This window comes from Eleutherodactylus coqui, chromosome 5 (assembly GCF_035609145.1).
Source record: "Eleutherodactylus coqui strain aEleCoq1 chromosome 5, aEleCoq1.hap1, whole genome shotgun sequence".
Taxonomy (NCBI): Eukaryota; Metazoa; Chordata; class Amphibia; order Anura; family Eleutherodactylidae; genus Eleutherodactylus; species Eleutherodactylus coqui.
The window spans coordinates 120,868,534-120,928,244 of record NC_089841.1 but is presented as its reverse complement, the minus strand read 5'-3'; the positions used below and the strand labels follow the sequence as shown (position 1 = coordinate 120,928,244).

The window sequence follows — 59,711 nt, the reverse complement described above, 5'->3', positions numbered from 1 at the left end:
ATGTTTGTCTGGGGAGCTCGTGGATGTAGGGCTCTTGCGAGCCACCTTCCACTTTTATTGCCATATTCGTACCATCCTGCCCGAAATCTGTCCCTCAGGTGCAGGGTGTTCTGGTCTAGAATGGAGAGGATTTCGTGTCTTATATTTGTTATTTCCATTAGCAAGGTATTTGAGCTCTTTTTTTTATTCGCACTCTCTCTCGTCTCTAGGGCCAGTAGTAGCTGTTTTAGATTTAGCGACCTTTCCCTCTTGAGTCTCGCGCCGTGTGACATAAATACCCCTCTCATTACACATTTCAGAGCCTCCCACTTGATCGGGGCTGGGGTAGGGTCCGACTCGTGAGACTCAAGAAAAATTGTTATGGTTCTGGATAGGTCGCTCATACAAGCTGGATCTCTAAGAAGGTTATCGTTTAATTTCCAATTGTAACCTCTATAGTCCTGCCTTCTGGGGCTTAGCTCGCCATATATAGGGGCATGATCTGACCATGTAAAGTTACCGAGTGAGCATCTTGGATGGCCATCTAGGAGTCTGTGTGAGACGAATATGTAATCTATTCTGCTGTATGAGTTGTGAATCTGGGAGTGGTAAGTGTAATCCCTGTTAGAGGGGTGGAGTGTTCTCCAGAGGTCAATGAGATGTAGACTCACCAGTGTCCTCTTGAATTTGCGGATATCTGAGCGGGAGACGGAGGATCAGCCAGAGGATGTGTCCAGGAGCGGGTCCAGCGCCATATTAAAGTCGCCTCCGGCTATAATGGTGGTGTTTTCTGAGAACTCCGCCAGTCTCCGAAGAACCCTGGATCCGAAGGGAACCTGTGCTTGATTAGGTAGATAAAGGTTAGCAATAGTGTAGACGTCGTTTGACCATTTTATTTTTAAGAATAGGTATCTTCCCTCTTTGTCTCTTTCAATTGATAAGACCTGGGGAGTCCATGATCTGTGGAATGCTATAGATACCCCGCAGGATTTGCGGTCTGGGTGTGGGGAGTGGTACCAGTGTGGATAATATCGGTTATGACAGCTAGGGGTGTTAGTGGCGGTAAAATGAGTTTCCTGGAAAAGGATCATCATGATCCGTTTTTTATGGAAGCTGTATAGAATTTGGTTCCTCTTCCCTGGGCTGTTGAGGCCCCTAGCATTGTACGAACTTACTGTTATGGAGGCCATTGGTCTTTCCCCGGGGGGCGGTGCCAGACTGCACGGAGCGTCCGCCAGGGATCTCCGCCTGTATGGGTGAGATAGGGGGGAGCCCAGCAAGAATGGGAAGAGTTAGAAGGGGGGGGGAGACAGGGGACAAATAGTGTAGAAATAGAGATAGAAGAAAACATAGACTAAGTAGTACACTAGCATGGTTCTGCTTTGTTGTTGGGACTGGGTCTGAGGCCAGGGCAGACCCGTCCAAAAGAAAAAAGGAATTGTGTAGCGTATAGCGCTACCAAAAGAGTAAACAATTATTAGTGCAACAACAAGTGTTGCTGGCCTAGTTTGGAGGAGTCGCGACTAGAACACGGGGGTTTGGCTCCCCCAAACTCCGGCTCCAAAAATGGACCCTTGGAAGGGTATGTCCTTATGGAGGCAATCTTCAAGTCGTACAAAGACGACTACGGCGGCATCTGCGGAAAAGGGCCACTCTCGTGTGGTAGGTCTGTCCGGGGATAGCATTGTCTCGCATCTCAATGCCTTCCAGCTGGTCCGGCCACTTGCCATTCCTCTCCCGGTGGCCGAGGTTCCGGCGTCCCGACTTTAGGCCAGTCTGGGATTGAGATCATTGGCAGTTCTAGCTTTGCTAGGAATTTGGGAAGGTCGCTGAGGCCTCTAAAGATTGCAGTATTGCCATCCCTTCCAGCTTGTAATTGAAAGGGATATCCCCATCTGTATGGAATGTTCTTTTCCTTTAAGGCAGATAGGATGGGCCTTAGGGCTCTGCGCAGCTGCAGGGTCCTTCTTGATAGATCAGGGAGAACCAGGAGGGCTGAGCCTTTGTATGTAATGGGTCCATCTTCTCTGATTCTCCTCATGAGGGCTTCTTTATCCTTGAAGAAGTGGATCCTGCATATGACATCACGTGGTCGGGCAGGGTCTGTGCTCTTAGGCCCCAGTGCTCTATGTATTCTATCTATTTCTATCGGATTGTCCATTGATCTTTTGAGGATGTCTCCGAAGCATTTGTTGGCCCATCTTTCCAGCTTTGTTGAGTCCACCTCTTCGCTCAGGCCCCTGATGCGAATGCTATTCCTTCTATTTCTGTTTTCAATGTCGTCCAGTTGTGTTAATATGGTCGATATCTGTATAGAGTGGTCTAATAGAATATGATGATGTTCGTTTACCTGCGCCTGCAGCTGCGCTTGCGATTCTTCAGAGTCAGCTACTCTGTGGCCTATCTGTTTGATTTCTGTTTGTAGCGCTTCTATGGCTTGCATTTGGGAGTTTGCAGTTTTTGTTATAAGAGCGTCTATCTCGTTGCGTGTTGGGATATTTCTTAGGTGGGCCTTCCAGTCCCAGCCCTCATCTTCGTCTGCTGGTTCTGTTGGTTTAGTTCTGGGTCGGGCTTTCGGGTCTGGTTGTGACTTAGTAGCTGGAAGGGGTGATTCAGTTTGGTCACAGCAGCTTTCGTTGTGCTGGCATTCTGGGGATCCGTATGGCGACTCGTCTTCCTCATAGTACGCTGAGGATGGGGATTGGCGGGGGCCCCCCTTATTGTGGGTATGCTTTGGGACTGTGGTGTTCTCCCCCTCCTGCCCCTGTGGGGAGCTGGTCTCCCTCCCTGACATGCTGTGATTGTCTTCCTTGTGGCCATGCCCATATAGATTGCTGGTGGGGGAGCTTGCTTGTGGGGGCCCTCCTGCTGTGAGGGTCTCCCCAGTTAGACCAGGGGCTGTTCCTGGGAGTCCCTGGATCGGCACCTGTGTGCCGGTTTTCATGTTTGCTGAGGTGGGCGGGGCTTGTCGCGGGAGCCTTACCGGGTCCTCCGCTCCTTTCTGAGGCTGCTGTGGGGAGTGCTGTCCTCTCTGGGGGTCTGGTGTCCCCTGCTTCTCCTTACGCTGCGGGCCTCTTTGAGGGAGAGCTGTTGCAGCCGAGCCGGGAGCGGGGAGCGCAGAAGCTCCGCCCCCCGCAGTGAGCGCCGGCGCCATCTTGGATTCTGCCGGGGCTCCCTTCTTCCCGGTGTTTTGCCCCAGGAATAGGTCTAGGGGGCCCGAATTCTTAGTGTCCGGGGTCCCCCGGAGTCCCGATCGTCTGCCCCGCTGCATGGTGTCCGGATGCCGCCGGTGATTGCCAGGTAGGCTGAGTATGAGCCGGTGTTCAGCGGGAGCCCTGCGAGGAAACGTCTCACTTCCTCATGTCCCAGGCCACGCCCCCTCTGTGTTACCATTTAAAGCGACTTTGTCTCCTACTTTTAGTCGACCCTCTGAGTCCAATGATGTAAGTGTTATATTTACCTTCCCTGTTGTTCTGCTGGTGCCAGCACTAGAAGTGGCCGCTCAATGCATTGAGTAGTGTTGCTAAGTAGTCTGACCATTCTCAAACTACTAACGACCACTTGTCCGTGAGTATGTGTGTGGGTGCTTCTTATGCTCCGCCCCTGATCACATAACGGTGACGTCATCGCACATCCTACAGCATATATAAAACACAGAGCCTGACCAACAGAAGAAGAACAAAGTTAGGGCTCTTGGAAAGGGAGGACAAAAATAACAAAATGAGAACTAATACAAATAAGCCGTTATTATCTCAGACACAGCTTAGCGGTCCTGACAGGAGACACCGACCTACCACCACCACAGAGATCCGGTTGGCTAAAGGACCTGTGGTGACGTCACTTCCACATGACCAGTGCTGCTGTGGGAAGAGCCATTCTGGAGTTTGGTAGAAAGTACTGTATACTGCATAACCACCAACCAAAAGAGCCAGCTACAGAGCCAGACAACAGCTACCAGGACCTGTGATGATGTCACCGTCATGTGATCAGCTGTGTGGGTGGAGTCAGGGATCACTGTATCCTGGGGTCTGCTGTGCTGGTTGTCATCTCTGCTGGATGAGCTGAAGGGATCAAGATGTAGCTGAGCTGTGCGTGTGATGTCTGGGATTCTGGATGAATGTGGATGTATGTAGCAGAGCTGTGTGTGTGATGTGTGGGAATCAGGATGGATGTAGTAGAGCTGTGTGTGATGTGTGGGGATCAGGATTGATGTAACAGAGCTGTGTGAGATGTGTGAGGATCAGGATTGATGTAGCAGAGCTGTGTGTGATGTGTGGGGGTCAGGATGGATGTAGTAGAGCTGACTGTGATGTGTGGGGATCAGGATGGATGTAGTAGAACTGCATATGTGATGTCTGAGGATCAGGATTGATATATCAGAGCTGTGGGTGATGTGTCGGGGTCAGAGTGGATGTAGCAAAGCTGACTGATGTGTGAGGATCAGTATGGATGTAGTGGAGCTGTGGGTGATGTGTCGGGGTCAGGGTAGATGTAGCAAAGCTGACTAATGTGTGGGGATCAGGATGGATGTAGTAGAGCTGCATATGTGATGTCTGAGGATCAGGATTGATATATCAGAGCTGTGGGTAATGTGTCAGGGTCAGGGTAGATGTAGCAAAGCTGACTGATGTGTGAGGATCAGTATGGATGTAGTAGAGCTGTGGGTGATGTGTCGGGGTCAGGGTGGATGTAGCAAAGCTGACTGATGTGTGGGGATCAGGATGGATGTAGTAGAGCTGTGTGTGTGATGCCTGGGATTCAGGATGGATGTAGCAGAGCTGACTGTGATGTGTGGCGATCAGGATGGAAGTATTAGAGCTGTGTGTGTGATGTCTGGGAATCAGGATGGATGTAGGATGTAGCATGTAGCAGAGCTGTGTGATGCATTGCGCCACCAGAAACACTGTTACTATAACTTCCTAATAATTACTAGTAAAATTAGAAACGAGCAGACTAGTTAGCAGTGCCGCGCAATGCATTAAGCGACCACTTCCAGTGCTGACACCAGGGGAACAACAAGGAATGTAAAAGTATAAGACTTACATCACCGGACTCAGCGGGTCACCTACTCTTAGCCCATAAGGTTAGCTTATAGGGCTAAAAGTAAGTGACAGAGTCTCTTTAAGAAAGGGGGTGAGAGCCCTATGGGCAACAACCTGGAAATGAGCAGAAGAGAAGCACATACTATGCAGAAGGTGACAGTGCCTGTCCGCACACCCAAAGCAAGTGAGTGATGCTGCCGTGTCATGACAAAGGGCTCATCGATACATGCTTTTTCTGTTTCTGAAGAAAAGCAGACCCATTTTTTTTCTAAATTTGGACATCCCCAAATCTATTTACAATGTTAAAGTGTTTTGATTTTGGCTTTTACTTCTTTTACCTATAGTAGTACACTTAGTAATTACACAGCATTTTTTGTCCCCATAGGTTATTTATCTGCTTGGCTTGTAGACAAAAGCCACCAGCCACCCGGTAGACACTTAAACAGGTCTGTCAGCCAAATACTAAATCCCGTCCCGTAAGGTTATTTTCGATAATCTTCTTTCCCTGAAGCCACTAGAAGCAGTTCTACGGAAAGGCTTGTTTTGACAGTATTTTTAGGTATGTTAATATAATGATACTGGATATTATTTGGTTGCTGCACCAAATCGCATAGCTTCAGCATTACAGAATATTCTCCAATGTTCCTGCTAACAGGCACAAAAACAGTTCGCGTGTAGCTCACATCTTTGCCAGAATCAGCTCCCAGCGGCTCCTGTTTATGACTGTTATGAAAGCTACTCGGAGCTAACTTCATAGTCCCAATGCCAAACCAAGAGGTGGAGCCGTGCAATGTCCAAGACAGTGAATTACAGCTCGGAATCATTCTCTATGTGAATACATGTCTTCCACCACTTCACTGAACTATATACACTGTGTAGTACACAACTGCACATTACAGAATACTATTCTGTTATGTAGCTGCAATGGGATAAGCATCCTACAAACTTATCTCAATGTGTAAATAGGTCAGATCATGTTTATCATGAACTTTTGGACTGTCCATCTGATTGACTGCAGACATACGCAATGTTTTATAAAAGGTATTTTCCACCCTAGTATCCATATAGTGACAGAGCAGGTGGGCAAATTCTTTTAAGTCCAGTTCTCTTAAAGAGAACCTTTCACCACTTATATGCACCATAAACTTGTCTGTAATATGAGTGGGAACGTATCCTAATAGCTGATTGATGGCAAATGAGACATTGCCGTTACTACATTGCTTGTGCAACAACATAGAGCTGGGCGGGAGATGTTGTGGCAGCCACAGTATCATTCACAAAGATGTGTGCTTCTCCCCAGCCGAACTGGTGGACGGACCTACCTTTCTGTTTTCTCTCTAGTGCTATATCAGAAAACATACCCTTGGCAAAGTGTAGCCCCTAGATTGTAAATGTTCTGATAAACTGATAAGAAACAGTATTGGGGGCCTTCCTCAGAGAGTGGGCAGTCAGAAGCCCCCCTGAAGGACGTATATTGTGAAGTCTGGAGCCACTGCCCCATGGGCACCATTATTGATCCGGCCCTGTATACAGATATGGTGAGTTCTCCAGAGAGAGATACACTCTGTGCAGCAATGACTTAGTCCATAATTGATGGAGGTTCCAAAACTTTGGAAAGGGGTTTCTAATAGAGATGAGCGAGCGTACTCGCTAAGGCAAACTACTCGAGCGAGTAGTGCCTTATGCGAGTACCTGCCCGCTCGTCTCTAAAGATTCGGGTGCCGGCGGGGAGCGGCGGGGGAGACCTCTCTCTCTCACACTCCCCCCCTGCTCCTCCCTGCTCACTCCCCCAACTCACCGCTCTCCCTGCCTACACCCGAATCTTTAGAGACGAGCGGGCAGGTACTCGCATAAGGCACTACTCGCTTGAGTAGTTTGCCTTAGCGAGTACACTCGCTCATCTCTAGTTTCTAAACTAAACAACACCTTAATTATGTAGTGGCCCCGAACACCATCTTGGTCCCCTCCATAAATGTCATACATGTTTTGTTTTATGTAGATGTACTGTGCAAACCTTGTCTTGTCATATCCAGTGTGTGTTGCACAGCTGCAGTGCTTGAGAGGTTAACACTAATAAAATCACTGCCTGTATGTAGATTTATCAGTTTGTCATGTCATGTGGTACAAGTGAGGTTATAAATGTGGATGCTTGAGAGCGGGAAGAGAGTCCATCTTCAGGAGTTTGGAAAGAGTGCTAACACAGAGCCACATGGAAGTACCTTCAGCTTCCATGTAGGTGAAGATGGAGGAGAGGAACGATATCCCGTAGCGTTTGAAGTGCAGATGTGAATGAAGTGAGTCCTGCCATCAGAGAGAGAGAGAGAGACTTACAATAATTTTGTACAGGTACTACCCTGTTTCCCTGAAAATAAGACATACTCTGAAAATAAGACATAGCATGATTTTCCAGAATTTTTGAGGATGATTGAAATAGAAGCTCTACTCCAAAATTAAGCCCTGCTAACAGTTAATTAAAAAAGTCCATTTAAATAGTGTCCAGGCAGCTATACATGTAAAAAAGTTAAACCTTTTTGAACAAAAATTAATATAAGACACTGTCTTATTTTCGGGGTAACACGGTAGTTCACACTACAGGCTTTTCCTGTGCGGCCGTCCAAAGTCAGGATCACCGCACAGAGGTACTCTACTGAGTTGCACCCACACGCCTGCGGGGGGGTTATTGTCTAAGCCTTCCTTTAAATAATTGTCTGCCAGAGTGTCTGTGGAGTGACCCCTACCCCCCTTCCTCCCCTGGAGTGCTCCTAGTCCAGGAGCGGTACCGTACAGATAATGTGGACTGTAGGACAATGTTCATCCTGTTTATCCTGCCTGACCTCTGAGCTCTAGCCTGCTGGCGTTGAAAGTGAATTGTACCTGCCTTGCTTGAAATACCTGTTTTGTACAGTTAAATCTTCAAGTAAAGTTATATCGGGCCCTAACCATTCCTGGGGACCCGAGGTACTATACACAAGTCTCTGTGTTCTTTTAGCATACTGGTGTGTAGAAACGGTGGCATCTTGAGTGATAACTACTACCCCCATCAACCCATTTATTGGCATTCCCTATCCTAGGGGTGTCGAAGGTGGCCTGCAATCCTGCTGTGGCCTTGGCTACGTGTCATCCCTCTGGGACCAGAGCCTGGTAAGTGCCGCCGTGACAAGCCAACACTTATCCCTCCCAGTTCTGAACAGTAGTCAAGTGTCCGGGGTCATCCCTCTGGGGTGTTGCAATTGAGCTGGTGGTCACAGTACACTACTTAACCCTGACTGTGAAAATAGGCATATCTATGTATGTAAGCCACTGCTTTCATATATATGTCTGCTTAGCAAACAAATGCAGTTCCTTATTGCAGTTACTGCCTTATGAATTTTACACTCAGAAGTTGGTTCTCATCATTGTAGAGCTTCTTCTCTGAATGAAGCAATCTCAGGGAATCCATCCATGAGTTTGCTGCCTATCCACTAGGTGTCAGTTGCAAGATATGCAGTCTTGTAATGTTTTCCATCTGCCCCCTGTCCCTGTGCCTTACACTGTAAAATCATCAGAACTTCTTGATCCCTCTGTCTGGAATATTCTTAGTCAGATGCTCCTTTTCGGTAAAATCACTCAGTTCAAGGAATTTGTGAGATTCATATTAGTCTGTATTTCAAATTACTGTACACGTGCAGCTGCATTGCCTTGGGACTGAAGAGAGAAAAGCAAAAATATGGTGATGCTAGCAAGATGGCGTTGTGCTCGGAGTACAACATCCTATGCGGTATGTAGTCACAATGTAACTACAGCCTGGGGTTTGTCCTGGCTCATCTGCTGCACAGTATATACAAACCAGAAGAAAGAGAAAAATCTGGGCTCTTCCTCAGAGCTGATGATTGAAAGAAGAAAGCTTGCTTGAGTAATGCTTGAAATTTTCCAATGCTTTATTTAAGTGTAGAAATCTAGGCATTATAGACCCGGATCAGATTCTTCTTCAGGCATTACACATTGTACTGGCGACATATTAGCAGTATTTAACCGCATTAGGATCAAGTATTGTGCATATACAGCACTTGGGCCTGGGCTTTAATTCCGGCCAATAGTAAAGCTTGTGCAATCTAGAATGGTGTATGGTGGGTGCTCGGGTACTGTGGTATTATGTCGCCACCGGATGTTAGGGGTGGAGATATAATACAGGAGACTTGACATTTACTGACACCCCCACCTTCAGATTGGCTGTGGCTGCTGTGAAGGGTGGGCGGCTGTAAAGAGCAGACTTCGCTGCACAGATTTGTACCTGGCGGCAGCAGCACACCACCGTAAGTGTGACCGCCGCTGTCAGCCCTGTGTTCGCCGGTGGGCCAGAAGCAGATGGCCCAGCACACATCAAAGCCAGCCGCCGAGACTGATAGCGGGGAGCAGACACCACCTGAGCATCAGTGTTCCCTGGCAGCCCAGAAGCAGATGACTCAGCGCTGATGTGAGGGAGCTGCTGAGACTGACAGCGGTGAGCAGACACCAGCGGAGCACTGATGGGAGCACAGTTGGCAGCGAGTCTGGTGCAGGGAGGCTGATCAGCAGCGAATTGCAATAATTGAGACGAGAGTGGATGAGGGCAACAGTGAGCATTTTTAGCGTGTCCAGGTGAGAAAGGGGAGGATTCTTGCAATGTTCTTAAGGTGCAGCTGACACACAAAATGGGGAACCACTAGAAAACACTGACATGGAAAAGGACTTGGGGGTTTTAGTTACCTGTAAGCTTAACTGGAGCAACTAGTCTCAGGCAGCTGCTGTCAAGGATCATTGGGTGCATTGTCAAATAGGATCATTGGGTGCATCAAAAGAGGTCTACGGGCACATGATGAGAACAAAAAGGATATATCAGAGCTTGAGCGGGTACAAAAGTGGGCAACTAAAGTAATAAATCAAATGGGCATATTACAATACCCAGAAAGGTTATCAAAATTGGGATTATTTAGTTTAGCAAAAAGACGGCTGTGGGGAAACCTAATAACTATGTACAAATATATCAGGGACAATACGGAGATCTTTCCCAACATCAATTTATACCCAGGACTGTGACTATTACAAGAGGACATCCTCTGTGTCTAGAGGAAAGAAGGTTTCTACTCCAACCTAGAAGAGTGTTCTTTACTGTAAGAGCAGTGAGACTATGGAACTCTACGCCTGAGGACGTAGTGATGACAAAAGCCAGGCCTGGACGTCTTTCTTGAGCGATACAATATTATATGTTATAATCATTAATAACTTCAAAAGGGTCAGTGATTCAGGGATTATTCGGATTGCCAGAATGGAGTCCGCTTTACACATTATGTTACCATGGACTGAAAGAGCTTAGCCAATCTAAATGCATAAATTACTGTACATAGTTGCTTACTATGATTGCTAGAGAACCTTTGGACCCATTAAAATACTTTATGACTAACAGAGTATGGTTTCAATGATCACATCACCTGAATTCACAGAAAATGAGGCACTGGTCTAAGGAAAATCCCCTACCAGACTGCCAAAACACCATTACACAAGCAGAAAATTGGCATTTGGTAAGCAGTGTCAGGAATATGAATAATGAGCTCAAATTTCTTTGAATCAACTGTGAATACAGCAGTTTATCTGGACAAGTTTGAACAGTTTTAACGACCAACTAACATTAGAACAAATAATGTACTGCTTACAATAAGATGGGTAACATGTAACACCTCCCGCAATACATTGGCATGGTTTCATGAACTGTGTACAGAAGAGCAAACTGTGAGTAAGCGTTTATGGCCATCATGTTTCCTGGACTTGTTCATATGCAATGTTTTATCTGTAGGCAAAAAGTGTGGGTAAATGGGGGTAAATCAATGAAGCTTTGGAAACCAAAATATGCTTGCTCATTCTTCTTGTCACAGTATTGTCTGGATCGTTCTGATTTGAACAATGATATAATCATTCGGTATAAATGCAACCAACGATCAAGCAATAAATGATTATTTGTTTGCTTATTGTTAATTGTTTCTTACATGCCAGCATGAAAATCATTGTTGGCTCGTTTGCTAATCATTCGGTTTAAATACTTAGCGTTCAGTCTTTCTCATACGCAGGCTGAACGATCGAACTCTGTAATTGTTCACTTGTGCAAACGATAAATTGCTCCATGTAAAAGCACCCTTAGTTTACAAAGCAAAGCTCAAAAGTAAGCGGCAGATGTCTATATAATGTGAAACCTGAAATAGATTTTTCTTTATATAAATAGTCACATAAAAAGTAAATTATGTAACCCAAAAAGTTTATTAAAAAATCTGCTTTAAATAATATATCAGTTTCTGATGATACATTCCTTTTTACGTGTTTTAGGCTTTGTTCACACCACATCTAGCATCCTTCACCAGTGTGGTTATCTCCTTAATGTATGCATGACTTTTAAAGACTAAAGTTTGGTTGTGTGTCACTCGTTGCATGCTAGAAATTCCATCCTAGCCTTATTGGTGGTTTAGATAGCTAGGAGAGAGCTGTCCTGGGATAGAGAGATAAGACTCTCGCACAGCTTAGCTTAGAGTGAACAGATAAAAGAGAGAGAGAGAGAGAGAGAGTGGTTTCAAGAGAAGAGAGGAGAAAGAGGAGAAGAAAAGGAGAATGTAGAAAGCAGAGAAGAAGTAACATTAGAAGGAAGCCAGTGCCGTGAGAAGAAGGAAAGTGTGAGTACAAACGGAGTATTGTTTTATTAGAGAAAAGAATCAGTTTAAGCAAACACAGAGGCAAGAAAGAGCTAGTATAATTAAGAAAGTTATAGAAAGGAAACCGTTATTAAGATGAGAAGGATAAAGAATAAAGGATTGTATGAAGAGAAGAAAGTTATCAAGGCAAGAGTTTATATATATATATATATATATATATATATATATATATATATATATAAAGGAGGTTAGAGATTGAAGATTACAGACAGAAAGATAGAGAAAGGATACAGATAAAGGAAAGAAAGTAACAGTAACAAGAGAAAGGAAAAACTTCATTCTTAAAAGAAATAGAAGAAAAAGAAAGAGAGAAACAGGAGGGCAAAGCATAGGGGAAAGAGAGTAATCCTGTGCTTTTCACTTGGTAAAGTGCCCTAGCCTACAGATAAGGTTTCTATACTTAATGCCTGCATATTAAATGGAAATGTATAACTACCTGAAGTAACAAAGTAATGTGAAATGTATGAAGTTGCTGAAGCTGTTCCTCCGAGAATAAATTGTCCTACTGATTCGAAGTTGAATGCTGCCTCTTGGAGTCCTTTCTCACCACCATAATATCTTCACTGAGGTACCACACTACACTCCAGGAAAAAGGACAAATTCCTTTTGTTTTATTTTTCCCATTTTTATTATTATTTTGTCCGGCACAGGTCTCAGCCCCTAATATGTCACTTTTAATTTTTTTAATTGTGTGCGCTGTAAGCCGCCGCTGTGTTTGAGGGACGCAGTGTGGCTACCATAACCCCCGTCCTTCCTACTCATCCGCCCGCTGTCTGGCGTGTTAATTAAGGCGCACTACACATGTATATACTACCACTGGATTCAGAGCGAAATCATGAATGAATATCATTAAGTGGCATACTTAGTGAATTATTGCTAATTACTGCATAGTTAAGAGACAGAGCATCTCTGTTTTGGGGCTTTGCTGTTTTCTTTTTTCCAAATGCTTTGGGTATGCAGTCTTTTCTGGCAGTTTTTCTATGGCCTTCTCTATAGGACTTGAAAAATGCCACCAGAAACACTTGTGGAAAAGTGTTTAAAAATGCAGAAAAAAATTGTGTGTGAAATAATCCGATAAAGATAACAACAATCAACTCAGCTTTGCAGGGAAGGTTTCCAATAGAACAATTTGCGTCCTTTTCTGTGATTTGAAAGTACAAGTGTGAAGACACACAAACAGGTTCCTGATCAGATACTTTGTTTCTTCTAGAAAATATTTTGCCTGTTTGGGTGTGTATGTCGCCTTGGGGCATTTCCACATACAGCATGTAAAAACTGTGATCAGCACATTAACATGCAGTATCACAACCCGGTTTTCCTAAGACACAGTTTTAGAAGTTTCTTTCTATGACTGCATTCATGGACAGTGATTTGCAACATTTTCTATTGTAACTTTAACCTCTTCAGGACCAGAGATTTGTCATCGTTATATTTTTGGTTTTTTACACCCGCCTTCAAAGACCTATAATTTTTTTTTATTTTTCTATTGACATATCCGTATGAAGACTTGTTGTTGCGGGACGAGTTGTATTTTTTATTGGTATCATATAATGTCCAGAAAGACTTTTAATCAAATTTACGTAGAATAAAAATTAATTGTGCCATTTTTGTGGGTTTTAGTTTTTACAGGGTTCACTTAGCAGTAAAAATGACATGTGAACTTTGATCAATGAGTCAGTATGATTACGGTAATACCAAATTTATAGAGATTTTAATGTTTTTCTTTTTTTGAAAAGTAAAGTTTTTATTAGTACTATTTTAAGACATGTCTTTTTTATCACTTTTCTTCAAATTTTTGGGGAGCTGGCATCACAAAAAAAACCACAAATCTGGCATTCCACACTTTTTTTTACTACCTTTTCCTTGCATGATAAATATTGTGATGTTTTAATATTTCAGGCTTTTACATACGCTCATGGTGGTTCCAATTTTTTATGGGAAAACGAGTAAAGGGTCTTTTTCTTTTTTTACACTTTTATTTGGACTTTAATTTTCTACCATTTGATCAATTGTACTATAAGCTGTAATACTTCAGTATTACATTAAATGGAGATTTTTAATGAGGCAGGAATTGGTAGGCATCTATGCATTCCAGACCTAGGAGTCTACAAATGGCTCAGGGCTGACATGCTAGTCCATTGGCATCCCCCACACCCTCGACTACATTGGGGGAGTGTCGATGGGACGCAGGATGGGGTCCCCTTCAACCAACGGACTGTTAAGAGGCGCGCTCAACTTTGAACGCAGCATCTAAATTGTTAACTGCCGTCGTCAGGGCTATCACTGATTGCGGCAGTTACGAGCAGCTGGCAGGTTTTAGAAACTTAGCTCCCACGCCTGCTTCATACGCCCTTCACGACCATATGGCGAACATTTACAATTAGCGGTGGTGAAGTGGTAAAAGCCTGTAGCAAATTACTGAAACACATACACAGTATTTTGTGTTTGTGGGGCTTTTGTGGTATTTTGGGGGTTCATATATTAAAAAAAAACCACTATTTGCAATGGGAGGGGGGAGGAGGCGGAGCTACGTCCAGGAACTTAGCTCTGCCCCCGCCCCTCCCATAGCAAATAGTGGCGAGGGGTGGAGAGGAGGCGGGAGCTCAGTACCCTGCTCCCGCCTCTTCCAGCTTCCTTCCCCTGCAGAGAGGGACGACGTATATCGGCTGGGCGTGAAAACCCAGCCGATATACGATCGTCTGAATGCACCCTAAGGGTGATTTCACACCTGCGTTTGAATCATAGAATTTGGTCATTTTTTCAATAAGTATGGTATTAGATACTTTAATAACTGTTTGGAGTCCTTTTAAAACTGATCAGTTTTTAACTGAATGTGGCCTAATTACAAGCTGATGCATGCATGTAAATATGTTTTTGCGGGTACAGTAGCTGATTGGATATGCAGGTCGTTGCACACTCCACAAATTACACCCTAGGAGACCCTCCAGAGCTCTTTCTCCAAGCCAGCACAATGCACACAATACACACTCCTGGCTGGTGGGGGGTGGCTGGGTTGCTCCCTCCACCTCCTCTTACTTGAGCTCCCCCTCTGTGTCCCTCTGAGGTCACCTATTGTTTTGCATTTCTGCGCACTGATAAAACGGATCAGTTCAACGCTGAAGGCAAAATGTAAAAAATAAAATGGAAAGATACTTTCCATTATCTTTTAGGTTTTTTTTACGGGAACAGTATTCCCTGAATGTATATAACATTTTTCCTGGAAACTTTCCCTTGAAAATGCCAGAAAAAAACACCTAGGATCTCTTGCTAATCAGCTATTGATAGCCTATCCTAAATATAGGTTATCAAACCTCTCTAAGAGTTTATGTAAAAGGCTATGGTCATTTTCCTCTTCAGCTGTGGAAATGATAGTCAGGGCTTATTTAGACGACCGTATATCGGCTGAGTTTTCACGTCGAGCCGATATACAGTGTCCTTGTCTGCAGGGGGGGATAGAAGAGCAAGGAGCAGGAACTGAGTTCCCGCCCCTTGTCACTATTTGCAATACGAGGGGTGGGCAGGGGCGGAGCTAAGCTCCAGGACTTAGCTCTGCCCCGGTCCAGCCCCCTCCTATTGCAAATAGTGGCAAGGGGCGGAGAGGGAGCGGGAGCTCAGTTCCTGCTCCTGGCTCTTTCATCCTCCCCCCCTGCAGACAAGGACACCGTATATCGGCTCGGCGTGAAAACCCAGCCGATATACGGTCGTCTGAAGCCGCCCTCATTCTATTAACGGAGGCCAAGGATCGTTCCAGTGCATCCACCTCCATTCATAGTAAACAGGCAGTTGCTCAAAGATTATGCAACTCCTGTTTACATGGCCAAAAAGTCTCTTGGTGATCTAAAAACCAAGTGACTCGAAGAAATAAGTGATTTGTCACTCAATGCCTTGTTGGACGCCACTTTTACACTATTGTCCGAATTTGCTGTTTCCAGTGATATAATTTGGGCGATAATTGCCCCCTGTAAAAGTACCCTAAGACAGTGTTACTGCAGAGAAATAAAACTGAGTAGGTGTGAACATTTACTAAGCTAGACACAAAATAGAAACTGCAGATGGCGCTATTTTAACTTTTACCGTGGAAAATCTGGGGATATAAACATTTCATTAATAATTTTTTTTCTCCAAAAATGTTTATACTTATGCACTGGATTTAACTATATGCAATAATTTTGTGGGATAGCCCCTTTAAATGTGTTGCAAGTTTGAAGGTTGCAAGTTCAATCCCCACGTGGTTCAGGTAGCTGGCTCAAGGTCGACTCAGCTATCCATCCTTCCGAGGAAGGTAAAATGAGTACCCAGCTTGGTGGGGGGTAATAAATAAAAAGTTACCTAAAAGCGCTGCGGAATAAGTTGGTGCTATACAAATAACAAGATTTTTTTTTTAACTTCTGTGTGGCAGTCAATTTTGTGAGCAGCTCATAACTCAACCCTTTTTGAATTTGGAAAGTAAGCATATACCTACCGTATAGCGTCAGTTTGCGCTAACAGTACCCCAAAATGGTAAAAATAAAAATTACAGCTTGTCAGGCAAAAAAACAAGCCCATCGACAGTTTAGTTCATGGAAAAATAAAAAGTTATGGGTCTATGAATGTAGCGATGTCGAAAAACTTGTTGGTAGCATTGTAATCATACTGGCCTTCAGAAAAAGCCATCAAGTCATTTGGACCACAAAGTGAACTCTGTAAAACTAATGGCAGATTTGATATGTTTCCTCACCCTATCAACCCCGCATGTAATACATTGTGTATTTGGAAACGGTGATAATAAACGCTACAGCGTGACAAACAATGGCCATGTCGATGGTAAAATAAAAACATTATGGCTTTTGAAAAGTGGAGATGAAAATCCCCAAAATTGTTGTGTATTTAAGTACCAAAGTAGACTGTGTGTGTAAGAGGTTAAAAGTACATATCACATATAATCCCGCACTGCTCCTACCTGACTGGTTTTACCTGTTTGACTTCCTCAGGGGGAACTCAGCTGTATGTAATTACATTTGAAAGAGAAAATTAGCTCCCACCTCTTGGCATGTAAGCCGCTAAAAAACAAGTATGCATACAAAATTCGTAACAACTAGAGATGAGCGAGCGTACTCGGAAAAGCACTACTCACTCGAGTAATTTGCTTTATCCGAGTATCGCTGTGCTCGGGTCTGAAGATTCGGGTGCCGGCACGGAGCGCGGAGCTGCAGGGGAGAGCGGGGAGGAACGGAGGTAAGATCTTTCTCTCCCTCTCTCCCGCCCGCTCTCCCCTGCTCCCCGCTGCGACTCACCTGTCAGCCGCAGCGGCACCCGAATCTTCAGACCCGAGCACAGCGATACTCGGATAAAGCACATTACTCGAGCGAGTAGTGCTTTTCCGAGTACGCTCGCTCATCTCTAGTAACAACATATAATACAATTCAGATCTGTTTCTATGTTTAACCCCCAATGGGGTCAAGGTTTTCATCAAATAATATAACTTCATTTTGTTTTTGTGAAAGTTTATCACATTACCCCTCCAATGGGTTTTCATTTTGCAGATACTTGTTTTTTTCATTCCAGCTGGGTTTTTATTATGATACAAGGCAAAATGGGCTCAGACACTATGTGTCCTGTACCCTTTTTTAAAGGCCGGTCCTCTCAACATATTGCGGACAGCATTTGGGGCTTATTCAGGTGGGCATTTTTTTACGTCTGTATGCTGTCTGTGTTTGCAACAAATTGCACACGGACAGGACATGGACCTACTACTTTCAATAGGGATATGCAGATATATATATTTTTTTTACACAGGCCATCTATCCAAGTAATAAACTAAATTGCAGCATGTCCTACTTTGCCCATTATCTTGGACAAGAACAACTCATTGATATAAATGTGTATGCAAAAAAAGAAGTACATTCATATGCCATGCGTTGCAAAGCAATGCTGAAAAAATATAATTTGCAACCAGGAAGTTGTGTGGTCCAGACTGGAGTATCTCAGTAGTATCAACATCTCTACAAAAATGCCAAGGGCAATGGATGTGGAGAGGCTAAGAACTCTAGTCCAAGAACTATCGAACACTCGTGGCAACTCCTACCATGACCATCACTGAAAGGATACCGCGTGGGGAGTGTAGCGAAGTTCGTATTTTCTAAGCAGTGGGAATATGTCATGCCTTCTGAATGATCCAAAATGGGTAAGTGCAACACTAACTATGGCCCCGTTGCTGCTAGCTCTATTGCAACCATAATTGTCCCTTTTACCTATTGTTGCCATATCACCCTCATAGACTCAGTGCTACTGAACGGACCCCTTTTCCTATTGCCGCTATGTGAGAATTAATTTAAAGATGCATCACAGTGCAGCCATGAGTAATTGTTTTAGGTTTGTACTTCTAGATGGCAATTTTAAAAAATGCAGGAGGAGCTGCCATGATAAGTTTTAATGTAGAGGGGTAGCTCCTCTACACAGTTGATTAGACAAAAAAAAGACTCTGGTTAAAAGAGCACTACCAAGGAATCTATGCAGCTCAGTGGCTCTATGTTCAATGTGCCAGCTGTTTGGACGGGCAGAGTCAGGTGGTCAAGTAGTGATGACTGCCCGAGAGGGCGTGCATCCCTTTTGGAAAACAAAAAGGCGCTGTTAGATATGGCGTTACCACTGGGGGTGCCGGGGTCCAGTTGGTGCTGGATGCTTGTCCTAGTGCTGTGGGGGCCCGGGCTGGCGGCATTGTCCAGGGTTCCTCCACTCTGGTGGTTGGTCGTGGCAGCTGGCAGCACATCCCGTGTCGTGCGCAGGCACGCCTGTCCGTTGGTCAGCCCCACAGCGCTCGGGCCGGTGCGTACCGCTGGGGGAGGCGGCTTTATGATTCCCTCTGGTTGTCATGTGACTTCACCCTGCCCCTCTGGGCGGGGAGTTCTGCATTTATACCTTGCTGTTCCAGACTCTGATTGCCAGTGTTTGATTTGACTCCTCTGCCTACACCCGCAACTATTGACCTGACTTCTGTGTGTTCGACTTTGGCCTTTCATTTGACGTTGCCTCTGTTTTGCCCTCCTGTACTCCGCACGTTTCTTTCGGTTTGACCCTGCTTGTTTCACGACTACACTCTGGTCTGCTCATTTGTTGCTTCCAGTCAGCTACGCGGTGCTCACCTGCCAGTTCCTCCTTCTTTGGGGTCCCTGTCACTAGTGCAGCGCAGGGACCGTCGCCCATTTGTTGCCCTGGAGCCTAGCCAAGGGGGGCAAGTAGGTAGGGACACAGGAGAGGGCTGGCGTAGGGATCCCCTGTCCATCTGCCCCTGCTAGTACTAACAGGCGCAGTGTGTTAGTGAAGAAGGAGTTGCTGTGCTGTGTCCACAACGGCCTATGAGAAAATAGGGAGCGCCGCCACAAAGAGCTTAGCTCATCAAATCTGCACATTTGAAAAGCAAGTCGGTTGGTCACCACAGAAGCACTATCAACCTCTGGCTCTACCTCATAAAACAGCTGAGAAGGACTGTATCTATCTTATCAGGTTTGTTTAGTAAAAGTTAGTTCGAGCAGCAAACTGCTGTCTGCAGTATATCTGTTGATCTGACTTCAGCATTAGTACAGCAGAACACCCTTCCATCTTTGATCCCCATCAGACTACCTGTCTAATACTACAGAAGAGGAGTAACAGTTCCAAGGCCAGCCGAAAATGACCCTGCACTAATCATGTTTAATCTGCAATGAAATATGCTTGTGCAAATTTTGAAAACAGATTTTTGTGCATAATTCCGCTGACCACAATAAATTCTATAAGTGGAGACTCCCAACCAGCCACCTGTCCAAGAGCGATGGGTCTTCATACCAAAGACTACTAGGGTATGATAGCACCTTATCCATGGACAGGCCACATTATGACAAAATGACGCGCCGGCTCTGGTCTGCGCATGTGTGGCTGTGCGCCAGCCGGCACATTGAAGAGCAGAGAGGAGACGCCTGAGGAGGTGAGTTGTGGGTCACTGCAGGGGCAGGGGTCGCATCCAACCCGGCCGTCTGCATTCACTCTTAAGCAAGAATTCCATGTCTAAATCCTATTCACATCCCTTAACATTCCGCATCCAAGCTTCAGCCAACACTAGAGAAACACATATTCATCTGCCAGTTGTGAACAAGTTTGGACGACACTTGCATTACTGTCAGACTGCGTGTGAGTGACCGCCATTGCTGGGTTGAAATGTTCATGTGTTCCACCCTTGAAGTGTGCTGCTGATCTTTGTGATTTATATCAGATTGTTACGAGATTGTAACAGATTGTTACGTATTGTTACCATATGCCACTGACATTAGAGTTAAGCATACTCTTATTTACACGTAACGATTAACGCTCAAAATTCGTTCAAATGAATGTATTTGAGCGATAATCGTTCAGTGTAAATGCCAAAAAAAATGCTTACTATTAATTCGCAAGTCGTTATCGCTGACTTTCAGTCTTCATAGCAACTATCGCTAAACCGCTGGCTTCTCGTTCCGTGTAAACGCTCCCCGCTTAGCGCTTCACATAAAAGGTGAAGCGCTGAGCAAGAAGCCCGCGATCCAGTGGCAAAATCTGTCTAAATGCTCTGCATGTGTGCCAACGACCTTAGCGGTAATGTCAGCGCTCGTGCAGACGTTTAACCAACTGTCGTCCTGTGTAAAAGGGCCATTAATTAGAGTCAGATTATGTAACATTTCAATAACCGCATATTGCTTATCAATTAACAGAAGCTTCTGTTGCCAACTTAATCTTCAAATTTATTTGTTAAAAAGAAAAAAAATATATTTTTGTAAGCCTGGTCTTTGCATCGTACCCTGATTCCTGTGTCACCTGCCGTTACTGTGACATAAATGAATGGAGCAGCAGTACACATGCTTCTTTTTAGTTTTGCTATTCTCATGATTGTTGGGGGTTCCAGCAGTTAGACCCCACAAAGCAGATTTTTGCTACCCTATGGATTGTGGGACAACCCCATGGCTAACAGCAGTAAATATGATAAAATAAGAGAATAACCAGTGCTTGCCTGTTTCATGCCCTGCGACACCAGCACTCCCTTGTTAGCCTAAGGGTGGACTTACAAGGGACAACTATAGTCTGAATAGTTGCTTGAAATAGTCTCCAAAGGGTTCAAATGGCTGTTGTTTGTGTACCTTCACATATAGAGCGATTGTTGTTCACTTTTGCAATCGCTGAATAAACTGTGGGGAGCATTTACACAAGCCAAATATCGTTCATCAACTAGTTAGGGGGTTGAGGTTCTTTGGTGGGTGTGTATTTGAAATTTTGAGCCCTCCCCAATGCATGGTCCCTGGTTGCAGAGTCTACTAAATGCACATAAATACTTGCGAGTGGTCTTCTTGTGAACACTCACTGCTGCGATCTCTTGCTGGTTCAGTTGAAAGGTTTGTGCTGCAGTGAGAGTATCTTTAAAGACCAAAACCAGCTAGCCGCCGTAGCAATAAGTGCTCTTTTAAAGACCAGCTTGGATTGTTCATTTAAGGATCACTCACAGGTAGGAGCATTAAGTGGGAGGGAAAAATGAACATTTCCCTGCACAGTTGTTAGTTAAGGCACATTTAGATGGGACGAATGTCGGGCAAACGGGAGCTAGTAGCGCAGGCTCACTCACAGAGCGGCCAGCACAGGCAGGGGGGCTGCAGGTGATTTCTCTTCTTGCGCTTCCCCGCTCCTCTCCATTGACTTAACATAGGAGCCGTTCAATACTGAACAGCTGCTATTTACACTGAACGATCATCGCTCAGCTCATCGTCCATTGTTTATGCAGCATAAATGATAAACGATGAGATGAATGATGAGCATTCAGTGTAAATAGCCGTTTAGTACTAAACTGCCGCTATGTTAAGTCAAGGTAGAGTGGCGGGGGAGCGCGAGGAGAGAAATCTCCTCCTGCCGCCTCGCTGTGAGCCAGCGATATTAGCTCCCGTGCAGGTGCATGGATGAGTGTCTGGCATCGTTTGCCCAACATTAGTCCCATCTAATTGGGCCTCTAGTTGTTGAAAGACAACAATTACCTTTTTACACCAACTATTTTTAGGTGAACTGAAATGAAGTGACTTAGCAACTAGTGAACGAATGCTTGCTCAGCACCTGGTTGGTGGATGTGTTTATGCATCATCAACTATCATTAATGGCTATTGAGCGATTATTCAGAAGATAGTTGTCCTGTGCAAAGCCACTCTAATTTTTCTTTAATCACAGAGAAACCCATTACGGCTACGTTTATACTAGCATTTTTTTGATTGATGCTTTCCATCTATTTCCGTATCAGAGCATTAAAAACCAATTTACTTTCTTGTGCAGCCTGGTAGAAATGAGTGAACCAAACCCATACAACAGTAGATATTGCCCTTAAGCACATAGAAGGTTTTTGTGCTCCCCTTGAAACATCTGCATTACATGGTAGTGCCACCACCATATCTTCAATGAATGTGGCTCAGTGTTGCCTTACAGTGTTCTAGGTTCAAATCTGATCAAAAGCAACATCTCTCTGGAGTTTTTCTAAGTCCATGCATATGTTGTCTTTGAGATTTGAACCTAGGACCCCAGCATTGCAAGACAGCCCAAGACAGCAGGGCTAACCACTGAGCCACATTCATTGAAGAGCTACAACCCCCTATGGTGCTCAAGAACCAAAACTGCAAATGAAAAACTGATTGCTTTCCATTTTCATCCATCTCCCATTGACTACAATGCAAGAAAAAACAGATCCGTTTTTGTAACTGGAAACCAAAGTGCAGCAGTCCGCTCTTTTGTTCCAGTGTGAAAAAATGGAATGGAGACGAAAAATAAAGAAACGGATTGAAACTGAAGATCATCAGTTTCAATACATTGCTAGGGGGTGCAAAACTGACATGTTTTCTTTACACTTTGCTATTCCCTTGATGGATCAGCAAAATGGAAATGAAGAGGCCCTAAGGGTGCATTCAGACGACCGTATATCGGCTGGGTTTTCATGCTCAGCCGATATACGGCGTCTCTCTCTGCAGGGGGGGGGGGGGGGAGGCTGAAAGAGCCGGGAGCAGTGCTCTGAGCTCCTGCCCCTCTCTGCCTCCTCTCCACCCCCTCTCCGCCCCTCTGCACTATTTGCAATGAGAGGAGGCACAACGGAGGCTGGGCTACGTTGGGGAACTTAGCTCCGCCCCCGTCCCGCCTCTCCTCATTGAAAATAGTGCAGGGCGGTGGAGTGGAGGCAGAGAGGGGGCGGGAGCTCAGAGCACTGCTCCCAACTTCCAACTCTTCCAGCCTCCTCCCCCTGCAGAGAGAGACGCCGTATATTGGCTGGGCATGAAAGCTCAGCCGATATACGGTCGTCTGAATGCACCCTCAGGGTGATTTCACATCTGCGTTTGAATCATAGAATTTGGTCATTTTCTTCACTAAGTATATGGTATTGTTGCCATATACTTATTGAAAAAATGGTACTGTTTGGAGTCCTTTTAAAACTGATCAGTTTTTAACTGAATGTGGCCTAATTACAAACTGATGCATGCATGTAAATATGTTTTGGGAGTACAGTAGCTGATTGGATATGCAGGTCGTTGCACACTCCACAAATTACACCCTGGAAGATCCTCCAGAGCTTTTCCTCCAAGCCAGCACAATGCACACAATACACACTCCTCGCTGGTGGGTGGTGGCTGGGTTGCTCCCTCCACCTCCTCTTACCTGAGCTCCCCCTCTGTGGTCACCTATTGTTTTGCTTTTCTGCGTACTGATAAAACAGATCAGTGCAACACTGAAGGCAAAATGTAAAAAATAAAACGGAAAGATACTTTTCATTATCTTTTAGGGTTTTTTTACGGGAACAATAACGCTGCAATGTATGCTTTTAATCCGTTCAGAAAAACTGAAAGCGAACAGAACGCAGTCAAACTGACCCCAAGCTGAGAGCAAAAAAATCTATTGCTATGGGTCCAGTTTCCTTCAGGTTTTTATTAAAAAACAGACTCAGGAACAGCACAAATGTGAAACCACCCTACAGGATTATTTGATACTGATACACATAAATTCAAGATAACTGTGCACAATCCTATCATTTTGTAGCAAGGCGCACACATCTAGTTTTCCCAGCGTTTTCAATACATTTCAAATACAAAGTGATGTGTTCTTGCACTTGAATAACATGACATCTTAGATTTTTTCCCGTGTGGCGGAGGCTCAGTGTCTGTAGTTTGCTTTGGGCCGTGAATGTTTGCTTCTCAGTTGGATTGAATTAATAGAAGCAACACCCCCTGCAAACCCCTTATTTTAAAGCTCAGCAGGAAAGAGCTATACAGCTATGTGTGAATACAGAAGACTTTGATGGTGCCTGCAAGAGGTGGAAATGTCATGTAATTCACTGTTAATGACATGGATGGGAAACAAAGATATCATTTATCTTATCACAAAAGTGTTCTTTATGTGCAGATTAACCTGCCCTTGTTATCAGCACATGGTAACAGGGGAATTGAACCTGACATAGCCATTGCACTGAGCTTTCCTGCCTCCCCTAAGAAACTTGGTACATCCCTCTGCAAGTTGGACTGCATAAATACACAAGAAAGCCTGCAGCTCTGTACAGTTGTTTGTGTGCAGAAGCTGCTGCTACTGGTGATTTCAGTGTAAGGGTCTCCTCAGCTCAGACTGTAGCATGGATCACACAGAGGTACTGAAGCCCCAGACCCTGGATGAGCTGATTCACATTCTGCATGAGGTCTTTTCCAGTGATAAAGTCAATGTAGAGGAGGTCCAGAATATCATGGAGTCCTATGAAAGCAATCCCCTGGAATGGATGAAATTTGCTAAATCTGACCCATACAGGTAATTTTTCTAAAAAGTAGAATTATTCTATAGTATCCATAAAAGCAGTTTCTTGGTATCTTTTACATTTGCATATAAATGCTGCAATTTTATATCCCTGTTGGGCTGCCAAGGTGAGATTTTGGGAACTGTGTCAGTATCTATTAGTGGGTTGTTTGTTTGTATATGCTTTTATGGCCAAACACATCTGTCCATATAGAGTTCTTGCTTATGGGTAAGAATTTGCAAGATGTTTGTTACTGAATGCTATCAATCAAATATTGTAGACACTGATTTTTTTATTTTTTTTTACTTTGCAGCGTTGTCTTGCAAAAGCAACATATGGAAGCTAAACTATAGCCTGCAAGAATGGTTGTAGAACCTTTCATATGTTAGTCTAGAGCAGAAACAGACTTGACAGCAAGTGTTGCTAATCCTATTAATGACTCACTGAAGGTTGCATAATTTTATTAACACACATTAACTGATCTACGTGGTGTTTTCTCACCGCACAGATGTTTTGCATTTCTCATTTCAGCCATGGTTTAGCAGAGTTGGCATTATGGTTTTGTCTGGCATGCTAAGTGTAGTCAAGTGACAGACCATAACCCAAGAATGCTTTGACATACTAGAATAATCCCATTGTCTTGCGTTCACATTTAGACGTCAAAGGGTGTAACCAAGGAAAGTGACTAGTTAGATGTTAAACATTTGTGCACAAAATATACTAGCAAAGTGTTTGAGTGACATGGAAAAGTTTTGTAGTGCAACTAACTGATTGATTTTAACTGTTGAGCTACAGCTGCAATCTCAAGGAGTGGACTGTCATTCGACAGTTAAAATCAATCAGTAGTGCTACTGAATGCCAGGTTTTACTTTAAGCCTTGTCTCTTCTCGCTTTCTTTACCCCGCTGGGCAGTCTACAGAGTGGAAAGTACATTTTTGCACATGCCACGCAGAACATACAGAATTCTAGACTCCTGGCTGGGAGTGGAGAGGGTGTGTGTCCGCCAGCCAATCATATGTCATGGATATTGACACAACTACTGGCTCTTACCAGTTCAGTTTTACAGCAATGCATGGCTGAACGCTCTGCTTATCCAGATCTAACCTGATTTTTTTTTCTTTTTTCTTTTTTTTTAACCTAATTGTCTAGTCACTCGATATTGCATGTTATTTTTCTTTAACACATTTTTCACACTATGCATTTAACCATTAAATACTTCCACTAGAACTACTTGTTCAGGCAACAAGTGCCAATGACGTGCAAAGTTCTAACTAATCAACATTTTGAATTTTTCTGCTGCAGGGTTTAGAACAGTTCCAGTGGATCAGAACTCTCCTCTGATCTAAAAAATAGAGGCTGTGGTGAAGCACTGCTGCCCCTTCTGAGTTTCACCAGACGTGACGTTGCTGTCTTCAATACACTGTCTGGTATTGCAGCACTGCCCAATTGATTTGAATGGGTCTGAGCAGCAGCTGGTCTGCAATACCAGACAATAGTGGGGCTGCTTTTGACAAAACTCCAAGGGGACCGAGGCAAAAAAAAAAATAATAAATTTTAAAAAAAAACAGATGGTGACGTATTATATAGGCTTTGGAGTCTACCAGAGACACTTGTTGCTTTAGTTTGTACACTGCAGTCCAAGTTAATTAAGACTGTTTCATACACTAACGGCTCTTACACACTTGCATTTTTCTTGCACACTTTTCATGCGATATCGTTGCATTTTTTTAACACGAATGTCCATGGGACTTTCTAACGTTATAAAAACGCATTGCTCAAAAATCGCAAATTTTTGCATTCAGTTTTTTGTGCAATACATTTTTAACGTTAGAAAGTCCCACTGACATTCGTGTGAAAAACAATGTGCAACAAAAACGCAAGAGCCCTAAGGGTGAATTCGCACAGGTGATTTTTTTTTTTTTTTTTTTCATGTGAAAAGAACCCATAAAATAATGGGTTAATTCACATATGCAGTTTTTCTCTCAAAGCAATGCTCTGAGATAGAAAGATCACAGAATGTCCTATTTTTAGGTGATTCTGTTCAAGAATTGCCCATTCTTCCCTATGGGAGGAAAAAATTCCACTCGCATGTAAATGCGAGTTTCATACGAGAACGATGCGAGGAACTGTTAAAAGAACTGGGAATATTTAGCTTTCAAAAAAGAAGGCTGAGAGGAGACTTAATAGCTGTCTACAGCTATCTGAAGGGCTGTCACAGTGCAGAGGGATCAGCCCTATTCTCATTTGCACAAGGAAACACCAGAAGCAATGGGATGAAACTGAAAGGGAGGAGACACAAATTAGATATTAGAAAAAACTTTCTGACAGTGAGGGCTTATTCACAAGAGAGTATATCGGCCAGCATTTTCATGTCCAGCTGATATATGCTACCATCTGATGCATTAGATCACACAGACGTATTCCCACTGCGTAAAAGATAGTCCTGGCACTATCTACCTGGCCTGACTGTGGCCGCTACCATAGGAGCTATGGGAGCCAATGAAAGCGGCTGGAGAAGGGAGGTGGGAGGGAGTTTAGCAGCGTGACTGCTAAACTCCCTCCCCCTTCTTCTCTCTGCCCCTTTCCGCTGTTTGCAATAGAAGGGGGCATGACGAAGCCAAGTTCCGCCCTGTTCCACCCCTCCCATTGCTGGCTGCGGGGGAGGAGGAGCTTAGCCATGCCCCTGCCCCCTAATATTGCAAACAGCCGGAGGGGAGGTGAGCCAGCAAGGGAGAGGGAAGGGGGAGCTCTGCTAAGATGTCTTTACCCCCCCCCCCCCTATCCGATGGCATATACGCCGAGCCTGTGCATCACATGGTAGCGTATATTGGCCATCCGATATATGCTCGTATGAATAAGCCCTGAGGGTGATCAATGGGTAGAACAGGTTACCACAGGAGGTGGTGAGTTCTCCTTCAATGGAAGTGCTGAAGCACAGGTTGGACAAATCTGTCTGGGATGATTTAGTGAATCTTGCACTGAGCAGGGGGTTGGACCCGATGACCCTGGAGGTCCCTTCCAACTCTACCATTCTATCATTGTCGGTTTGCAAATGCGATAGTTATCAAAGTTTCTCTGATCGGTATTGCATATGCCCGTGTGAATACACCCTAATCCTAAACAAATGTTGACTGGCGTAAATTGTACCAAATGTATTAAAAGGCACACTTGTCTCTCAATAAACTCAGCGCATTTTAGTCTGTTCAGGAATCAGAAAATTAAATTCATGTCTGCTCTGAGCACTAACATTTGTGCTTTTTTTAATTTTTTTTTTTTCGGGCTTGATCTGTCAGAATATAGTTGCCATGCCTCCTCCTCCCTCTTCTGTATGTTTCAAATCTGGTGAGAGCTGAGAAATGTTGGACATTTTTGAGCAAAAAATGGCAGATCAGGCCATCTAAAAATGCACAGTTTATCGGTGACTGATACTGAATGTCAAATTTTGTGCATCATCAGACACCTTTGTGTAACCTCCTATTGGTTGGTCTACCTTGTACCAAATTTTTGCAACAGAATTTTAGCACGCAGTGTCACGTTTAAGCTACGTCTCCTTTTCAGCTGTGCCTTTTTGTCACACAAGGCTTAGAAACCGTCTGAATCACATATTCAAAGTCTAAATCTGACATAAAACCACATTCACTGGAGCATATTTTGGTAAGTACCACTTTAGGATGCTGCTGGCTTTGGATTACGAAATCCGAGCCCTTCACAGCTTCTTGATGCAGAGTCGTACAAGTTCTCTTAGACGTGTAGAGAGATATTCTCCTCTAAAAGCAGTGCTGAGAATCTCCTCATACATACTGTATGCAGCTCAGTAGAATATGCCACAATTTATTTTTCCGTCTGTTTCATAACTTCTTAGGAATTTGAGTTACGAGTAATTGCCAAAGTCAATACTTCTGAGGACAATGTGCAGTGTTTGCTATAATACAGCAACAACCTACTGTTCTTATAAAAAGCCTTCCTGCACATCAGTCACTAGGCACAAGTAGTTGACCAAATTTTACTACCGTGTTTCCCCGAAAATAAGACAGTGTCTTATATTAATTTTTGTTCAAAAAGGTTTAACTTTTTTACATGTATAGCTGCCTGGACACTATTTAAATTGACTTTTTTAATTAACTGTTAGCAGGGCTTAATTTTGGAGTAGGGCTTATATTTCAAGCATCCTCAAAAAGCCTGAAAAATCTTTCTGTATCCTCAAAAATTCTGGAAAATCATGCTATGCCTTATTTTCAGGGTATGTCTTATTTTCAGGGAAACAGGGTAGTGAGTGTTTCACAATTTTTCAGTCATGTGAAAGACCAGAGTAATAAAATGAAAAATAAAAAACCTTAGAGTGCACCAGAATGGACTAAAACACTCATGTCAGAAATGCTGACATACCCTCTTCTTATTAGAGCATTGTTGTGCCATTCCTCTTGGAAATGTAATGGATTTTCTACAACGGAAAATCCTCTGTGGATTATGCTGCAGATCTGCATGTATCGAATTTTAACCCCTTATTTAACATGGTAAAACAATATGTGGGGCTGAAAAAAGACAACATACCCACCCAGTTCAGCCTATTATTCTGGAATGTTGATCCAGAGGAAGGCAAAAGAACTCATGAGGTAGAAGCCAATTTTCCTCCTTTTAGGGAAAAAGTTCCTTTCTGACTCCAAATCTGGCAATCGGAATGAATCCCTGAATCAACAACCCTTCTAAATTAAGCAACTCTAACATGTAATACGTGTTAAACTCAAGAAAGGTGTCCAGGCCCCTCTTAAATTCTTATCGAATTTGCCATCACCACATCTTCAGGCAGAGAGTTCCATAGTTTCACTGCTGTTACAGTAAAGAACCCTCTTCTATGTCGGTGTAGAAACCTTCTTTCCTCAAGACGTCTTAGAGGATGCCCCTTGTAATAGTCCCAGTCCTGGGTATAAACAGATCATGGAAGAGATCTCTGTATTGTCCCCTGATATGTTTATGCATAGTTAGTAGGTCGCCCCCCCAGCCAGCTTTTTTTCTTAACTAAATACCTCTCTGGATATTGTAGTCCACCCATTCCATTTATTACTTTAGTTGCCCGCCTTTGTACCAACACAGGCTCTGATATGTCTTTCTTGAGTCCTGGAGCCCAAAACTGTACACCATATTCCATGTGCGGTCTGACCAGTGACTTGTAAAGAGGAAGAACAATGTTCTCGTCATGTGGCCCTATTCCTGTTTTGATGGACCTCATGGTCCTATTTGCCTTGGCAGCAGCTGCCTGACACTGCTTGCTCCAGTTAAGTTTAGTCAATTAAAATTCCCTAGTCCTTTTCCGTGTCAGTTTTGCCCAGTGGTTTCCCCATTTAGTGTGTAATGGTGACATGTATTTCCTCTGCCCATACCTGATTTGTGTTAATTACTTTACATGGCTTTGTATGTTCTGCAAATATTAAATGTATTAAAAAGAACAGGGCCTAATACTGCCCCCCGTGGTCCCCCCACTAATAATGGTGACCCAACCAGAGTATGTACCATTAGGCCGAAAGCACATGGCCGGGTTGGATTCTGCATATGGGATTCGCGGCAAAATCTGACCCTATGTATCTGTCTGGATTTTTTTCTTATCTGTACTGTGGATGTGCCGGCCGGGGCACATGCGCAGTACAGATAGTGCCGCACCATTGCTAGGCGATGACGCGGATCCCGTGACCTTTCCGCAATGATTATTGCGGAAGGGCCGCGGATCGGACAGGTTCCATTGACTTCAATGTAAGTCACTTGTGTGGAATCCGCACAGAATCGCAGCATGCTGCGATGTCTCCCCTGCGAGCGGAAAATCACAATTGATTTCCGCTTGTTTAAAGGAAATGGCGTTTTGCCGTAGCATGCCATGGGCGGTATTTGCTGCGGGATCCGGAGGCAGATGCCAGCTCTAGATTCCACAATGCAAATCTGCTTGTGCTTTCTATCAAGCCAGTTACTTGAAGAAGCAAAATCTGTGCTGAATCTTCAATCTAAATTTACATGCAATGGATTTGAAATCCACAATGCATGTCAATTCCACTGCAGATTCTGATGTCTTCTACTCTAAATGCGGTGGATTTCCATGTGGAAAACCTGCAGCATTAAAGTTATGTACGAATATACCCTAAATTTACTACTGTCTTACCACTTCCCTTGTCCCTGCAGCGTGTGATACTGTCTGCAGTGACGGGATACTGTCAGCGGAATGGTGATACCTAGTTATACAGAAGGAATACTAGAGGAATGGTACATGCAGAGAACAGAGGAAAGAATTATGTGAAATAGTTTGATGGGGAATGCAGTTATTTACTAAAACGGACATCGCAGTAAAGTCTTTTGCTAGTAGCTTTTTTGCAGGTGAACTACAGGGAAGGAATATGCCTATGAATGTGTCAGCAACCTAAATGTCAGAGAATTGACTAACCGAACCAGGGCGTTAGGCCATGTACAGATTACCCTGGCAGCTGATGCTTGCAGTTAATGTTTGGTTAAGCAAGCTACCAGATCTGATAAGTAATTCCTTCTTCCATTGTGTGTATGAATTCTGAATTCGGTATTCTTAATGCAGATCTGGAAAAGTAAACCTTCTGTATTTTATTACGTAAGACGTGTGTGTGTGTGTGTGTGTGTTAACCTTGAGAATGTACCTGCATACAAATGCACAATATAGCATCAGAGAATGTCTACAACTTTGAATTACTGACCAATAACTACTTCATCTGCCTCCACAGCACTCAGTGAACTCATCTCTACCATGTACATGACCCTTAAAGCAGTTGAACCAGAATTAACTCTTATCACCTGTCCATCTCTTCATTCAATGTGACATTACTGCAGGTGGGAGAAGTTTTTCTGCAATGACAAGAGGGGTACACAGGTCCCCCGTTCTTAGAATTGATAGGGGTCTTAGTGGTGAAACCCCAAGTGATCAGAGTTCATCAGCTATCCTATGGATAGGTTCTAAAAGTTAATTCTGTTATAACTGTTTTAATAAAGTTGTTTTCCTTTTCTTTCCCCCCCCCCCTAAATCTGTGATGGCATTCCCCCTGGTGTTTGGTTCTTTTTGTGGCAGTGATGCTGCTTTAGGCTATATTGCCACTTGAGCTTTAGAACCATATTGTAAACTAGAGATGAGCGAGCATGCTCATCCGAGCATTAGCATACTCGAAGTACTCGTTACTTGAGCCGAGCACTGCGCGGTGCTCGAGAAATTTTTGACCCTCTCCTTCCCACCTGTTTTCAATGGAGCCGCGGCTGCTGCCGTTGGTTCCATTAAAAACAATGGTCTGCCAGCACCCGTAATTGTTTTTCATGGAAGGGCTTTACATATAAGACCTTGCCTGAAAAGCAATAATTTTAGTGTAAAAAAAAACCCAAAACAAACCAAAAAACCCGCTGCCGTGTCCCCCGCGGGGATGAAGAACACATCTGCTGCATGCGGCAGATTTTCGATCATCCCCGCTAGTAAAAAGAATTCCCTGCTGCTACATCTGCCACATCTGTAGCAGATGCAGTAGAGGAATTCTTCAATCCCCTACTGCAGCTGTCACACGTGACAGCTGCGGTAGAGGATCCTGCTGCTGGCCCCCTAGTAATTGGATTTCAGGGAAGGGCTTTAAATATAAGCACCTCCCTGAAAACCCATGAAAAAAAAATTCGATACTCCACTCCCTTCAGCTGCCTGGCTCTGTAGTCCTGATCTATCAGCAGGGGGGGGGGGGATTTAAAGTCACCGCCTGCTGAAAAAGCTGATGGTGATTGGCTGAGGCGCTCACAGGCAGCTCTCGTCTGTCATTCATACGGCGAGAGCTGCCTGTGATTGGCTGAGCGCCACAATTAAAATGAATTTCTAATAATACTAGAGTGAAATTAACCTTTTTCTTCAGGTATTCTAGTACTTATGGCCTAAATTAGTCTGCAGAACTATTTTTGCCATCAAATACTGGACCTGCAATAAAAATACAAGTCAATGGGACTCATTAGGGTCTATTGTAAATGGATCAAACATACATTTTCTGTCATGGTCCTGTTATGCACAGAAGCAATGATACTAATGTAAATAGAACATTTATTATGAAAGATGCGTCACAAATGAACCTGGATGGCATTCATTTTTATTAGGTAAGAAAGTTACATTTTAGCTTTTATTTGGTCAAAGCCAAAACAACCTGCTGACTTGCTTGGCTCACTACGTCAGCAACCATTTAAATAGGTCATGTGCTAATCAGGGGCCAAGAGATCAGCTAGTGCCTATTTACTTTGGATTCGATAAATGTGAAGCTTTTTTTCTGTTTACTTACAATTTGTTCAGTGCATGATTTTCTTAAAGGGGTTGTCCGGGGCTTTAACTACTGATGACCTATCAGAATAGGATATCAATTACTGATCAGTGGGAATTTGTAGCTGGGGATAATCACCAATCAGCTGTCACTGTGGACCGTGCTGGAAGCAGACAGCGCTGTGCATATTGCAGCAGCCCACATAGGTACTGTAGGCACAGCTCTCATTGAACGCATTGGGAACTGTCTGTAGAAGCAATCGGGACCAGCGCTTTTCTCACTGATGGCAGCTTGGCGAACAACTGATCTTCAGAGATTCTAAGTGGCAGATCTCCGTTGATCAGCTATTGATGACCTATCCTAAGGATAGGTCATCAGTAGTAAAAGTCCCAGACAACCTTTAATTTTGCCAAAAATTCTAGTAGTTAAACCCCAGAACGATTTGATAAAAAAATATAGTTGTTTGATAAGCTCTGCCTGGTGTTGACTTTGACTTAAGAGAAGTGGGAGAGGAGCCATGTTGTGGCATCCAGGGTAACGTACAGTGTGTTCTAGTAGCTCTTGTCCCTTTTTGTTCTCTGTTCTGTCTCCAGCTATTAGGTACTGAGTAAGCAATTGAAGTATTCAGTGAGCAATGAATGCACTTCTTGAAATGGCAATATGAATAAATTGAACTTTGATGATTGTTATTGTTACTATAGTCCTGTTACTCATTGACTACTTATACATACTTAATAATGACATTAAGTTTATAGACTAGCTTCTTATTTAATAAAGCTCCCATCACTGTGTAATGGTGGTTGACGCCTTGTTTCTTTGGAGCTCCAATGTATAAATCCATCTTGTAGATGAAATGAATGAGCCAATACAAAACTTCATTCAGGCTTTAAGTAAAAGGGTGATGGCATAGGCTAGGCTATGCCATCATTTTCACATCAACAGGGATCTGATTGCCAGGACCTACACTTATCTGAGAATGAAGGGGGTTTGCTGTACCTTAGCGCACAGCCAGTGGCACTCAAAAACCACATTGAAATTACCCTTTTGAGGCTCTTTCACAAAACTGTAGCAAAGCCCATTTGTTCCCAGGTTTAATGGCAGTCAGACTTCCATTGATAAGAAACTGTTGACATATCCTAGCAAAATGGGAAAACCCATTTTGGCAGTACTCGTTGTTGGTATATTACATTTCATTATTCACTAATTATTTCAGCAATGCTACAGATTGCATTTTTTTTCTTGGCCTTTTTGGTTTTCAGAAACAGCACTATGATGTCATAGTGCATTGATTATTTCTTAGTCTTAGGATTAATTTAGCCAGCCTGCCTTCTTGCTATAGATTAGATTTACTAATGAAATGCTACTGCTGTCATGTTGTTGGGCTGTATGGCTTCAGTGTAATTCATCTACAACAAAGTACAAATGCAGATCACAAAGCGCCATAAGTGTGACTATGAAAACTTTGTATCAGCAGGAAGCGGTTGCTTGGCTAAAGGTAGTTGACATTATCATGGGAATTAAGTCTGGTTTGCAAATTTACAGACTGGAATGCAAGAGATGGGTTAGATATTTCCATCTATAGGCCCATTTAGGCGCAACTATTCTCACTCAAAAACTATCTTTTGAGTGATAATTGTTGTGTGTAAATGTGCCCATCTTTCACTGTTCGGCCGAGCGATGAATTTCAGTTCTGCCTGAAAACCATTGTTCGGCAGAATAGCTGATAAGCAGGACCGCACGCTGTGTTCTGCACGTGGAGAGCTGATTACAGCTGATAAGCTTGGATCAGCTGTTCTCAGGTGTCAGCCCTGCTGGCAGATCAAAGCGAAAGTAATCCGGGGTACAGCGGATGGTCTGTTCTCTGATTACAACTCCCGGCGGCTCACACTACTACTTGGTACTAATGGGCATTAGTACCAAGTAGTAGTTTATGCAAAATGATCGCTCAAAAGCTGTCTTTTGAGCGATCATCTTTGTGGTGTAAATGCACCCTATGCAAGCAATCTAATAGGACATTGACGTCAATCCTGATCTAGTTCTTGCCAGCAGACTGAGTGTACAGTATGAACACATCATGCAATCCAGTCTATTTTCTTCTAAAAGAAAACCATGTTAACCTGATCCAAGTGTGTCATGTCTAAAGTGGTTAACAGAGGACCTATTACCTTTGTTGCCTGGGAGTCCTAATGCTTTCTTCAGCCTTTGTCCATATGAAAAGCTTAACTCCATCTTAAAGGGAACTTGCCACATTGAACATGCAGTCCGAAGTATGGGCAGCAAGTAATGGAACAAGAGGAGCTGAGCAGATTAATATATAATTTTATCGGAGAATATTCAATATAACTTTTTTATTTTTTCTTCATTTTAATGTGATCCTCTGCTGCAATCTATCTGCTCTGATTAGTCAGCACTGGCAAATCACAGACTAATGTACAGTGTAGATAGAAGTTGGCCGAAGCCATATTTGTTACCCCGAAAATGACCCCATGTACCTACAGAATGGAAAGGCTACCGATAAGATCAGCTTTAGGTATTATTCCTTCTACACCCTCCAATCCAGAAACAGACCTTTATCCCAAAACTGGAGGGTTGCTCTAACCTAATTTAGGTCATTCTTTAGAGTCCAGTGGGTGGTTCTCACTAACTGACAACTATCTCTGTGCCGCATTTATACAAGGAAAACTATCAATCACTGCTAAAACTACTCCAAGGTTAAGAGTGAGCAAGTATTTAAATAAATCCACATCAATCTACTTGTTGATGCTGATACATTTTAGGTTGTCCATAGACCAGAGGCTGTCAGCCGCTCTCGCCCATTTTTTTTTTTTTATGTGATCCCATGACTCATCTCTTTAAAGGGCAACCGAGGCCAATTTATAGGGAGAGCAAGACAGGTATTTTCCCAGTGTCATCCAGCACTGATAGAAATCTAGTGGACGGTCTTAAGTTCTAAGTGAACAGAGACTTAAAAGACTAAATTAGCGAATCTTATCAAAAACAACTAAATATGAATCTGCTCAGCTTTTCCTGCCTTATTACCTGCTGCTCATACATTAGACTCATGTTTAACATGACAGGTTACCTTTAGTGGTTTGTTTGCTCATTTTCTGTGATGGTACTCATTGGTCTTAATTCTGTCTGACTTTGTTATGCCTTCATGTTTGATCATTGTGGAGAAGCAACAGAAGTAGCCATACATATAAAATGATTTCTTATAATACATCTGTTTTACAGGTATACCAGAAACTTAGTGGATGAAGGAAATGGAAAGTTTAATCTCATGATTCTCTGCTGGGGTGAAGGACATGGCAGGTAAAAATTCAGAATTATGATTTACTATATTGAGCTATTTTGTTGGTTGCCACCTAATTGACTGATGTAGTCCAACAAACTGCATATTGGGAGCCTGCAAAATACACTTCCTCAGCATAAGGCATTTCAGTCTCAGATCTGGAAGAAACTACAGGACGAATTACTTGTTTCCTGCAGAACATCCACTTGAATCTGCTGATACATTTTAAGTTAACATAGTATGCTAGGCTGAAAGAAGCCAATGTCCATCAGTTGGTCATAGACCAGAGGTTGTTGTCAATTGACCCCACCAATTGTTATATAATCTGTTGATCACCTTATCTCTAATGGTAGACTAGGCTGGTTTATAAACACAGCAAACAGGGCACTTACTTAGTGTCCTCCGGTCCTTTCCAGACATTCTCAACAGAAAAATATGAGCGTTTTAGAAGATTAAAAACACTCCCATAGCAGACAACGTGATTATAGCTCTTTTACTAATATTTACGAGGGGTTGAAGAGCAGTTCTCCTGTTGGCACTGTTAATGACAATAAATCCTGTGATGGTAATTGCCATAGTGCTTCCATCATGGATGAACTAAGGATCAAATGTTAAAATCTAACATGTGACACCTGTGTCTAACTTTGCTCCCAAGGGAGATAAGCTGTATCTGTCATGTTGAAGTCCAACATCTGATACTGTGAAAGTCAAGTTGCCCCATACAAACTAGGTGGTCGGTGGGTTAGTTGATTCTAACTTGTCTGGACATCATCACAGGGCCCACTGGCACCCTCACACAAGGTAGAGGGATTTTTTTGGGCACCCCCTCTGGCTTCAGGACTGTGATGTGACTACATGTTCTGCCTCTCTATATTTGCATCCCCCTGCTTTTTATGAAGAGAAAATGTAAAATTATCAGTCAGTAGATAATGAATTAATTAGTCCATGTCTCTCTAGTTCAGTGTAGTTATATGTAGCAAGCATTATCTTACTATTCTTAAGGCCCATTTACACCAGCAGATGATCGCTCAAAGGACAGTTTGAGTGACAATACTTTATGCAAAATAGTTGCTCAAATCTAAGTAGCTACTCAGCTACTTAAGTACCAATTAAGTGTGCAAATGAAGTCTTCCCTGAATGCAGTTAATAGCTGGAGGCTATTATCTGCATTCAGATCCTTTGTTCTTCACAATGAAACAATGCTATCAGCACTCCCCCTGGAGAACTTCTGATAAGAGTGAAGAAAGATTTTTAGGTTAGCCTGAATTTAACAATTGGCTAACAGTGCCCAAAAAGCGCATGATGGGCGCACATTTACACACACCAATGATCGCTAATTCATGTGTTTTGGTTTTTTTTTTTTTTTGTTTGTTTGTTTTTTTTTAAGTGCTTATCGGCTGGTGTAAATGGGCCTTTACTGTTTCTATGCTAATCACTTACATTGGTCTCCTTGTCTTCTAGTTTCATTAGTAAGATTGCTAATTTTTTTTATTACAAAAACAGCGTTGCCCAGCCTCGCTCGGCTGTTTCCATAATCCTAAACACCCAGCCACCCCGCATAGAGCAGTTTTCCCACCTTGATCTTGTTTGGCAGAGATGGGAATATGCCTTTTAAAGATTCTACTTTATTACATGCCACTTATGCTCAGTCTTAAAGGGAAAACTTCCCACTTGGGCCGAATTCATATAGCCATACACGAGTAGCACCCAAGAAAATGTCTGATTTCCACAGATACTGCACATTGTCTGTCCTATTCTTGTCTGAAAACGGTCAAGAGTACTACATACGGCATTTTTTATTTTGCATGAACAATTAGTCCTTGTGAAAAATGATTCATGTGAATAGCCTCATAGGCTATAGTGAGGCTGTGTGCTCTCCTTGGACTACATGGGACAGCACATGGCCCAAATATATGGCTATGTGAATGGGCTGATATAATTTGCAGTATTCCATATACGCCCACATGGAAAGTTAAGAAACTTTATGAATCATTTGCTTTACTTATCTTGTACTACTTTTAACTACATCGTGTTCTGTTGGCTGTTTAGCTAGAATGGTAAATTCAGAATTCTTCTGGACATTGTTACCAGATAACGGTGTATTATGGAGGCTGAGAGGAGTTCTACAGCAAGAACTATGCTGTTAGATCACGTGTCCGATACAGAGCTGCCAACATGATTCTTTCTCTTTCCTGAGCAAATTATCAGAAAATCATGGACAATTAATATTTTATGGACAAATTGGAAATCTATATTAAAGCATAAAGATAAGTGATGTATCTTTACAGCCTACAATACTGATATGGATTTATTAGCAGTATTCACTGTAAAAGATGATAATTACAATCATAATAACCTGCACGAACTTCTCCAGCTTCAAACAAATGCATCTCAAATTTATTTTTTTCACGGACTCTGGAAACTGTTTCCTATTTTTACCGGCATTTTAGAAATTTACCAACAGTGGGCAACCCTGCTAAGACAGCAGAATAAAGCCCAATGAATGTGAAGGGAGAACACTATATGAAGTAAATTAAAATGACGGAAGACCAAAAATCAAAGACTTTACCAAGCTTTTCAGTGTTTTCATTTTACATTTTCAATGTCTAATTTAGTTAAAATGTGGAATTTTGCTTTAATTATACAATTTAGGATTATATTATCATTCGTGCTACTAGTTACTGTAACTTGTATATATTCGGCACATATGAACATCTCTGTTAAGAGCTAAAATAGCCACAAAATTTACACCAGTCATAAAATGGCAGTCAATCAAACAAAAAAATCGACACAGATTTGGATAATACAGTCCATAAACCAGCTTTATTTTTCAAGTCTGCATGTAATTATTAGCCCTCTAATTGAAAAAGGTGATGCACATTCTATAGCAACACCTTTTTACAGTGCTATCAATTTCCGCAGAGGTGTCCAGTGCCACCCTGTATTACATGCACAGCTGTCTATTGACAGCTTAACGCTAACAACATGAATCAGAGGAACCTCTGCTTGTAGCTGCTTAGCCCTTTGCTCAAGGGGGTCTCTTCCCTGGAGAGTCTAGGTTACAATAAAAACAAAAACTTTATTTTAAAATTACATATTTTGGACAAACAGAAATGTGAATGTATTAGGTATCCTCATGACCATAACAATCTGAAGAATTGATTTCCTAGGGTATTGCAGTGTATTATATTTTGGTAAAAATACTTCCTAGTTTTTGTCACTTAAAATGGACTGTTGTTCTAAGTGTTTTGTTCACTAACTGTGTGTATATTGTCCTATTTTAATAATAAGCATTAAGGAAATCTATTGGTAATGATAATATACTACTTTTATGCAATGTTGTTTGATTATAAAATCCAATTCTTAACCTATTTATTCACTTCCCCATGCAGCAGTATCCATGATCACACCAACTCGCATTGCTTCTTGAAGATACTCCAGGGCAACCTCAAGGAGACAATGTATGATTGGCCCCAGAAAAAGTCAAATGGAACTATGGTAAAGAAGTCAGAAGGAGTACTCAAGCTGAATGAATGCGCCTATATCAATGGTAATTTCTACACTGCATGGAATGTCGTGGCAACTATTGTACCCAGATTCTTCTTTTCTTTTTATATTTGCCCTATTTTGAAGTGGTTTTCGGCTTAACTTTTTTTATTAGACTTTTTACCCAATGATGACCTGATTACAGGGTGTCATATTGTTGGTAAGCCTTGAAGGGCTTGTCCAAATTGTAACATCTCAGTATAAGTCCTTCTCCATTGATTTACATAACAAATAGTAATATACCCACCGGTTTACGGGATTGTAGTAACTGCAGGAAATAACAAAGCTCATCGGGACACAGCGCGGAAGGGGTTGAACCGAGTTTGTTGTGTCTTTACATTGTTTTCAGGCAGCTCATTCAACATTGATGGGAAAAACAATAGTTTATCTTCTATTGCCATAAAATTAATGAAATCATGATCTATTTAGAATCGATGACTCTTATCACTTCATAGTTAATAATCATATCAAAGTGCTTATGTTCAAGGTAACTAGTGGTTATCTTGTCATTGCTGTGTTATCTGCCTCGTGCACAAATAAGCCGCCCTGATCGATTCACTCCCCCTCATACCGGCCAATCGCCAGGGAAGACATCAAAGCAAACAAAATAATAATATACTGTACGTCACATTTTATTATGAAACCGCAAAAGGAGGCTTGTTGAGTGCAAGGCATTGCAACATTCCAAATTGTTTTACAGATTACTGAGACATTTTAAATGTGATATGAAAGGCTATAAACAAGTGGACTAGATGTACAGCGATCCCCTCTAGTGGTAAAGGTCTACATGGAGAACGTCTGCAAACCTTTAAACTTCCATAAAGCTTTACTGGACCATTCTAAGCTATGTTCACACTACATTTAATGGGCCTATTTGAAATGCTATATAGAAGGCATACCCCAAACATGCATCTTTATTAGAGATGAGCGAGCACCAAAATGCTCGGGTGCTCGTTACTCGAGACGAACTTTTCGCGATGCTCGAGGGTTCGTTTCGAATAACGAACCCCATTGAAGTCAATGGGCGACCCGAGCATTTTTGTATATCGCCGATGCTCGCTAAGGTTTTCGTTTGTGAAAATCTGGGCAATTCAAGAAAGTGATGGGAACGACACAGCAACGGATAGGGCAGGCGAGGGGCTACATGTAGGGCTGCATCTCAAGTTTCCAGGTCCCACTATTAAGCCACAATAGCGGCAAGAGTGGGCCCCCCCCCCCTCCCAACAACTTTTACTTCTGAAAAGCCCTCATTAGCAATGCATAACTTTGCTAAGCACCACACTACCTCCAACAAAGCACAATCACTGCCTGCATGACACTCCGCTGCCACTTCTCCTGGGTTACATGCTGACCAACCCCCCCCCCCCCCCCCCGCACTACCCAGTGTCCACAGCGCACACCAAACAGTTCCTGCCCAGCCTTCAGCTGCCCTCATGCCACACCACCCTCATGTCCATTTATAAGTGCGTCTGCCATGAGGAGGAACCGCAGGCACACACTGCAGAGGGTTGGCACGGCTAGGCAGCGACCCTCTTTAAAAGGGGCGGGGCGATAGTCCACAATGCTGTACAGAAGCAATGAGAAATCCAATCCTGTGCCACCTCCATCTGGAGCTGCACACGTGGGCATAGCAATGGGGAACCTATGTGCCACACACTATTCATTCTGTCAAGGTGTCTGCATGCCCCAGTCAGACCGGGGTTTTTTATAAATAGTCACAGGCAGGTACAACTCCGCAATGGGAATTCCGTGTGCACCCACAGCATGGGTGGCTCCCTGGAACCCACCGGCGATACACATAAATGTATCCCATTGCAGTGCCCTGGACAGCAGAGCTAGCGTCAGATTAAATGCAGGTGGGCTTCAGCCCACACTGCATGCCCCAACCGGAGCAGGGTTTTTAATTCATAGACACAGGCAGGTACAACTCCCTATTGTGAAGTCCCTGTGGACCGACAGCATGGGTGGGTGCCAGGAAGCCACCGGCGGTACATAAATATATCCCATTGCATTGCCCATCACAGCTGAGGTAATAAATTCATGTTTAATGCAGGTGGGCTTCGGCCCACACTGCATGCCCCAGTCAGACTGGGGTTCTTTAGAAGTGGACACATGCAGTTACAACTCCCTGTGGACCCACAGCATGGGTGGGTGCCAGGAAGCCACTGGCGGTACATAAATACATCCCATTGCAGTGCCCAACACAGCTGATGTAACGTCAGCTGTAATGCAGGTGGGCTAAAAATTAATTTGATTACACTGTAGGCGAGGGCCCCCAAAAATTGGTGTATCAACAGTACTAATGTACCTCAGAAAAATTGCCCATGCCCAACCAAGAGGGCAGGTGAAACCCATTAATCGCTTTGGTTAATGTGGCTTAATTGGTAACTAGGCCTGGAGGCAGCCCAGTTAAAATAAAAATTGGTTGAGGTGAAAGTTTCAACGCTTTAATCAGCATTGAAACGTATAAAAATTGTTTAGAAAAATTATATCACTGAGCCTTGTGGGCCTAAGAAAAATTGCCCGTTCGGCGTGATTATGTGAGGTTTCAGGAGGAGGAGCAGGAGGAGGAATATTATACACAGATTGATGAAGCGAAAAGGTCCCCGTTTTTGATGGGGATAGAGAACGATGCTTCCATCCGCGGGTGCAGCCTACGTATTGCTTAGGTATCGCTGCTGTCCGCTGGTGGAGAAGAGAAGTCTGGGGAAATCCAGGCTTTGTTCATCTTGATGAGTGTTAGCCTGTCGGCACTGTCGGTTGACAGGCGGGTACGCTTATCCGTGATGATTCCCCCAGCCGCACTAAACACCCTCTCTGACAAGACGCTAGCCGCAGGACAAGCAAGCACCTCCAGGGCATACAGCGCGAGTTCAGGCCACGTGTCCAGCTTCGACGCCCAGTAGTTGTAGGGGGCAGAGGCGTCACGGAGGACGGTCATGCGATCGGCTACGTACTCCCTCACCATCCTTTTACAGTGCTCCCGCCGACTCAGCCTTGACTGGGGAGCGGTGACACAGTCTTGCTGGGGAGCCATAAAGCTGTCCAGGGCCTTAGAGAGTGTTCCCCTGCCTGTGCTGTACATGCTGCCTGATCTCCGCGCCTCCCCTGCTACCTGGCCCTCGGAACTGCGCCTTCGGCCACTAGCGCTGTCGTATGGGAATTTTACCATCAGTTTGTCCGCCAGGGTCCTGTGGTATAGCAACACTCTCGAACCCCTTTCCTCTTTGGGTATGAGAGTGGAAAGGTTCTCCTTATACCGTGGGTCAAGCAGTGTGTACACCCAGTAATCCGTAGTGGCCAGAATGCGTGTAACGCGAGGGTCACGAGAAAGGCATCCTAACATGAAGTCAGCCATGTGTGCCAGGGTACCTGTACGCAACACATGGCTGTCCTCACTAGGAAGATCACTTTCAGGATCATCCTCCTCCTCCTCCTCCTCCTCCTCCTCCTCAGGCCATACACGCTGAAAGGATGACAGGCCAGCAGCATGTGTACCCTCACCAGTGGGCCAAGCTGTCTCTTCCTCCTCCTCCTCCTCCTCCTCCTCCTCCTCCTCACCGCGCTGAGATATAGACAGGAGGGTGCTCTGACTATCCAGCGACATACTGTCTTTCCCCGGCTCTGTTTCCGAGCACAAAGCGTCTGCCTTTATGCTTTGCAGGGAACTTCTCAAGAGGCATAGCAGAGGAATGGTGACGCTAATGATTGCAGCATCGCCGCTCACCACCTGGGTAGACTCCTCAAACTTTCCAAGGACCTGGCAGATGTCTGCCAACCAGGCCCACTCTTCTGAAAAGAATTGAGGAGGCTGACTCCCACTGCGCCGCCCATGTTGGAGTTGGTATTCCACTATAGCTCTACGCTGCTCATAGAGCCTGGCCAACATGTGGAGCGTAGAGTTCCACCGTGTGGGCACGTCGCACAGCAGTCGGTGCACTGGCAGATTAAACCAATGTTGCAGGGTGGCAGCGTCCATGTGGGACTTGCGGAAATGTGCGTAGAGCCGGCGCACCTTTCCGAGCAGGTCTGACAAGCGTGGGTAGCTTTTCAGAAAGCGCTCAACCACCAAATTAAAGACGTGGGCCAGGCATGGCACGTGCGTGAGGCTGCCGAGCTGCAGAGCCGCCACCAGGTTACGGCCGTTGTCACACACGACCATGCCCGGTTGGAGGCTCAGTGGCGCAAGCCAGCGGTCGGTCTGCTCTGTCAGACCCTGCAGCAGTTCGTGGGCCGTGTGCCTCTTCTCTCCTAAGCTGAGTAGTTTCAGCACGGCCTGCTGACGCTTGCCCACCGCTGTGCTGCCACGCTGCGCGACACCGACTGCTGGCGACGTGCTGCTGCTGCTGACACATCTTGATTGCGAGACAGAGGCTGCGTAGGAGGAGGAGGAGGGTGCTTTAGTGGAGGAAGCATACACCGCCGCAGATACCACCACCGAGCTGTGGCCCGCAATTCTGGGGGTGGGTAGGACGTGAGCGGTCCCAGGCTCTGACTCTGTCCCAGCCTCCACTAAATTCACCCAATGTGCCGTCAGGGAGATATAGTGGCCCTGCCCACCTGTGCTTGTCCACGTGTCCGTTGTTAAGTGGACCTTGGCAGTAACCGCGTTGGTGAGGGCGCGTACAATGTTGCGGGAGACGTGGTCGTGCAGGGCTGGGACGGCACATCGGGAAAAATAGTGGCGACTGGGAACTGAGTAGCGCGGGGCCGCCGCCGCCATCATACTTTTGAAGGACTCCGTTTCCACAACCCTATACGGCAGCATCTCCAGGCTGATAAATTTGGCTATGTGCACGTTTAACGCTTGAGCGTGCGGGTGCGTGGCGGCGTACTTGCACTTGCGCTCAAACATTTGCGCTAGCGACGGCTGGATGCTGCGCTGACAGACATTGGTGGATGGGGCCGAGGACGGCGGAGGTGAGGGTGTGGGTGCAGGCCAGGAGACGGTAGTGCCTGTGTCCTCAGAGCGGGGTTGGATCTCAGTGGCAGGTTGGGGCACAGGGGGAGAGGCAGCGGTGCAAACCGGAGGCGGTGAACGGCCTTCGTCCCACCTTGTGGGGTGCTTGGCCATCATATGTCTGCGCATGCTGGTGGTAGTGAGGCTGGTGGTGGTGGCTCCCCGGCTGATCTTGGCGCGACAAAGGTTGCACACCACTGTTCGTCGGTCGTCTGCACTCTCAGTGAAAAACTGCCAGACCTTTGAGCACCTCGGCCTCTGCAGGGTGGCATGGTGCGAGGGGGCGCTTTGGGAAACAGTTGGTGGATTATTCGGTCTGGCCCTGCCTCTACCCCTGGACACCGCACTGCCTCTTGCAACCTGCCCTGCTGCTGCACTTGCCTCCCCCTCTGAAGACCTGTCCTCAGTAGGCGTAGCAAACCAGGTGGGGTCAGTCACCTCATTGTGGGGTCAGTCACCTGCTGCTCTTCCTCTGAATCCTCTGTGCGCTCCTCCCTTGGACTTAATGCCCTTACTACTACCTCACTGATAGACAACTGTGTCTCATCGTCATCGGCCTCCTCACCCACTGAAAGGTCTTGAGACAGTTGCCGGAAGTCCCCAGCCTCATCCCCCGGCCCCTGGGAACTTTCCAATGGTTGGGCATCAGTCACGATAAACTCCTCTGGTGGGAGAGGAACCACTGCTGCCCAATCTGAGCAGGGGCCCGAGAACAGTTCCTGGGAGTCTGCCCGCTCCTCAGAATGTCTCATTTTCATGGAGTGAGGAGGCTGGGAGGAAGGAGGAGCAGCAGCCAGAGGATTCTGAGTTGCAGCAGTGGACGGCGCAGAACTGTGGGTGGACGATAGGTTGCTGGAAGCACTTTCTGCCATCCACGACAGGACCTGCTCACACTGCTCATTTTCTAATAAAGGCCTACCGTGTGGACCCATTAAATGTGCGATGAATGTGGGGACGCCAGAAACGTGCCTCTCTCCTAATCCCGCAGCAGTCGGCTGCGATACACCTGGATCAGGAGCTCTGCCTGTGCCCACACCCGGACTAGGGCCTCCGCGTCCTCGGCCGCGCCCACGTCCTCTAGGCATACCCCTACCCCTCAGCATGCTGTATTACCAGTAATGCAGAAACAGAACGCTGTAATTAAATGTGCCACTTATTGGCCTGTGGTTGGAGGCTGACTTCGCTTACGGAACGCCAGGAAATAATTTGGCGCAAGCCTGCTGTAACATTTAGCTGGCTGCGTATGATTTTGTAGAACTACTACACCCAGCACACACAGACCCAGAACACTGAGCACAGTGACAGGCAGGCCAAATAGATTTTTTGGCCAATATTTTATAGAAAAGGCCCACTGCCTATATTCAATCAATAATGTCTTCTGTCCCTGCCTCCACACTTCTGTCCCTGGAGTATTACTGCAGGGCGCAATGCTCTGCACGGCCGATATACCAAAAAAAAAAAAAAAATGTGTAACACTGCAAAAAGCAGCCTCCACAGTACTGCACACTGTTAGATGTGGCCCTAAGAAGGACCGTTGGGGTTCTTGAAGCCTACAATAACTCCTAACACTCTCCCTATAGCAGCTCCAACACGATAGCACTTTCCCTCAGCTATGTCAGAATGCATCTGTGGCGAGCCGCGGGAGGGGCCGATTTTTATACTCGGGTGACACCTGATCTCGCCAGCCACTCACTGCAGGGGGGTGGTATAGGGCTTGAACGTCACAGGGGGAAGTTGTAATGCCTTCCCTGTCTTTCAATTGGCCAGAAAAGCGCGCTAATGTCTCAGAGATGAAAGTGAAAGTAACCCGAACATTGCGTGGTACTCGTTACGAGTAACGAGCATCTCGAACACGCTAATACTCGAACGAGTATCAAGCTCGGATGAGTACGTTCACTCATCTCTAATCTTTATTCGTATAGACTTCCATAAAAAATACATATGTAAAAACTATTTAGCAATCTTTAAAAGAGACCAACAGACATAAAGTGGAGAAAAAACTTTATAAATGAGCCATACATTTGGACGTATGGAAGAAAGTGGTGCATCTGCTTCATAAATATGACTTTCAACTTGAATGAAAAATTTTCCAATTTACTTGTTCCAGAATACTGTGGTTGATTTTAAAGGTCATGGTCTGAGAGTTAATGTGCATTATAAGCTATTGTTAGTATTTAACATTATATTCCGTATTTTTAACGCTTAAAACAAATGTTTAAAGATGAGAACTTGTATTGTATTTCTTATATGCCCCCCTAAGTCAAATATTCTGTAGTTTAAAGATATTCTATTACAAATTGTTCAATTTTCCCTTACTCTCATTCATCCTTTGTACTCTCAGATTCAATTGGTCTACATAGAGTGGAGAACCCAAGTCACACCGAGACTGCTGTGAGCCTTCATTTGTACAGTCCTCCATTTGACCAGTGCAATACCTTTGACCAACGAACAGGACACAAAAACACAGTTAAAATGACTTTCTGGAGCAAATTTGGTGAACGGACTCCAATGGTGAGTAGTAAACCATGGTCCTAATGATTATAGCAAGCCTAACCAAAATACCACTCAGCATTTTATATACATAGGCACCTTCATGCAGTTTTGCATCAAAGCATAACTTTTCATTGATAAAATGTTTACAAATTTATATTAGTGGCTAAAAGTGTGACCCAAACAAAAATTAGGTGCACAATACCTCCTAGTTCAACATGTGCAGATTTCGTATATACCATTTAGGCCTATGTCTAGATGCACATATCTTCATAAAATCACCAGAACCTGAAAAGTTAGTGCACCCCTAAACCCTATCTGTATATTTCCTGAAAGCAGGCAACTTGTAGATTGCAGTTGTCTTGACAGACTGACAGCTATGTCCACTTTCATTTAACTTTTTTGCAAACAGAAATATAAAAAAAAATACACTAATAGTTTTAGGTGCAGAAATATAACATCAACTTGCTGTTTCTCAGGTTGTATTGGTAATAGAGCATTACATTTCATCTTGTTTTAAAACCAAGACTGCCATCTTTAACTGGAGACCATAATATAAGCTCTTTCTCCAATACAGCCTGAGATACAGTATGTCAAGACAACTGCAACCTACATATTATCTGATTTCAGGGAATATATAAAAAGGGTTTAGGAGGGCACAAACTTTTCATGGGTGTGTAATTCCTATATTTTATAGGTTGCTGTTTTGAAATTTCCAGCTTAAAACCAGATTTATGGCCTTTCCAGTTATGGTGATTTTATGAAGATATGTGCATGTAGGAATACGATTGTTTAATAGCTGCAGGTATATGCAACTCCCAATTCAAATGGCTATATCTCAGGTTGTATTGCAGATATAGCATTGATCTTGACCTTACTTCAAAGACCACAACCAAAGCTTTATCTGCAACATAGCCTAAGATATGAGATAGGTCCTTGCTTTAAAAGCTATATGTCCTTGGCTACTAAAGTGCTACTCTGCAAGGACATATGAAATATGGCCTGAGCAGGGAGGTTAAAGTGGACCTGTCAGCTCTTCTGAAATGTTTGTTTTAGCAGATACTTGTCTTCCTGATGAATTGACAAGTCTAGAGTATTTTTTTCTTATAACTCAGCGTTGTGGTGTTTCTATGTTGGTGTTTCTATGTTAAGGCCCATTTACACACAAAGACAATCTTTCAAATAATTGCTAAAACTGTGAATCTTTCAATCATTTTGCATAAAGTGTTAATGGAGACTGTCTATTAAAACTTGATTAGCTTCATTTGCATGTAAAAGGGCATCTGGGAGCTGTTTGTGTAAAGCTCAGACCACATGCACTCTGCAGAGTATTCAACAAGTTTGGCTGACACATAGTATATATACATATACATTTGACATTGAATATGTAAAGACTAGCTGTATAATTTGTGTAACGATTACGCATGTTTTAGACATTATTCCTATATTTTTTTCGTTAATAATTTAATATAATAAACTTCTAAAAAAAATCAGTTTTATAAGGGTAAATATCTCTTTTCCTATAGGGTCACAGAAAATAAAACTTGATTTTTCATTTGCAGGCTACAACAACACAATCCCAGGAAAACAACTAACTTTGCCCAGAAGAATTTATCGAAATGGTTTCTGAAATACTGTGGAGCCTTGACGACCATAACAAAATCTTGTAGCCTCTGAAGTTCTTGACCAAACTGTACATATACCCTTAGTAGGACTCACAAGATGGCGGTTCTGGAATGTTAAATGACGTAAAGTTCTCCTCAGGGTCTAAGCCTTAAGTAGTAATATGTAACTTTATTACTTTTAAAGGGAAAGAATTTTTCTTTCCATTTTTAAGGATCTGTATAATTGTGCATGTCCTCATCTTAACCTAGCAAATTGTTTTTTAAAGTGTCAAATGATAGCTCATTTATGTGGAAACTGCCAAGGCTTCTATGTGTATAGATTTGTAATGTTCTTGTAACAAATGTACATTTTGATCTATATATATTTTTAGAAAAATATGAATTTGGAATCTACACCGGGAGCAATAAAGTTCAAATTCATTATTTTAATTAATTTTTTATTTTATATTAAAAAGGTGTGTGTGGCTTTAGACAATCATATAGAAGTATTCCCAGTATGATCACATATTATTCTACTTGTAGCAAAGTATCAATGCTTTGAGGTAAGGAGCCACAGTTGTACAACATGACCACGCATTAATAGTGCATGCAGCTTTTTCTAGCATTGTCTGCTGTAGTAGAGATGGAGAATCTTACAGCTTTGACTACTGACTGTCCTCCAACCAATCCCATTGAGCACTTAGCGGTGCTGTACTTTTTACTGCTGTCATAGTGGCACATCAAAGCTGCATAAACAATGTCATGCATTACATGGAGTTAATTTTTTGCTGACTGCTTACTAGACAAAAGCTAAAAGAATATTTTTTGTAAAAAGTATTATTACTCTGCAGCCGTGAACACAACTAAAGTATAAAAGAAGTATAGTAAACTGTGCACAGGCTACATATTCAGAAAGTCTTTACCTCTCAATGATACAGCTCCCCCCCCCCCCCCTCTTTTGTTCTTTCCTCACCCACTTTAAAAAAATCTAAACTCTTATTTTTCCAACGCTCATTGACTTCAATGGGAGTAATGTAAATAGCTTATTGAAGCCCACTTGGCTGTTTCCATAATCCAGACCAATCCAGACACTTTGTACAGCAAGACCAGTGGCAGCAGAGCCAAAAATAAAGATGGGCGCAGGTCTCAGAGGTGGGACCAACACTTATCTGACTTTTATGGCATGTCCTATGGATATGCCATAACAGTCTAAGGTGGGAATACCACTTTAAAGGTAGTGTGATTTTTGTTCTCAGTAAGAGAAATCAAGTAATCATGTAGATCTGATACATTTTTAATGGCTAACAAAAATACATGATGTTACAGCAAGCTTTCAGATCTTGTATGGACCCATCATCAGGCTGCTGAAACTGATTTGGATGGAGCTTCTATACAAATGCAGAAACGACACCCCTCTTGATTTAAATAAAAATGTTCACACGCAGAAATTTGAGACTGATTTGCACTTAAAACCCTACCAGACAAGCTTAGCAGAGAAACAAATAGTTAATCAGTCCACTGAGGTAAGGAATGTGACATTTTTATGATATGCTATCTCTCCTTTAACGCTGCACACAAAGGAGCTGGAACAATAGTTCTGCAGTGCCACCTATTGGATGGCATCATTCAAATCAATTTCTGAATTATTTTGAAGTTGTTTTTTTTGTTTTTTAAAAGCAATGATTGGAAAGAAGACATTCCACTCTACCTCCTTCAGCCCTTTCATATTCTCCACTTATGCAAGAATCCCGCTCATAGGTTCATTCCATTCTTGAGGGTACAAAAATGGTCATAAATTTATACTTCCAAATTCTTCTGTAAAGCTGCAGCTTTAAGTTGACCCTCTGCATGATAACTCCCATCTGCTCTATGCTGTGTCCCTGGCCACAAAAATGTTTTGCCACAGGTAGTTCCGTCCTTTACTCTCTAATCGAATGGCGATGAGATCTCATCCTGGCTCTTAGTTTTTATCCTGTTTCCCTGATATAAAGCCCCCCCCCCCCCCCCCCCCATCCCCAACAGAACATTCACTGCACATGATCAGGTACACAACATTGGATGTGGAACATGTGAATGTCCCGGGGATCTTCTAGTCCTGCTGTGTGTTGGGGATCCTTATCCTGTCCGTGGTCAGTACATGTGAGCAGGTCTTGCAGTTCTTTACCACAGCATAGAGCAGATGGGAATTCTCATACTGAAGGGTAACTTCAAGTCGCCACATCACAGTAGAATTTGGGAGTATAAATTTATGGCAATTTTTGACACCCTCAACATACAGATTTAAACTGCAGATCCCTTTTAAGGTTGTGGTTCATACTTCTAAAACCACAGTGATACACTCTCTTCTGGGTGCTCAGTTATTCATCCTGTGACATACAAAAACAAGTATTTTAACAACTTATAATCGTTATCTACAATTGCAACACAATCTACGTTTCCAATCCTCTATGCAAATACATTACAGAAATTTTTTTTTTATAGAGATGAGAGCAGAACAAGTTTATCAACTATATGAGGCAACAATATTAACCTAAACATATTACGGGAGGTGCTATGACTGCAGAGAAGGAAACCCTCTTTATCAGAGAAGCAGAGCTGTGTCCACTCTACAGGACATTCAGATTTTTTTTTTAATTGTAACGTTGCTCAAAGGTGATCATTCACTTTATATTTTAAAACTACATGGCAGGGATTTTAGCTGTGAATGTATATCAAAATCCATATGCAGTGTAAGCAAATTTTGTAGCAGATTTGGCTGTGAATTCAGACTGAAATTGGCAGTATTTCCACACAAGAAGGAACTGCAGATCTGAAAATCTGCAGCATGTTTTAATCTCTTCCTGGAAATTTTCCGATACACATGGAAACCCCAACTACCTGTATTGTAAATTGCAGTGCTGAATCCAGCACAAGACGATACAAAATTAGAGTTTTTCTTCACCCACGACCTGATAAAGAATTACCGCACACACTTGCCAACTTTAGGGAATGGACATTAGGAAGATTCTGAGAGTGGGAGTATCAAGCTGGGCATTAAACACAGACACAAGAATATTCTACACCATTTAGGCCGGCTGCACACGGCTGGCTTTGCATTGCTGAATTCAGAGCTGAAATCAATTGCAATTTTCTGCTCGCGGAGCCAAAATCCCAGCATGCTGTATTTCGTTGCGGATTCCAGACGGACGGCTTCCACTGAAGTCGCTTAGCGACAGAGCAGGAAAAGCAGGAATGTGATAAAAGAAAAAAACTTGTACTGCGCATGCGCGACGGCTCGCCATGCGGACCATCCACAGCACAGGAGAAGAAAAAAAGTCAGGTATGTGCAGATGCTGGCTGGGCACCGGGTCAGATTCCGGTGCAGGATCCTACATGCGGAATCTGTCCCAGTCATGTGCAGCCGGCCTTAAATAATGCTTACAAACAATTTCAAAGAAACAGATCAAATCTATTCAAAAATCACAGGAAAGGACATACTAACTGATACTAAGATACGCGGGCTGTTATAAACATGGGGAGGTTGTACATGTGCAAAATCATAGAATGGTAGTAAGAGAATGGTAGAAGAGTTGGAAGGGACCTCCAGGGTCATCTGGTCCAACCCCCTGCTCACTGCAGGATTCACTAAATGATCCCAAACAGATATTTGTCCAGCCCCTGTTTGAACACTTGAAGGAGAACTCACCACCTCCCATGGTAACCTATTCCACTCAGTGATCACCCTCACTGTCAAAGTTTTTTCTAATATTTAATTTGTGTCTCCTTTTCAGTTTTCATCCCATTGCTTCTAGTCTTTCCTTATGCAAATGAGAATAGGGCTGATCCCTGCACTGTGACAGCCCTTCAGATATTTGTAGATAGCTATTAAGTCTCCTCTCAGCCTTCTTTTTTGGAAGCTAAACATTCCCAGATCCTTTAACCATTCCTCATAGGACATGATTTGCAGACTGCTTACCATCTTGGTAACTCTTCTCTGAACTTGCTCCAGTTTATTGATGTCTTTTTTAAAGTGGGGTGCCCAGAACTGGACACAGTATTCCAGATGAGGTCTGACTAAGGAAGAGTAGAGGGGGATAATTACATCATGTGATCTAGACTCTATGTTTCTCTTAATACATCCCAGAATTGTGTTTGCCTTTTTGGCTGCTGCATCACATTATTGACTCATGTTCAGTCCATGATCTATTAGTATATCCAAGTCTTTTTCACATGTGCTGCTTAGCCCAATTCCTCCCATTCTGTATGTGCTTCTTTTATTTTTCTTGCCCAGATGTAGGACTTTGCATTTCTTTTTGTTAAATACTATTCTGGTAATCGCTGCCCACTGTTCAAGGATATAATTCATCTTGACCTTGAGACTTGAATTCATTTAGGTTAGTTAAGTGTTTCCTCACCATTGCTCTGCTTATAGATAGCCTGCATTGTTTTATTCCCCCAATAGCACAGGGCAGATCAGTTGATGTTCTATCTACTTTCTAAGAGAAAACAGATACAAAATAGGAATTTAAAAGTTCAGCCTTCTCAACATCATTCTTAACCAATTTACCATTTTCATCTTGTAAGCATCCAATAGCATATTTGAAAATACTGATGAATATTCACTTACACACCTACTATACATTGAGAGGGCTGCTTAGAATTATACTTGCCCATAGATAAGGTTTTAGAAGGTTTAGTCACACAGATATGTGTAGTGCACCAGCCTACCAGTTATGCCCATACTCTTAGACCAGGTGGGCTGTTGCACACTTTTTTTTACTGTATCACACAAAGCACTGATACCCTGGGCTACCCCAGCATCTCAGGGCCAAACTGTTTGTTTCCAGTCCTTGGTATTTATGAGCTAGCGACTCACCCGCTCACTGATTGGCGGCTTTTTTCCAATACAGGGGTGGAAGGAGTAAAAGGTTATAATTATCAAGAAATACAGCTTTCGTTTGTGTTGCCCCAAAAAAATATGATTTTATGGAAACCACTACAGAAAAATTGTAATTTACCCAGTGCTGGAATTATGGTTCAAGTCAATAGTTTATGCCGACCACAGATAGGGCAGCATAAACCTGATGATATATTCCCTTCGAAGCCGGATGCCTAATATTGTGTAGATTCCTCTAATCTCACCAAAACAGCTCTGATCCATCAAGACACAGACTCCATAAAACTTCTAAAGGTGTCCTGTGGTATCTGAAACCAAGATGTTAGCAGCAGATCCTTTAATTCTTGTAAGGTGAAGCTTCCAAGAATCGGACTTGTTTTACCAGCGCATCCCACCGACACTTGATCAGATTCAGATCTGAGGAATATGAAGGCCAAGTCATCACCTTGAAGTCTTTGTTATGTTCCTTAAATCATTCCTGAACAACTATTACAGTATGTAAGGGCTCATTATCCTGCTGAATAGAGAACAGTGTCTTCAGTGAATACTGTTGCAATAAAGGGGGGTAATTGGTCTTCAAGAATTTTTATGTATGTGGTACATGTCAAAGTAACATCCACACGGATGTAAGGAACCAAGGTATCCCAGCAGAACATTTCCCAGAGCATCACACTTCCTCCACTAGTTTCCCCCCCAGCTATAATCCTGGTGCAATCTATTCCCAACACACACACATTGCCATCCACATGATGTAAAGGAAATTGTCATTCATTCATGGGTCCATGGTCCACTTCTGATGCTCACATGTCCATTGTAGGCATTTTCAACAGGGGTCAGAATGGGCACTCTGACCGGTCTACAGCTACCCTGCCCCATATGCAGTAAATTGCAATGGACTAAATGCTCTGACACCTTTCTATTATAGCCAGGTATAAAGGGGGTTCCAAATAAGATTTGAGCGGCAGCAGAGTGGCTTAGATGTAAAATAACAGGTCTTTATTCCATTCTTTAAAATTGTATAAACAGCGACGTTTTCGACCACAAAGTGCTCTTTATCAAGCATGGACTCTTCTACCACAAACGTTAATGACAGACCATCATTCATGGGTTCCCTGCTTAATGAAAATTATCTATTTGAGGTCTGACAGTTACAGCACCCAACAGAACGCGATTATACCTTTTACTTGCACCCCCATAAAATTTATAGTAGAATCAACTTCATGCTGGTAGATAAGAAGTTTCTTAACAATGTTATCTCCACCTCCATAGGCACCATCTCGTGGTCATATCACGCAACCATAGCCATGTCTATCCAAGAATGCTGTAACCACTCAATTATTAAAATTTGGCGCCTTAACAATTTACATTTTGCAGCATCCTATGTATGCCCCTCAATCCTTACAAGTACTTTCTGACTATTTTGACCTTAATGATAACAGGTAAGTCTCTGACTCCACCCTATGGTGTGCACATAAAACAATTATGGGGGGTCATTTTCTAAAACCATCCTCCCACAATAAAAAACATAGAAACTCCCTCTTAATATCACTACAATCCAAACTGTGCTCACTACATAGGATGAACAAAACCTCTTTTTCAATTGCGAGGGCAAAGGAAATTTCTTCTGTCCACCAACAACTTTACAAACTGCGGATTTATGAACACGACCTAGCCCTGAGAAGGCTAAAAATGACATATTATTGGCAGGGTAATAGACCAGGTGCTCTGTTAGCAAGACAAGTAAAACAGCACTCAGCTAAATCACGCATACCCTTTATCTACAACACCAAAAATAATAACATTTTTGATCCCCATGGTATAGCGGACACCTTAGCAACTTATTACCAATCACTATATAATCTAGCCAAGGATAAATCGACCATTCAGCCCTCAGACATCAATATATAAACATTTCTGAACAATTTGAACCTGCCCACATTATCCCAGTCTGAGGTAGATTTTTTGTCCCAACCCTTCAATTCGGCAGAAATAATAGAGGCTATTAATTCTTTAAAATCCAATTCCCCAGGCCCAGATGGCCTCCCAAATGAATATTATAAAGCCTACAAACTTTTTCTAACTCCCTACCTAACTAAGGTATTCACTGAAATTGTTAATAAAGGCCATCCCCGCCCAAGAGATGTTAAAGGCGCTTATTATTACCCTACCCAAACCTCGGAAATCACCTGACCTTCCACAGAATTTTCTACCTATTTCCCTACTAAATACAGATATAAAATTATGTGCCAAAGTACTAGCAAAAAGGTTATCTGGGGTTATGCCAAGTCTAATTAATAGGGATCAAGTGGGATTCATCAAGGGGCGCCAGACAGTGGATGGCACAAGGTGTTATATTGATATTATCTCCGTGGTGTCTGGGCGGGGAATGCCTTCTCTGCTCCTAGCTTTGGATGTGGAAAAGGCGTTCGACCGAGTGCATTGGGGTTACCTCAGGGATGTGCTCACAAGGTTTGGTTTTTGTGGTCCCCTACTCTCTTCAATTTTAGCCCTATACTCCTGTCCATCTGCTCAGATCTATACCTCGGGCTCAGTTTCTCACCCTTTTGACATTTCTAATGGGATGCGTCAGGGATGTCTGCTCTCCCCAATAGTGTTTACTTTGGTGATGGAGCCCTTCGCACATGCGATATGCTCGGCATCAGATATTTTAGGTATTAAAATAGGTAATTTAGAACACCGCATTGGCTTGTTTGCAGATGATGTTATTTTAAGTTTGGAAGCCCCTGAATCTTCGCTTAACTCTTTTTCTAATATTATTAGTGAATTTAGCTCAGTTAGCTATTATAAAGTTAATACCTCCAAATCTGTAATCCTTAATATGGGGATCCCAGAACCCACTCAAGCAAAATTGCAACAGACATACCCATTCCAGTGGTCAAATGGACAAATTTCCTATCTTGGTATAACGCTAACATATCCCATTCATAATTTGGTGTCAGTTAATTTCAAAAAGCTATTTGCCGTTCTAGAGAAGGATATTAAAAACATTGTCAACCTCATGGTTTCCTGGATAGGTTGCATTGCTATCTCCAAAATGATACTACTTCCCAAAATTCTGTACCTTTTTCGCAATCTCCCAGTGATCGTACCTGATAACATTTTGAACAAATTGCAAAATATGTTACTGCAGTTTATCTGGCATAACCAACGAGCAAGAGTAGCATCTAGAATATTATACCACAGGGTGCAGCTGTGCTGGGGGAGAAGATGGCTAGAAGGCTGTAGGAGTGTTTAAACTAGGGACTGGGGGGAGGGCAAAAAGAGAAATAAGGGGGCAGTCAGCATAGCTAGCGACCTGGGTCAAAGCAATGGGAATGGGGGTCGAGCAGGGGATGGGGTTAGTACAGTTAGAACTGACAGATCAGCCAATAGTACCATTAGCAACAAAACGAATTTAAAGAACAATAAAAACTGTATAAATTGTATGACCACGAATGCAAGAAGTCTGATCGGCAAAGTGGGTGAGCTTGAAGCGAGAATGGCCGATGAAAACTATGATATAGTTGGAATAACGGAAACATGGCTTGATGAAAAGTGCAATTGGGCGGTGAATTTACAGGGTTACAACCTCTTCAGAAGAGACTGTGGAAACCAGAAAGGGGGAGGGGTATGTCTGTACGTTAAATCGTACTTATTGCCAAGGCTACGGTAAGATATAGGTGTAGGAGATGAACACGTGGAATCTCTGTGGGTAGAAATACAGGGAGAAAAAAATAACAAAATCCTGATAGGGGTTTTCTATAGACCACCAAAAGCAACAGAAGAAACTGAAACTTTACTACTAAGGCAGAAAGAAGAGGTGTCAAACTGCAATGAAGTAATTATCATGGGGGACTTTAATTATCCAGATATAATGTGGGAAAATGAAACCTGCAAATCTCACAAGGGTGATAAGTTCCTGAGAACAATTAAAGATAACTACCTTATCCAACTTGTATGGGAGCCAACTAGAGCTAGGGCCTCTCTGGACTAACTAACAAACCGGACCGAATAAAGGGGGTACAGGTTGAGGGGCAATTGGGGAACAGTGACCACAATATAATCAACTTCCAGCTGTCATTCAATAAGAAGCCTTATCAGGGAGCGACAAATAAACTAAACCTTAGTAAAGCAAAATTTGATCAGCTTAGAACTATCGGCAACATTAATTGGGACAACATCCACAAAAATATCAGTACAGAGGAGAAATGGGAAAAGTTTAAAAGGATCCTAATCACCTCATGTGAGCAGTTCATTCCCTTTAAAAATAAAAGAACTTTGAGTAAAAGGAAACCAATGTGGCTCGACAAGACAGTATGAGAGGCAATAAATGAAAAAAAGAAAGCGTTCAAACTACTAAAGCAAGAAGGCAGCGAAGAAGCTAAAATCGTACAGGTAAAAAAAACAAAATATGCAAAGATAAGATCAAAATTGCTAAGGAGGAGGCAGAAAAACTGATCGCCAAAGAAAGCAAACACAACCCGAAACTATTTTTCAACCATATTAACAGCAAAAGGATTTGTATTGAGAGCACTGGCCCTTTAACAAATAATGCAGGAGAAATCATTGAAAATGATGGAGGGAAGGCAAACCTATTAAATAGTTTCTTTTTAAGCGTATTCACAAACGAAAAGGAAATGCCACATGAGATACAGGGGAATAAAATGAACCCTACACAAAATATCTCATGCCTAACACAGGAGGAGGTGCGGAACCGGTTAAAGAAGATTAACATCGATAAATCACCAAGCCCAGATGGAATACATCCAAGGGTACTAAGGGAACTAAGTGATGTGATAGCTAGGCCGCTATACCTAATATTTGTGGATACTATCAGGGCCGGGGTTGTACCATTGGATTGGCGCATTGCCAACGTGGTTCCAATTTACAAAAAGGCAATCACAGAAAAATGGCCATTACTTACTGACTGAGGAGTGCATATAGATGCATCATCCTCTCACCATGCAGGTAGCTAACTACCAAATGGAGGAGCCAATAACACCTGTGCAAGACACCGATAAGACAACCACTCACACTGCCTCTTGATAATGAGGGGGGTGGATGCTTGGTGTAAACTCCCACACATAGTGGATACAGGGTGCCAGACCATTCTGATATATGTAGTTCACCATGCAGACCAGCAACCTATTAATGACGCCATGATAATTCGGCGGGTTGCCCTGCATATCCATCAGTGAACAGTTCACTGATGGATATGCAGGGCAACCCGCCGAATTATCATGGCGTCATTAATAGGTTGCTGGTCTGCATGGTTAACTACATATATCCTTCTGTGACGCAATTTACAAAAAGGGGTCCAAAAGTGAGCCAGGTAACTACAGGCCGGTAAGTCTCACTTAAGTAACTGGAAAAATATTCAAGGGGTTTCTGAGAGACCCCATCGATGAATACCTCAAGGAGAACAATGGATTAACTCCTCAACAGCATGGCTTCATGAAGGGTCGATCTTGTCAGACCAATCTGATCAGCTTCAACGATGAAGTACGCTCTAGGCTGGACCTGGGAGAGTCTATTGATCTCGTATATCTGGACTTCTCTAAGGCCTCATGTCCATGGGGAAAATCAGGCCCGCCGCGGTTTCTGCACCTCTCCGGATGCTGCGGTTCTTCCTTCCTTCCCGGCCGGATCTTCTTTCTTCGGCCCGGCGGATGTGCTCGGCACGACGGCAGCGTGCAGGGCACATCCGCCGGGCCGAAGAAAGAAGATCTGGCCCGGAAGGAAGGGAGACCTGCAGCATCCAGGACAGGTGAGTTTTAATTATGGTACGGGTGTTCCGCGGATCCGGACGGCTTCCATAGGCTTCAATAGAAGCCTGCGGGAGCCGTCCCCGCGGGAGACCCGCACTAAAATGGAGCATGTCCAGATTTTTTCCCGCACGCATATCTGCGCCTGACAACCGCAGTTATTTAACTACCTGCGGGTGTCCAATGCATCCCTATGGCGCTCGGATCCACGTGCGGGAAAACGCTGCGGATTTTAACCCCGTGGACATGAGGCCTAAAGCATTTAACACCGTGCCGCATAATAGGCTGATATATAAAATGAGACAGCTCAGATTGGGTGAAAACGTGTGTATCTCGGTAAAGAATTGGCTCAGAGAAAGAAAGCAGAGGGTGGTAATAAATGGTTCATAC

The 59,711-nt window shown here is 43.4% G+C and overlaps 1 protein-coding gene across 1 annotated transcript; it reads left to right on the top strand.

Moving 5' to 3' along the window:
- The first annotated feature begins 24,269 nt into the window (after positions 1-24,269).
- On the top strand, positions 24,270-49,130 carry CDO1 (cysteine dioxygenase type 1). The gene is made up of 5 exons (XM_066603087.1): positions 24,270-24,523; positions 36,023-36,100; positions 39,473-39,630; positions 46,928-47,097; positions 48,639-49,130. The coding sequence occupies exons 1-5, from the start codon at positions 24,354-24,356 to the stop codon at positions 48,669-48,671; spliced, it is 609 nt and encodes a 202-aa protein (XP_066459184.1). The 5' UTR covers positions 24,270-24,353; the 3' UTR covers positions 48,672-49,130.
- Positions 49,131-59,711: the final 10,581 nt, after the last annotated feature.

Bases quoted from the DNA above. Each gene is read 5' to 3' on its own strand.
- CDO1 (XM_066603087.1), top strand. From the start codon at position 24,354: ATGGATCACACAGAGGTACTGAAGCCCCAGACCCTGGATGAGCTGATT. The intron at 24,524-36,022 runs GTAATTTTTCTA...TCTGTTTTACAG, and splicing joins GCTAAATCTGACCCATACAG to GTATACCAGAAACTTAGTGG. The intron at 47,098-48,638 runs GTGAGTAGTAAA...TTTCATTTGCAG, and splicing joins TTGGTGAACGGACTCCAATG to GCTACAACAACACAATCCCA.